At 40.9% G+C, this 71232-nt stretch overlaps 7 protein-coding genes and 1 long non-coding RNA gene across 8 annotated transcripts; 6 read left to right on the top strand and 2 right to left on the bottom strand.

Annotated features, from left to right (window-relative positions):
• The first annotated feature begins 7018 nt into the window (after positions 1 to 7018).
• LOC138914917 (uncharacterized) lies at positions 7019 to 7926 on the top strand. Its single transcript, XM_070219623.1, has 2 exons — positions 7019 to 7730; positions 7799 to 7926. The coding sequence occupies exons 1-2, from the start codon at positions 7019 to 7021 to the stop codon at positions 7924 to 7926; spliced, it is 840 nt and encodes a 279-aa protein (XP_070075724.1).
• A 16730-nt stretch (positions 7927 to 24656) lies between these two features.
• LOC138914955 (uncharacterized) lies at positions 24657 to 25430 on the top strand. Its single transcript, XM_070219677.1, has 2 exons — positions 24657 to 25195; positions 25251 to 25430. The coding sequence occupies exons 1-2, from the start codon at positions 24836 to 24838 to the stop codon at positions 25260 to 25262; spliced, it is 372 nt and encodes a 123-aa protein (XP_070075778.1). The 5' UTR covers positions 24657 to 24835; the 3' UTR covers positions 25263 to 25430.
• Positions 25431 to 26900: 1470 nt separating this feature from the next.
• On the bottom strand, positions 26901 to 30851 carry LOC138914916 (uncharacterized). Its single transcript, XM_070219622.1, has one exon. The coding sequence runs from the start codon at positions 30849 to 30851 to the stop codon at positions 26901 to 26903; it is 3951 nt and encodes a 1316-aa protein (XP_070075723.1).
• Positions 30852 to 45196: 14345 nt separating this feature from the next.
• On the top strand, positions 45197 to 46277 carry LOC138912024 (uncharacterized). Its single transcript, XR_011417659.1, has 3 exons — positions 45197 to 45427; positions 45497 to 45716; positions 45776 to 46277. It is a non-coding gene; the product is annotated as an uncharacterized lncRNA (long non-coding RNA).
• A 4398-nt stretch (positions 46278 to 50675) lies between these two features.
• LOC138911882 (uncharacterized) lies at positions 50676 to 51828 on the bottom strand. Its single transcript, XM_070211487.1, has 5 exons — positions 51523 to 51828; positions 51261 to 51465; positions 51123 to 51213; positions 50868 to 51065; positions 50676 to 50729 (listed from the first exon to the last, which is right to left on the bottom strand). Exons 1-5 carry the CDS (start codon positions 51701 to 51703, stop codon positions 50682 to 50684), a joined length of 723 nt encoding a protein of 240 aa, XP_070067588.1. The 5' UTR covers positions 51704 to 51828; the 3' UTR covers positions 50676 to 50681.
• A 5692-nt stretch (positions 51829 to 57520) lies between these two features.
• LOC138914915 (uncharacterized) lies at positions 57521 to 66514 on the top strand. Its single transcript, XM_070219621.1, has 3 exons — positions 57521 to 57601; positions 65539 to 65617; positions 65808 to 66514. The coding sequence occupies exons 1-3, from the start codon at positions 57521 to 57523 to the stop codon at positions 66512 to 66514; spliced, it is 867 nt and encodes a 288-aa protein (XP_070075722.1).
• A 264-nt stretch (positions 66515 to 66778) lies between these two features.
• LOC138914914 (uncharacterized) lies at positions 66779 to 67903 on the top strand. The gene has a single exon (XM_070219620.1). The coding sequence runs from the start codon at positions 66779 to 66781 to the stop codon at positions 67901 to 67903; it is 1125 nt and encodes a 374-aa protein (XP_070075721.1).
• A 1106-nt stretch (positions 67904 to 69009) lies between these two features.
• Positions 69010 to 71017, top strand: LOC138914913 (uncharacterized). The gene is made up of 3 exons (XM_070219619.1): positions 69010 to 69105; positions 69285 to 70198; positions 70342 to 71017. The coding sequence occupies exons 1-3, from the start codon at positions 69010 to 69012 to the stop codon at positions 71015 to 71017; spliced, it is 1686 nt and encodes a 561-aa protein (XP_070075720.1).
• Positions 71018 to 71232: the final 215 nt, after the last annotated feature.

Below are 71232 nucleotides of genomic sequence, written 5' to 3'. Positions count from 1 at the left end.
TGCAATCGCACTTTGAGTGATATTTTTAAGCGAAATAATATCGCTCACATAATAATCATTATTTCTGAGCGATATTTTTTTTTGCCTACAAATAATCATTATTTTTTCACTTATAATGATTACGATCCCTGCTTTAACTTAAATCGAGCAATAAAATATATCATACCATAAATATTCAAACGTGCATAATGGGATGCTTCTCCAGCTCTTGAGACAGCTCGACATTCATATTCACCTCCGTCCTCCGGTTTTGCAGCTGTGATATTAATATGCGATACCACGTCCCCAACCGCTGTTACATATTGTCCAATCATAACTCTATCATTCTATATAAATAAAAAACAGAAAAATTGCAACCAGTTATTGTTAGTTTTGGGAACTATAGTTTACAATAAAATGACTAATGTCAAGAAAGAAAGCTAGCTTTGACAAGCCAAAGTTTAAATAACAGTGCAAATTGTACCTATGTCTTTTAACTGCAAAATTAAATAAAGATAACGCTTAAGTCGAGTTCCTCGACTGAGATACCCGTTACTTAGATAACCGACTTTAATACTAGCATTGTCTCTACTCAGATGTCCAATTTTAAAATACAGGGCGGTACATAGGTTAAGGGCGTTTGCTGACGTTAGAGTGGGAGTAACAAACTTATTTAGGTCAATCGATAGGTTGTAACGAGCTGGTTGTATTTCTTGGTCTGGTCGCTACGAGATTCAGACGGCTAGCTCAGTAGATTGTGTGTTCGTCCCACCCACCAGATCAGTGAAAAAGAACAGAATTGACGGACTTGATGAATAATTCTGTTGGCTTGAAGCTTAAAACAATTATCCCCGCAGTAATTTGGAATGACTCTTACATACTATGTACTTCTATGTAATACATAGGCCTGACGCAAAATACTTTGCCTTGGAGTTTAGATCACGGTATATCCTTGATGTTGTCCTTTTAAATGTTCCTGCTGCCTGGCGTGGTTCTGGTTTCCTCTGCTTAGGCCTGACACAGAATCCATTTGCCTTGCAGGCTGGATCCATCTTACAAACCTAATTTCGGCTTTCAGGAGTGTATTTTATGCCCGAGCTTTTAAATTTTTTCAATTTTTTTTACTTTGACGAGGTGTAGCATCTAAACTAAGGACTGGAATTGAATGCTGTGTATAAGAAAGAAACAGTTCAATTTCGACAGTCAATGCGAACGGTTGTACCTTTCTTGTGCTCGCTCAAGTAAAAACACCTTCCAGTACCCGAAGTTAAGCTACGCGTAATCTATTTATAGATCCCTTATCAGTTTGAAAGACAATTTGACTCGCGCTCGTAACACAACAAGTACAGCTTAAGTCACCGAAAACCAACAATGCTCGACCTCCCCTGGAAGAGGCCCCCGGCACCCGATGGGAAATTCCTCGTGGTCTTCAGATCGGACAATGAAACATTTAAAAAAACCTCGCCTGCAAAAAAACTAGAGACGGACACCTATTGATTAAAACGAAGAGCCCAAACCGAACTGAAAAACTCTGCAAACTTACCATAATGCCTGGAAACATACCAATTCAAGTGTCAGAACATCGGTCACTAAACTCTTCCAAAGGAGTGATATACTTCAACGACTTAAGAGATATCGAAGAGGTAGAAAACAAAACAAAAACAACAAAATTTCATAGAAGTAAACAAAATTTTGAAAAAATCTATGTTAGGAATCCCTACCGCAACTGGACTTATAATTTTTACATACTCGCTACTCAACCTACCGGAAAACATCAACGTTGGATATGAAAGAATCAAAATTCGACCATTCGACAAAACATTTATCGAATCCTACCGCCGCATATCACTAAATCTGTCTGTCTGTCTGTCTGCGTTCTCTCTTGTCTTCCTATTCATTTGCATTTAATTTTCCGGCCGTTCCTATTGCAGCTATATGATATAGTGTACCGATTTTTTACAAATTTTATTCGAAATTCATCAATATTTAAATAAATTATTAAGTAAATATTTAAAAAAACACCAAAGCTAGAATTTTTTTACATTTCGAATCTAATCTTGGACGTTGATGCACTATGGTCAGTACAATCATGTGGCCCTTAAGACACCAAGCAATGCTTGTTACGCGCGGGGCCCTACACTTTTTTCGGCGAGTAAACGAAATCGCGGACAAAGAAGATAATTGCACAATAGACAATTAAAAATACATGCAGGTCGAAATACGAATTGTCAAGATACATAAGTAAAACTAATTAGTTGCTAAGTAGGATGGTATTATTGATTTAAAGATAGGCAGTGAGTCGGTAGTAGATATTAGGTGATATAGTCTATTATAGTCATTGCAGAGTACTCTTAAAGGTTCATGCATTGCGCAATTAGAAATACAATGATTTCAAACTAGAGGAATATAGTTTCTTGTGAATCTATTTGGCACATTAAAATGCAGGCGGCCCAGTAACTCGGGACTCTCCACATCACCATGAATAAGATTCCTAATAAACGTAATACCAAGCATAGTTCTTCGATTAACTAATGATGGTAAGTTAATTAGAAGTAGTTTACTAGAGTAGGATGGCAGTATTAGGCTTGTATCCCAGTTAAGTCCCCGTGAGGCATATATTAAAAAGTTTTTTTGCACAGACTCAATCCGGTCTATATGCACCCCATATTGGGGACTCCAAACTGGAGCGCAGTACTCAAGAATTGGTCGAACTAATGAAATAAACAAGGTCTTAGTTACATAGGGATCATCGAATTCCTTCGACCACCTTTTGATAAATGTAAGCACACCCCTGGCTTTATTTACCATAGTAGTAATGTGATCAGAAAATTTAAGTTTAGGACCCATACTCCAAGGTCGTCAGCATGCGTTATTCTATCTAACCCACAACCGCTTAAAGTATAAGTTGACTAATGAAATAAACAAGGTCTTAGTTACATAGGGATCATCGAATTCCTTCGACCACCTTTTGATAAATCCAAGCACACCCCTGGCTTTATTTACCATGGTAGTAATGTGATCAGAAAATTTAAGTTTAGGATCCATACTCCAAGGTCGTCAGCATGCGTTATTCTATCTAACCCACAACCGCTTAAAATATACTAATGAAATAAACAAGGTCTTAGTTACATAGGGATCATCGAATTCCTTCGACCACCTTTTGATAAATGCAAGCACACCCCTGGCTTTATTTACCATGGTAGTAATGTGATCAGAAAATTTAAGTTTAGGATCCATACTCCAAGGTCGTCAGCATGCGTTATTCTATCTAACCCACAACCGCTTAAAGTATAAGTTGAATAATGAGGGCTGACACGTAAAAGGGTCATTAGTTTACACTTAGAACAATTTAAATTTAAATCATTATTCATGCACCATGTTTGAAATGCATTGAGATCAGATTGTAAATCTAAACTTTGTGCGGGATCATTAAGTTGCAGGCACAACTTAACGTCGTTCGTTAGGACTAGAGGAAGGTCATTTATGAATAATGTAAACAGGAGCGGACCAAGATGACTTCCTTGTGGTACACCGGACGTAACTCGGATTAGGGATGATAAAGAGTTTTTAAAAATGACCTTTTGAGTCCTGCCATTCAAATAACTTAAGATCCACCTAAGAAGGAAACCCCAAAAGGTCCAATTTCCGAACTAAAATCGGATGGTTTACAGAATCAAACGCCTTACTGAAATCAGTGTAAACCACATCAGTCTGACGATTTTTTCTAGACTGGTTTGACCCTTTGCAAATCTAAAAGAAGTGAGCTTTCACTTATAACTGGACAAAAAATAAAGTTTGATTTAGGCATGTCATATGGGTAAGACTGATCTGACAGACTTGTTGTTGAATAGGTGGTTTGGAAAAACTGTGCAAAAAGATCGGCTATGGCCTGATCTGTGTTTGCGGCAGAATTTTCAAATTAAAGGGTTGATGGGTAACTTGAAGATTTACGCTTAGTGTTAAGAAAATTATAAAACAGTTTTGGATCCAGTGTAAACTGCGTCTTACAACGAGCTAAATAGTTTTTGTAACACTGAGCGTTAAGCACGGTAAAATCCGACCGAGCACTTAAGTATCGTGAAAAGGCAGCTTGTGATCCGGAAGCTCTAAACTTTTTGTACAGTCTAGACTTCACATTTTTAAGTTGTGACAACTCTTTACTAAACCACGGAGGTTGGCTAGGAATTTTAGGATAATATAAAATATAATACAAAAAAATAATATAAAAAAAAACTGCGTTTAATCTAAATCAATATTTGTCTTTATTAAAAAAACGGTCAGTAGCAAATTCCACCCAGAACGGATTGACATAAAAATCTAGAAAAATCACAGTAATTACTAAAACAATTAGGAGCCGAGTTTTCTCTGTTTTAAATGTTGTTAAAATGGTTTAAAAATGTGATGTTCATAATCTTTTGACATACCCGCAAATAACTGCATTTAAATTTTTTGGAGATTCAGCATCCTTAATCAAGTCCCCAATATTTTCAAATTTGGCTAACCTGATGTGACGTCACGGCCTCCTCATATGTTTATATGTATGTTCTGCTGGCGCATGTATGTATGTATGTCCTGCTGTCGCACTTTAAGTGTGACCGCGCAAGGGGAAAATGAAAATACCATAGCCAACACTCATAACACGTTTTAAATGCGCGGTTAAAAAACCGATTATATCGCAAATCTTTTCTTTTGCGCCTTTTTCTTAAGTAAACGTTAAATTTTAAAATATCGGTAGACCTTACAGAAATCCCATTAAGCTGAATTTTACAGTCGAAATTTTACTTAAAATTGCTTCTGTTTTTTAAAATGCAAAAGCCCGATCAGCAAACTATTTATTAGTTTTCAAATGTTGAGTTATCGACAAACTTTGGATTTGTAAAAAACAAAAACAAACAATGATTTCCTCTGCTATGTACACACACACGCACAAAATGACAAAAAAAGTTGAGAAAGCAGAGAGTGCGGTCGCGTCTTAAAATCGCTCCGTCTAACCCTTCTAGTTTTCAGCACAAATCAAAAAGCGCAGCCGGCCATCCGGCTAGGAGAAGCAGCACAAGTACCTGGACGTCCTCTGGTGGCCAGGAGGCCGTGGGCGACATCTGGGAATTGTATCCCCAACAGGTTTGGCGGCCAGGCAGGGGCCGGTCATAGGCGAGGGAGGGGAGGTGTCTCTGCCTCTTATTATAAATTTCCACTCGTTGTTTGTTAGTTGTTGCCAAATTTTAACTCGCGCTTTTATTTTCGCAAACACACGTTCAGTGGTGGAAAGCGCTTGCGCGATCAGCTGATCGTAGTGTGCGAAAGGGGCTGCGGGTGCCTTAGCAGCGAGCTTCGGACAGGGTGCAGGCCAAGCACGTAAGTGTGTGCCGTTGCACGTAGGGAAATACTGGGCGGTTCTTTTGAATTTGGGCGGTACTTTTAAAAAAATTGAAATATATTTATTTTTTAATATTTAAGATTTATTCTTTATTTTAAATTTTATTTTTATTTTCTTTTCTTTAAATTGTGTCCGATTGAAGATCAGCAGGATACTGCGGGAAAAAGGTCCAACCTCCCCGAAAAACCAGTGCACACGCACTGAGTCCTCCAGGCAGGGAAAATGTCGGGCAGGGGATCGGGGGCACAGCCTCCTGGCGCCAGCCTAGGAGTTGTGCCAAACGATAGTGGAGGCACGCCGGCCAACAAAGGCCTGGCGCCGCCGCCTAATGCCGACGGCTTTCACACGCCGTTGTCCAGTCTACCTGACTGGACCAACATGGGAGCTGGCCCGTTTAAAAAAAGCACCGCGATGGCGAGATCGCCAGAAAAAAGGGTGGAGTGCTGTGGCAAGCAGCCCGGCACACCCCCAGTAGGAGGAAAAAGCACCCCAAAAGCTGCTGACGAGGAGCAGGGTGATGTGCTAAAACAGCTGTCCGGCCTGGGATCGAAGGCCAGGGAGCTGAAGAGGCTAATGGACGGAAAGCGCTCCATAACAAACCCCATGAGGGATATTGTCGACGAAATTGACTATCTCCAGCGGGAAGTCCTGTCGGCTGTGCAGGGCATAATCGAGGAACAGGAAAAGGCTAAGGAGACAGCCAATAAAACCTGCGCAGAAGTGCTCGCGAGCGGAAATAGTAAGCGCCCCAGGGGCCAAGAAACTGGGAAAACGCTAGCTGTACCGTCAAAAAAGGCGATGCACAAGGCACCGGACAGCAATGCCAGCCAAAGTGCTAAAAAGGGGAAACACGCTGGGACAGAGAGCACCAGCAAGCCCAAAAAAACTGGGAAGAAGCCTGTGGAATGGCAACAGGTTAGACAGAAGATAAGGAAACCAAGGATGCGACCGCCTCGCAATGACGCGATAGTGATCGCCACCTCCTCTGGAGGGTCCTATGCGGACATCCTTAAAAAGGTTAAGGCTGAACCGCAGCTGAAAGAGCTAGGACAAGCCGTACAGGCTGTCAGGCGCACAGCTAAGGGGGAATTACTAATCCTCCTAAACAAGGTATCTGACCCAAAAACCGCGGAGCTTCAGAACACAATGCAGGCGGTCCTGGGCAGCAATGTTGATGTCAGAGCGCTGACTGAGACAATGCTGGTCGAGGTAAAGGATATAGACGAGATCACCGAGAAAACGGACATTCTATGTGCGGTTAAATCACAGTTCGATGTGGAGCTGCCAGAATCCGCGGTGATGAGTCTAAGGACGGCATACGGTGGCACGCAAACTGCAACACTTAGAGTCATGCCTGACATAGGGAGACGGCTCATAGAGAAGGGAAAAATCAGGCTGGGCTGGACTTCGTGTAGAATCCGCCCAAAGATAACACCTAAAAGGTGTTTTAAGTGTATGGAGTTTGGCCATATAGCAGGGAACTGCAGGATCCAAGAGGACTGCACAAAATGCTGCTACAACTGCGGCGCAAAGGAACACCAAGCCAGAGGCTGCAAGGCAAAGGCCTGCTGCATGCTCTGCAAACGCAAGAAGGAGAAGGATTGCGACCACCCAACAATGAGTGGGAAATGCCCGTACTTCAGGAGGGCTATGCAAGGGTAAATGAAGTTCCTTCAAATAAACCTAAACCACTGTGCGGTTGCCCAATTGTTGCTGGAGCAAAATGTCATCGAGGAAAACGTAGACATTGCACTCATAAGCGAGCAATACAGGAATAAAAATTCCGGAGAATGGCTAGCAGATGATAGCAAAAAATCGGCAATATGGAGCTGCGGAAATCCGAAGCTTCAGATTAGCAGAAAAAAAAGCGGAAATTGCTTCGCTAGGGCCCATGTGAATGGTATAGCGTTCTATGGCTGTTACCTGCCGCCAAGCCTTAGCCTTTGCCAGGCAATATCTGTACTTGAAGGGATTGCAGAAGATGCCCGGGAAAATCGCCCAGCCGTAATAGCCGGGGACTTTAACGCCTGGGCTACCGACTGGGGCTCTCCCCGAACAAATCCGAGGGGAAAGGCGCTACTGGAGAGCTTCGCCGCACTTGACCTAGTGCTGCTGAACTCTGGAACGAAACCGACTTTTTCTAGAGCCGGCACCAGTTCCATCATTGACCTCACATTTGTGAGCGCTGGATTGGCCTCGGGCTCCAGCTGGGAGGTTAGTGACACCTACATGGGTAGTGACCATGCAGCAATAATCTGCACGATAAAGTCCAGAAATGGCCCACCACGGGTTCCTACGACCGTGGCAGGGTACAAAATAGAAACGCTAGACGTGGAGATGGTACAGATGTTCTTCGAGGACCTCTCCACTAGCGGTTCAGATGAAGAACGGGCAAACCACATCGCAGACTACACCAAACTAGCCTGTGATGCATCTATGCAGAGAAAGGGAAGAAACCCATCAGGAAGAAGACCTGCATACTGGTGGAACCAATCCATTGCGGAAGCCAGGAAAGACTGCCACAGGGCAAGACGCGCATACCAACGCTCAAGAGGAAGGCCCGATTTTGAGGCACTACAACTAGTTTTCAGGGAAAAAAGACGAGCCCTGGAAAAAACCATAAAAGAAAGCAAACGCAGGTGCTTTAACAATATATGCGAAGAAATAGACTCCAACCCATGGGGCTTCGCATATAAACTCGTCACAAAACGGCTTCGGGTATTTAGTAGGCCATCGCCGACATGCCCAGTCGCCCTAAAAAGGATAGTGGAAACACTATTCCCAGAGCAAGAGAGTATGGCGCGAACCTCACAGATCGTGAACACGGCGAGCATAAAGCTCACAAGTGCCGAAGAAGTCCGCCGGGTATTGAAGTCAATACTGGACGACAAGGCACCGGGACCAGATGGCATCCCGAATAAAGTCCTTAAAATTGCCATAAAGGCAAACACAAAGGAGTATGTTGACATGTATAACGCATGCCTAACAGAAGGTGTGTTCCCTAGTCGCTGGAAACAACAGCGGCTGGTACTCATACCAAAGGGGGACAAGCCGGCGGAGGAGCCTTCTTCATATAGGCCACTCTGCATGCTAGATACGGTGGGTAAAATTCTCGAAAGAATAATCCGTTCCCGGCTAGAAGGTGTCCTTGTCGAAACCAACGGCCTCTCAGAGATGCAGTACGGTTTTCGGAAGGGACTATCTACCATTGACGCCGTCGGTAAACTGTGTGAAATCGCAGATAAAGCCATCGAGGGAAAAAGGTGGCTGTACGGCACAAAGCAGTACTGCATAGCGGCAACGCTGGATGTTAAAAACGCATTCAACTCCGCTAGCTGGGACCATACTCTAAATGCATTGAGAAACCTAAATGTTCCAATGTATATACAGAGAGTAATAGCGAGCTACTTCGAAGGCCGCCTGCTCCTGTACGAAACTGATTCCGGGCAATCGACCCACAGGGTGAGCGGGGGAGTCCCACAAGGATCAGTCCTAGGCCCATTGTTATGGAATGCCATGTACGATGGGATCCTTAGGATCACGATGCCCGAAGGGGCACGACTCATTGGCTTTGCCGATGACGTAGCCATAGTAGTTTCTGCAAAAAAACTCCCAGATGCGCAGAGGATCTGCAACGAAGCTGGGAAACGAGCAAGCGCATGGCTCGACGCCAAGGGACTCACCTTGGCAGCGCACAAGACGGAAGCAGTCCTGATAAGTAGCAGGCAGGTAGTAGAGACGGCAACTATCAAAATTGGAGAAACTACAATTAAATCTCGCCCAAGCCTAAAATACTTGGGTGTCATGATTGACCACCGGCTAACCTTCAAAGATCATCTAGCGTACGCTAGTGGCAAGGCAGGTAGGACCGCGGCCGCAATCTCGAGGATTATGGCAAATACTCGAGGACCGAGGCAACCAGGTCGGAGATTACTGGTTAGCGTTGTCACACGCTGTACGCTGCTCCCATATGGGCCCGAGCCACTGAAACGGAAAGTTATATGCAAGGAGCCGACTCCGTGCAGAGGCTGTATGCCTTGCGGGTATGCTGTGCGTTCCGCACGGTATCCCATGATGCGGCATTGGTAATATCGGGAATCATACCGATCGACCTGCTGGCACTGGAATCAGTGGAGATCCGAGCAGGCAGCACAGAAATCGCACCTGCTGAACCCCTACGGAAAAGGTGCAGAGAACTTACCATTGCGAAGTGTCAAGAGAGATGGGAACGAAGTAGCACAGGACGTTGGACGTATAAGCTTATCCCAGAACTGCAGAGATGGCTGGGAAGGAAGCATGGACATGTGGACTTCTACTTAACGCAACTGTTGACAGGACATGGATGCTTTAAATACTATCTAAATAGGTTTAAGCATGAAAGTTATCCGCACTGTCCACTCTGCGAGGCGGATAACGAAGACGCAGAACACGTGTTTTTTGTCTGTCCGAGATTTGAAAATGAACGAAGAGATCTGAGCATGAGGGTTGGGAGGACGCCAGCCGCTTGTAACCTGGTGGATATTATGCTTGACTCAGAAGAAAATTGGTCTGCTGTATGCAACATGGCCACAATAGTACTCAAAAAACTGCGCATCGCAGAAAGACTGCGAAATTCCAATAGGATAGAATCCTAGAGAGCCCTAAGGGCATTCCCCGCCCGGCGAAGTAATACCTAACGGCAGTACCACCGGGGAAGCGGGGAGGGGGTGGAGTTTTTACTGGGTTAGAGTCCCAGACTTCGGCAAGCTAGCCCAGCTCCGAGTTGGCTTTCGATGCTTTTCACCACCACTAACAAAAAAAAAAAAAAAAAACACACGCACAAAATAAATATATCCAAAAAATGCGTATTTTACACACACAGCCATTAGATACATATATGAGTGTTTTTTTTTTATGTATTCCGTTATTAACAACAATGATTATCTAATCTAACAATATTGACCATGCGGGATTAGGGGCGAATTCGCAAGGTACCGCCGCAAGGCATTGCTTCGCGCGAAAAATGGCCACCTAAATCGCTGCTCCTCTCCTTTCCCTCTCCAGCGATCGCAGAGTCCGCAAAACTCTTGCTGCGAATGCTGCTGCTGCCTCCCACGTCCTTTGGTTCCCTATCATCAGGGGAACGAGGGTTTCAGGTTGGACTCTTGCCCCGGCTATCTCCTCCAGCACTTGGCGCTCGTGGTTGAACCGGTGGCACTCAAACAGGACGTGCTGAGCGTCCTCCGCAATCCCGCATGCTTGCGATTTACCCACGCCTCGATGCAAGGGATGAGCTTGTGGGTCCACCGTCCATTGCTCGAGATATCCCATGCTTTCTGCCAGTTGCTGACGCTCTGCATTCTGGAGCGGGCCCTGGCCTCGGCTTTGGCCCTCGGATCATCTTGGATTCCCGTACCAGTTCTCCCAGCGGGACTTGGCCAGCGATGACTAGAACCGCATCGTCAGAGATGGTTCTAAAGGCGCACGATATTCTGATAGCGCACAGACGATATGTCGAGTTGACCTCTCGCATGTAGCTATTCTTAGCCGTGGCCTCCGCCCACTCCAGTGCCGCGTACAGCAATTGTGACCTGACCACGCTCGCGAGGAGTATCCTCTTGTCCTGCTTCGGCCATCTCGTGTTCAGCAGGATCCTACAGAGCGATCTTGTCGTCTCCCTCGCTTTCTTGTTCGCGTACTCGAGGTGCTCGCGGAACGACAGGCGTGTGTCTAGCATTACTCCCAGATACTTCAGGGCACGCTGCGACTGAATTGTGGTCCCACCGACCAGGATCTCCGCCGTCTCCACCACTCTCCTGCTCGTGATTAGGACAGCCTCTGTTTTCTGTGCTGCCAGTTCCAAGCCCGCCACAGAAAGCCACGCCTCCACTGCTTTGATCGCCCTGTTGGCAGTCGCGACTATGAGTTGGCACATGCTTGGAAACCACTACCAGCGCCACGTCATCGGCAAAGCCGACTATGCATAGAGTTCCACAGCAAAGGCCCGAGCACCGAACCCTGTGGAACTCCGGCAGTGACCTCGTAGATCCTTGGTCCGGATGAGGTGTCGACGGACAGCTGCCTTTTGCTGAGGTAGCTGTGGACTACGTTCAGCAAGTACCCGGGCATGTTGAAGGACCTTAGTGACTCCAGCGTCCTTCCCCAATCCGCATTCCGGATGTCGAGGGTCACTAAAGGGCAATACTCCTTCGTCCCTCCCTTCTTTCTTGCGCCTGCGATGGCTTCAGCCGCAAACCTGGTCTTCCCTTTCGGAACCCATATTGGTTAGGAGAAAATCCTCCTGCGCTCTCAAGGGCGGCGTTTAGCCTTGCTGCTATGACCCTCTCGAAGACCTTCCCGATGGTGTCCAACAGACAGATGGGCCTGTACGACGAGGGTATTCCCTCTGGCTTGCCCGGCTTCGAGAGTAGCAGAAGTTTTTGGCGCTTCCACCGGTCGGGAAAGGTCCCTTCCACTAGGCACTTGTTGAACAAATCTGCTACCGCCTTCGTCTGGAGAGAGAGCAGGGCCTTGACTGCTCCATTCGGGCCTGAATCCGGTCCAGGTGCCTTTTTATTGGGTAGGACCCTAGCAGTCGCTAGGAGTTCAGCCTCCGTGACAGGACATATGGAGTCACTGATTCCACTAGTGCAGCGGGGAATGGAGTGCCTACGTCCCGCTGGAAAAAGCGCTTGTACGATGGCTTCTTGGGCCGACGGGTCTGATGGGGATCTATTGCCAGCACTCATACGCTTCACAACCATCTTGTACGCTCTTCCCCAAGGGTCGTTCTCGAGTTCGTCGCAGAGCTTCCAGTAGCATTCCCTCTTGCTGTCCCTGATCGATAGCTTAAGTGCCTTCTTCGCAGCCTTGTACGTTTCGTTGAGGGATTCCAGGTTCGGTGTGCCCCTGACACGCTGGCACCTTCTTGCCCGATGGCAGGTCCTCCGCAGACTGGCGATTTCCTCCGTCCACCAGTACACAGGCGAATGGTCCTTGCGGAATGTCCTTCGCTGGTCCGTGCTTTGATCGCAGGCTTCCTCTAGACGAGCTTGTTTGCTGCATCGTCTGCAGTGTCCCCATCGGAGACCGACAAGCCTTCCAGCGCTCTGGCAAAGGCTTGGGTCCTGAACGTGTCCTGTCGGTAGGCCTTCCTGTGTACAGCCGGCAGCAGTCTGTTGTTCGCTTGGACGCCAATTGTCAGAAGTATGGCTCCGTGACCACTGGCTGAGTACACATCGCCGATCATCCAGGACGAACGTGAGATCAATTATGGATCCACCACTGGCTCTGCTAAAGGTTTGCTGGAAGCCCTCGTTGAGCAGGACAACATCAAGCGAGGCCACAGTGTCTGTGACAGCGCGTCCCCTGGCATTTGTAGATGGGCAACCCCACTCCTCGGGCCAGGCATTAAAGTCCCCTCCAACCACCACTTTGGTTTTCCCTCGGATGTCGCTGCAGAGGTCGTCCATGATCCGTTCGAAGTTCTTCACGGATACGCTTGGGGCTAGGTAGCAGCTGTACACCCAGAAGTCTCCAATTTTTGCTCGGACGAACCCATCGCCCGCCCTGATGTTGGTCATCTCGAGCCCGTCTCCGCCGCAAAGCCATAGGGCTGCTGTGCCATTTATATCAGCGGCCCACCGTCGATCGTTTCCGACCTTGTAGGGTTCGCTCAAAATTGCCACCTCTACGCCCAGCTCTCGAACGGTCTGCATGAGCAGATCCTGAGCCGCCCTGCAGTGATTCATGTTTAGCTGAATCAGTTGCATGAAGTCGATGTTGTGCTAGCACCACTGCAACCAGAGGGGCATTTTTTGCTGCCTGTCTTGTGCGTCGTGTCCTTTATGCCCGCTGTGGCGCAGGTGAGGCACCGCGGTTCCTTGGAGTAGCCTGCGGCCATGTGGCCCGGCTCTCCGCACTTGAAGCAGTTCCCGCTCCTGTCGATAGGGCTCTTGCATCTGATCGCGATGTGGCCTAGCTCCAGACAATTGAAGCACCGCGGTGGACCGCCCAACTCCCGGATCTGGCATAGGGACCAGCCGATCCTGATCTGCCTGTGGCTCGTGACCATTTTTCCTTGAGGAACTGGCAGGCTGAACACGGCCGTCTGTGTACCAGAAAAGCTAGCTAGATACTGCGAATCTTCACCTTTCTCGCATCTATTCCATACTGCTTAGCGATTGCAGCTGAAAGCTCCGTCTCCCTCACCAGCGCGTCGAGACCTCTGACCTCTAAGACCGTCACCTTGGAGTCCTCAGTTATAGCGCTGACCTCGGAGTTGCTGCCAAGGACTTGCGCTATGTTCTCCCTCATTTTGTCTGCGCTCTTCTCGCTTGCTTTGGCCACTTCTAGGAGGAGGTTGCCATTTGCCGTGCGCCGGACCTTGTTCACACAGCTGCCCAAGTCTGAGAGCTGATTATCATCCCTTCTGGTGATCATCGCCAAAATTTCACTGTATGTTTTCCCTTCCGCTTGGACAATGACGGCTTCCGGGCGCTCACGCTTGCTGCGGTATCCTCTTTGCGGTGCGAGCAGTTTTGGCATACCATTTCAGCCTCAGTGGGCTTCTCCTTCTCGGCCACGTTCGGTGCGTTCAGCCACGCTCCGATGCTGGACTGTAGCTGCTTCATGCACGCTAGATACCGTCCTGTGACCGAGGGAGTAGAGGAGGTCTCATATGCGAGTATTATTTTAGAAAATGCTGGAATGAAGCTTTCGAAATAAAGGACTGTGTTGCTTGGAGTACCAAATAAGAATGAATATTTATTATGTCAAAGTGTGTACGCATCCAATCTATCAGTGTACCCTGGTTTTCTCATGTTGGCAATCCTTATTATTGTCCGTCAGGGCTAGGCTTGTAGTTGTCGCTTCTGTGTTGTTTCCTGTGGCCGGTGAGAGGGGCATGTGTACCTTAATGTTAACATAAGTTTCTTGTTGACAGTATATGAATGAATATAATATAAAAAGTGTATCTAATTCTAGTGTTACATTTTGTTTACATATTATGTGTCGGTGTTAGTATGTGTTGCTGGTGATCCTATGTTCGTAAATTTCTTAACTGTTTTTCTAATTTTTTGTTTGTGTAACTTTTGTCCTTTAGTTGTTACCGGTGTGACGCCTTTGTCTCTATATACTTTGTGTATTGAAAATCTTGGTGTCGTCTTGTTTCTACGGTTTTCTTTTCTAAATACCGTATCATTAGGCTCGACGTGGACTGGTGTCTCTCTGTCCTCGTTTAATTTTGCCAATCTTCTTTCTGTGGTCGCGTTTAAATGTTCTTGTACTTTTGGGTATATATCTTTTCTAAATTTGTTTAACTTGTTAAGGTAGTCGTGGTGATTGTCGAATGTTATTGTTTTCTTCCGTGGAAGAGTTCGAAAGGGGTATACGAAGTGCTGGAGTGTATTGCATTGTTATATGTTGCAACTGCTTCTGCTAGTATTTGGTCATGTCCGCATTCTAGGCGTGCTTCCTTTCTTTTTTTTATGATTATCCTGTATACTTCGTTTAAGGTGGAATGCAGTCTTTCGACCGAAGCGTTGCCCGTTGATTGTTGGAATGATGTTTTATGAGCTGTTATTTGGAATTGGGCTAAGAGGTCGTTGAATAGACTGCCCGAAAATTTCGCGCCCTGGTCGAAAACTATTTACTTTGATACTCCGTAGTGACTTATGAATTGTAATAGGGCATCGGCCACTTTTATTGAATTCCTTTTGCTAACAGGATAGGCTTGCGCTAGTTTGGAGAATTCGATAATGGTCAGGTTACAAGTATTGTTAATGAAATATAAGTCTATATGAACGACCGCCAATGGTCCCTCTGGGGCGGTTGGTTGGTTTGCATCAATGTTCTATGGGGGTGTCTATCGTACTTAAGGGTTAAGCAGGTATCGCAATTTTTTATAATTTTAGTGATAATGTCTTTTAAATGCGGGAAATAAATGTCCCTTTTTAGATGGTTATATATTTCATCTATCCCCCTATGATTGGTGTTAAAGTGGTATTCACGAATTTTGATTTCCTGGTCATGGGGATTAGCTAGTTTTATTCGGTTTCAGGATTGTCTGAAGGGTGTTTGTTATGGAGTCGAAAGTATGCAAGGGTTCTGTTATTATATGTCTTGTTTTATGGGCAAATGGTGTTTCTACTTGTTTTGATGATGTTGATCCGGTACGAAATATTATTTGATTATTGAAGTGATTTAGTGGTTTTGAAGCGATTGTTATAACTTGTGGGTCTTATATTCAGGTTTGGCTCAATTCTGCTGAGTGCGTCAGCGACTACGTTTTGCGACCCTTTTTTGTATACGACTTCATAGCCGTAAGCGGCCAAGATAGTTTTCCATCGGAGTAGTTTTGGATTCTAGCCTTTAAGATTTTCTAGCCAGATTAATGGCTTATGGTCCGTGACTATTTTGAATCTACGCCCGAAGAGGTATGGTCTGAAGTGACCTACAGACCAAATTATAGCTAGCATTTCTTTCTTTATCGTAGAATAGCGGATTTCCGTGTCCGATAGTGTCCTGCTAGCAAAGGATATTGATCTGTCATTAGTATCTGGGCCTTGTGACAATACAGAGCCTATTGCATAATTACTTGCGTCTGTGGTCAACGTGAACGGTTTGTTGAAATCAGGGTACTTGAGTATGGGATCATTACAAAGAAGATCTTTCGACGTTTCGACTGCTTGTTTAAATTCCTCATCTATTATTATTGACTTCTTTCCTTTTAACTCTCTCGTTATGGGTTTAGTTATTTTCGCAAAGTCCTTTATAAATTTCCTGTAATACCCTAAAAGTCCTAAAAATGACTTAATTTCCCGAGTTGTCTTTGGGCAAGGGAAGTCCTTGATTGCTTAAATTTTAAGTGGGTTTGGTTTGACTCCTTCTTGGGTGACGATGTGCCCAAGGAAGTCGATTTCCTTTCTTAAAAAGTTACACTTGCTCGGTTGGATTTTTAGGTTTGCGTTTTGGAGTTTTGTGAATACAGATTTAATATCTGCCATATGTTTTTGCAGTGAGGGTGAGAATACTATTATATCGTCGAGATAGACGAGACAGACGTCCCCGACTAAGTCACCTAAGACGTTATCCATAACGCGTTGGAACGTGGCAGGGGCGTTTTTTAGGCCGAAGGGCATCCTCGTGAACTCATAATGCCCATTTTCGCCTTTGAATGCCGTCTTGCTTGCGTCGCGTGGGTTCATTTGTATTTGGTGGAAGCCACTTGCTAAGTCTAACGTTGTGAAATACATGGTCTTTTCTATGCTGTCTAGTATGTCTGCAACGTTCGGGATAGGGTATCTATCAGAGACAGTTTTCTCATTTAATTTCCGAAAATCGATTACCAAGCGCCACTTTTTTCGCCTGTGATGTCACTTTTCTTAGGTACGACCCAAACGGGTGCACTCCAAGGGGAATGGCTGTTTACAATAATGTTTTGTTCGAGCATTTTTTAAATTTGTTTTCGAACTTCGTCTTTATGTACAAATGGGTAACGGTAAGATTTCGTGTGAATCGGAATGTTATCTGTTGTGGGTATAGAGTGTTTGACTGCGTTCGAGAACGTTAGTTGATTGTTCTCGTCGTGAAAGAGTTTTTTGAACGACTTGCATAGTTTAAGTATTTGTTGTTTTTCTTCGTTGTTAAGGTGTTTCATCTGAATGATTAATTGTTGGTCGCCTAGTCCTTCTGTATCTGTTGCTGCGCACATGCAGTTTAAGTATTGATGGGTTCGTGCAGAGAACTCTTCTGCCTGTAACGGTTCTTCGAGGTACAGTGTTTGAATCTGGTCTGAGTTATTGCAGACTTCGAAAGAAGCGGATCCTGCGATTGCGAGTATAACCCGCCTGTTATGAAAATTTGATTATCCAAATTCGTTGTTTCGTATATAAAGTCTCCCTCCATGAAATTTACTGGGAGCGGTAATCGCATTTTGGTATATTGTGGCAGGGTATGTAATGAGTCTACAGGGTTAGCCCTTGTGAGGATTGGGATGGCGGTTTCTGGTGTTTCTAGTATGGAGTCGGCAAAGTTTATTTTCGCATTTAGGCCGGATAGGAAATCCATGCCTAGGAGACCATTGAAGTGGGGGTGGGGGTAAGAATTTAAAATTGAGTATTTCTTTGAATTGTTTGAAATTTATTCCATCTGTATATTCCCCAATTTGGAATGTACTGAGTGCAGTGTGAATATTAATATCGGAGGTTTGTTTTTTGATATGGTATTTATTAATAAGTGCTGGATTTTTAAATGAGTAGGTAGATCTAGTGTCTATTAGGGTCTATTGAGAGGGTTCAACACTAGAGCCCTGCATGAATGGATTCAATGAATTATTTTGAATTTTTTTATATATGAATGAATTAATTAAAATTTTGAGTTTAATAGAATTTAATGAATTTGAATTTTGAGTTTAATAGAATTGAATGAATGAATGGCATGAATTACGAAATAATTCAAACGACAATTTCTTTTGAAGAAAATATGGCCATGATTTTGTGATTAAATCTGCCTAAATTTTATTTACTATGCAGCTAACATTGAATTGTTAAAAATTTTACACTTTTTGTTCTCAAAAAAAGACACAAAAAAAATCTGGCAAATTCGAAAAATTAAAAAAATAATTCATTCGATTCATTCAATTCGAAATAAATTAGAACAACATTTAATTTATTTTACATAGAATTGAATTAAACAAATCAGAAATTTCATGGCACACTATGATAAAACAAAAATTGAATGATTCACGCAGGGCTCTATTCGACACCACGGAGTTTGGTGATAGGAAAACAAATGGCAAGGAAGATCCGTGAGTCTTCATGCTTATGTAACCGATTTCCATCATCATTGATGTTACATAGGGGACCGCTTTGATTACGGTTGTCCCTGTCTTGGTGGTTATTTATCTTATCTTGTTTTTCGTTATAATGGAAGGGATTCCTGCCCAAAGTTTATTTATCGTATCGACCATTACTATCGTTATTGGAATTATGTTGACGTGTGAAGCGTTTATTATTATTGTTGTTAAAGTTCTGTTGGCGCAGTGGATAACGCTCATTATTATTATTATTGTAATTTTGTTGTCGCTGTGTAAAGCGACCATTATTGTCATTGTTGGTTTTGTTGGCGTTGTTACCATTATTATAGTTTTGTTGTTGTGGTATGTAGCGGTTATTGTAGTCACTATTGGCTAATTCTTTCGAGTATGGGTGATCCCTGTATATCGAGCCGTCGCGTCGTCCGTTTTCTTGGTGTTTATTCAAGTTTCGAGAGAAAGTTAATTCGATCTGCCCGTACTCGTACGCTTTCTCGATTGTCTCTGGCCTTTGGTTCCTAATGGCTGACCTAAGTGGGTCCTTTAGTCCAACTAAGAATGTATTCAGGCAGAATCTGTCATATTGGTCACGTTTGGCCGTGAGGGAGTGTCCACTAGGGTCTGCTTCTCTGGCCAGTGACATTAATTCGCTTCTTATTTTCGTGGCCGTGTAATAAAGCTTTCCCATACTGAGTCCGTCCGGGATATTGTGTAGCTCTCTTACTAGCATTTCTTCCGTTTTCTTGCTAGAGTATAGTCGCTTGAGGTTTGCTTTGTTGTCGTCCCAACTGAGGAATACATAGCAAACATTCAGCGCTTCGTCTGCCCTGCCTATAATTTTGTCACGGATAGTTCCAAGTATGTACTGTCGCATGTTGCTTGGTCCACTGATCTGGCTAACGAAAGTAGTTGTTCTACTCTACCTACAAATCTATCAAGATTGTCAGGCGGGCCTTCGTAGGTGGGTAGATGATGTACCAGGGCAAGTAGTTGTTGAAGATTCAGGCTTGAATCGTTAACGGTGGGACATATTGGCCCTGATGCGTTCCCGGAATCCAAAGTGTTGGTGGGATTTTTGTCTTGGGGTTGAACTAACTGGCTTGTGTTTGTAGTAGTTGCAGAGTTACTAACGGTGGAACCGCTTGGCCCTGATGAGTTAGCGGAATCCATAGTTTCCGTTATCTCAGATAGACTTGACCCGCTTCTTAGCCCTAATCTGCTCCTAACTGTGTTACTAGTGGTGGCTTTTTGTCTTGGCATGTATGTGTATTGAGAAGAAATCTGTGTTGTTCTTTAAAAATAAACGCTAGTAATGTGTATAGTATAATAATATAGTAATAATATGTGAATTAGTGATTATATATATATTTTAATACTAAGTATATGTATTTGTGTTTGTGCTTAAAAATATTCGTATGTATTCTTTCTGACGTAAAAGAAAACCTGTATGTGTGTATCCGCTACACAGTTTCCTTTTTTCTTTGCTTCCCTGTGTTTTTTATCGGATGTTATCGGTTTCAGCTGTAATGTATGTGATTTAATAAATATTCAATATATTTTAGAGGTTAGTGAACATGCGACAACAATAGGTTAAGTTGGTTGTGGATTGTTTTTAATTTAATTCATTTTATTGATTTTATTTTCGGATGTAGTTCTTTTTTCGTAGTGCGTAGTGTGCGAAAAGGATTCAGCAGTGTAAGCTAACGAGACATCGTCTCGCTCCGCCACTCTGGCAAGTCATCAGCTCTCGCCGGCAACCAATGCACAGTGACATAGCAATAATTTCAAAAGTATGCGTAACACAAACATGCATGTTCACTTTATATTTGCCGGAGGCAACTGAATCACTGTGTATGACCTTTATTTTTATACCCTTGCAGAGGGTATTATGATTTCAGTCAGAAGTTTGCAACGCAGTGAAGGAGACGTTTCCGACCCCATAAAGTATATATATTCTTGATCAGCATCACTAGACGAGTCGATCTAGCCATGTCCGTCTGTCCGTCCGTCTGTCCGTCTGTCTGTTTCTACGCAAACTAGTCTCTCAGTTTTTGAGCTATCGGTATGAAACTTTCCCAAAAGTCTTCTTTCTGTTGCAGGTAGTATATATGTCGGAACCGACCGGACTTGACAACTATATCTTATAGCTCCCATAGGAAGGATCGGAAAAGAAAACGTTAAAAAATTTCTAGCTTCGGTGTTTTTTGAAATATTACCTTGTACTTTTGGGGATGTTATTTTTTAAATATTTTTGAATTTCGAATTAAATATTTAAAAAATCGGACTACTATATCATATAGCTTCCCAAGGAACGATCGGAAAATTAATGGAAAAGTAATAGGAAATAAAATCTAGCTTCTTTGGTTTTTATTGTATTATCTTCTTCTCAATTTTAATTTGATCAAAATCGGACGACCATATCATATAGCTGCCATAGAAACGATCGGAATTTTGATTTTTGTTTGGTTTGGTTACATGTATTATTTGCACAATTTATTATTATTTTTCCACTACGAAAATTTCCACAACCACCACTGTCACCTGTTCACTCACCTCAGCCTACAAGGATATTAGAACTATGAGCGTAGTGGGCTTGATTAATCCCTTGTTCGTAGTCCGGCTGCGCCGGTTACCGTCCTGTGACCGAGGGAGTAGAGGAGGTCTCATATGCGAGTGTTATTTTAGAAAATGCTGGAATGGAGCTTTCGAAATAAACGACTGTGTTGCTTGGAGTACCAAATAAGAATGAATATTTATTATGTCAAAGTGGGTACGCATCCAATCTATCAGTGTACCCTGGTTTTCCTTATTATTGTCCGTCAGGTTTAGGCTTGTAGGGGCATGTTAACTCGCTGGGTTGGCCTTTGTAGCCATCGTGATGTGGCGCACCTTGCCATCGTTTACGCTGATCAGGACTTCATCCAGGATCCTCCCTAGCTCCGACAGGTTGTCAAGGACGGAAGGCTCCTCTGTTGCCTTGCTTTTTTTTGGCGGCGTGTTCCTCTGAGCGTTTGGGCTGGTCTCTTCCAGGGCTCTTTTGGGGGTGTTGTTGTCCCCATGCTCAGTGGCCATGTATGGCTCCAAGGTGCCGCCCGGCGTACTAGCCGGGGATCGCATGAGCCGGCTGCTTTTCCTGAAGGCCAAGGGCCCTTCTTCGTTATTTTTTTCTTGGCTTGGTGCTTTATCCTCAGTAGCGGCCAAGTCAGCCACCGCCACATTGGTTTTCTTTGGAATATTTTTTAGGGCCTCCAGAATCCTTGCCCTGGCCGCGGGTTCCCCCGCGGGTAGATTTCCACATTTGTGACTGCCACCTGGAGTATTTTCGTTTTGCGAAGACATTCCTTTGAACATGTGCATTTTGGCCCAATGCGAGGCTGCATTTTATACCTGCTGCCAAGTGTGTTAGCTGCCGGCCACTGTGGCTCAGACGCAGACCACGCAGCCGCCCAGTATGGGACAGACGCTACGTGGGTTTTTCCAGACCGGGTACGTTTCCATCGCCGGCCGAAGATTTCCCTCCGACGTATTGGTGATGGAGGATATACCGCCCGTATATCCGGCGAAATTTTGACCGGCGGAATTTTGTGGGGGCATCCACATTTGCTGCACAAAGAGAGTTGGGACACAAAGAGACAGTGGAAGAGAAAGTTCGATGCAGAGAACGATCCCCTCTCCCCACCGACCAAAAACCTCGCTCCGAGTGGTAGGAGCATGGAGTTCCTCACCTGTGGCGGTGGGCTGTTGCCTCGACAGGTGAGTCCACGACGAGGCTTTGTGCGCCTTCTGACCACTTTTTGTTGCAGGTACACTGCCACAGCGCGAGTTTAAGGCGGAGCGCCCGCGCAGGCGTCCGTCCCAGAACTTAACACACAGTGAGTAATTCTCTTGCTCTTCATTATACGTGCCTCATATTGTTTAAACAATTTCAAATGTTTAAACAATTTGATTCACGGCTTCCCCGCCCACCTTTCTTCATTATCTAAATCAATATTTGTCTTTATTAAAAAAACGGTCAGTAGCAAATTCCACCCAGAACGGATTGACATAAAAATCTAAAAAAATCACAGTAATTACTAAAACAATTAGGAGCCGCGTAAGAGGTACTTTGTAGAATAAAAAACGACCCCAAAGTGCCCCAAAATTCGATTAATTTTTTTATACCCTTGCAGAGGGTATTATGATTTCAGTCAGAAGTTTGCAACGCAGTGAAGGAGACGTTTCCGACCCCATAAAGTATATATATACTTCAGGGAACGAAAATAACTGTTATTTTTGTTTTTTTAAACAAAAAAATCAACGACAAGGAAGACTCATAAAAAAAAAAAAAAACTATACCACTGTCATTATAAAACATTTTATTTTACATATTCGCAATGATTTTTATTTTTGCAATTTTTATTTAAAACTCAAAAAATAATCGTTATTCTCTGAGTTTTATATAAAAATTGACAAATAACACTTATTCTCTGAGTTTTATTTTCCTCTTGGAAAATAACAGTTATTCCTTGAGTTTTATATAAAAATCAAAAAATAAAACTTATTCTCTGAGTTTTATTTTTTCGATCAAAAATAAGACTCAAAATCGTTTAGTGGCGGCTGTGTAGGCGATAAAAAGGTTTTAAAAAATAAGGTATGGTATTTGATCTATTGGGTTTATTTAAAGATTTTTACCAACTGAAAATAACCACCATAAGTATGAGCCAGTATATACAATGGATTTCCTTGACCAAATGTATTACCCATATCACATTCCGTGGATCCGCGCATAATGAATTACAACTTGGATTTCTCCTTTGCGCGACGTAAATTAATTAATTAATCATACTTATGGTGGTTATATTCAGTTGGTAAAAATCTTTAAATAAACCCAATAGATCAAATACGATACCTTATTTTTTAAAACATTTTTATCGCCTACACAGCCGCCACTAAACGATTTTTGATCGAAAAAATAAAACTCAGAGAATAAGTTTTATTTTTTGATTTTTATATAAAACTCAAGGAATAACTGTTATTTTCCAAGCGGAAAATAAAACTCAGAGAATAAGTTTTATTTGTCAAGTTTTATATAAAACTCACAGAGTAACAATTATTCTTTGAGTTTTATTTAAAACTCATGACATAATGATTAAAAAGCGATTTTTAAAATAAAACTCATAACAGTTACGATCCCTGATATACTTGATCAGCATCACTAGATGAGTCGATCTAGCCATGGCCGTCTGTCCGTCTGTCCGTCTGTCTGTTTCTACGCAAACTAGTCTCTCAGTTTTTGAGCTATCGGTATGAAACTTTCCCAAAAGTCTTCTTTCCATTGCAGGTAGTATATGTAGTAGGATAAGTCACTGACTATATTATTAGTATGTACGAATATACACGGCTATGGATATGTTTTAGAGTGTATAACCCAATTATGCAAATATGTATAAGTAGTGTTCGAAAGTAACGGTTATATGTTTAATAGTCGTTAGCATTTAAAGTAATCAGCTGTTAGATAGTTGCCAATCTGGCAACTCTGCAAAATGTTAAATATCAGGGTGATCGCAGCCAACTTCGCGTTATCTAATGTTAAAACCGACGCTATGTAAAATCGGGCAATTGCGAATAAGAAGTAAGAGAGAACGGTCGAATAAATAAAGTGTACTTAATATAAAACCCCGTTTTGTGCTACTATAAACTTCAGAAGTGGTCCTGACCCATAAAATGGATCTAATTGATGCACAACAATTTACGGTCCAGCTAAAGAGGTGGCTGGCGGCGCTGAACTTGCCAACCAGCGGCAACAAGGCAGAACTTGCAGCACGGCTGAATAGCGTGAACTCCGGAATTCGCGGAACTCGTCCACAAACCCCATTATTGGAGGATGAAAACAATGGTGATATACTCCAGGAGTTGGCGCTAGATGACGACTTTGGGGAGAATTCCTCTGTGGAGGATGCCGAACCTAGGTCAGAGCTGATTCCTGCAGCGGCTACAAAGGCAAAGGGAGACGAGTGGTTTGATGTAGCCGACGAAGTATTGTCGCTACAACAAATACGCGCTGAAATTGAGGCTGAAAAGAGCTCCAGAACATTCTGGCGAAAATAAAAGACGCGTCGCAAGCAGTTTCCAGTGACGTCATCAGCAACACAAAAAACTACAACCAAGCAGTGGTCGCCGGAGAAGTCAAGGAAGCAGTGGTCGCCGAAGTAGTCATGCAAGCAGTAGTCGGCGAAAACTTCAACAAAGCAGTTGACGAAAAAATACCAAATACCGATAAAAGTGCCGATATCGATATTGGCGCTGATATCGATGTCAGCAAGGGTGTTGAGCAACGACAAATGGCAGATGTAAACAAAGGACTTCAGTCGACAAATATTTCAATTTCTTTGGCCAAAGAAATCATCATGGACTATGATGGATCGTCGTGCGCAAACATTTGGGCTCAACAAGTACGAAAAATTGCTGATCTGTACAACCTGGATGCAGTGTGAGTGAAAATAGTGATTGTGTCCAAACTGAAGGGTATCGCCCAGCGTTGGTTACACGCAAATGCAACGCGCATCATGGAGCCAGCAGAGAATCTGTTGGAACAGCTGATCTTAGCATTCAGCGATAAACTTTCTAAAGCAGAAGCACGTCGCAAATTTGAAAATTTGAAGTGGCACCATACCGAAAAATTCGCTGCATATTTTTAAGCCAAAACGATGTTGGCAAGCAGCATCAACATCGAGCCTGACGAGTTGGTTGACCAGATAGTCGAGGGAATACCAGCACAGAATTTGCGTGATCAAGCCCGGATCCAATGTTTCACAGATCCTATGCAAATTCTGCGTGCGTTTGCTGGTATCCGATTGAGCAAGCCTAAGGAGTCGGTTTCGAAGGAGATGTCTACAAACCGAAGCAACAACGGAGGATTTCGCTGCGGTAACTGCAATGCCAGAGGACACATCGCCAAGGATTGTCGAAAACCAGCAAGGGAACCAGGATCTTGCTACGCTTGTGGCAAGTTCGGTCACTTTGTAGCCCAATGCGAGGAGAGGAAGGGAAATGCTGAAAATAATTATGTAAGGTATTTTAACATTCATTTTGACGGTCAAATTATATCTCCTATGGTTGCAGCATGCATCGTAGACTCTGGCAGTCCTATTTCATTAATGAAAAAATCTTTGTTGCCCACTGAGGCCCAACTACAGGAAGTCACCGAACATTATTTTGGCATAAACAAAAGCCCATTAAAAATATACGGAAAAATTTTATGTTTTGTACTAAAAGGAAAAATAAAATGTTACTTTAATTTAACGGTTGTTGCCAATGAGTCTATGATCCATGATGTGGTTTTAGGTAGAAATTTCATGCAAGCTTGCGATTTAAATTTAGATTTAAGAACTCTAAAGATGATAACGGTAGAAAATGTATCAAAACATAATTTAAAACAGCCTACTAAAGATTTGTCATTGCCCATCGCTGAGGTCAATCATAATATTGAGTGTTTGGATGATGATATAACTGAAAACGTTTTGGAATGGTCAAAAGCAGAGCAAGCAGTCGTTAAGAACCATAATGCAAAAATAGGGCAAATGGCTATGATACAAGGTAGTGAAACGGTACGTCAAACAGTTACGCGACAAAACAGTGAAACAACAGGTCAAACAGTTACGCGACAAAACAGTGAAACAACAGGTCAAACAGTTAAGCGACAAAACAGTGAAACAACAGGTCAAACAGTTAAGCGACAAAACAGTGAAACAACAGGTCAAACAGTTAAGCGACAAAAAAGTGAAACAACAGGTAGAGCAGTTATAAGACAAGACGGTGAAACAACAGGTCAAACAGTTATGAGACAAGACGGTGAAACAACAGGTCAGACAGTTATGAGACAGGATAGTAAATCAATAGAACAATCAAAGATGAAACAAGTTAATAAAAAGACAGAGGAAACGATTATAAAAGAACAAATGACAGTAAATGTAAAAATGCAACTAGAACCCGACGATTTTGAAACCGAAATACTGAACATTGACTTTACAAACGATGAAACCATTGATTTTAACTGGGACAAAAGCACAACTTATCAAATACAATGTAGATTCTTAAGAATAATTCAAAACAGCTATGTGAAAGCAATTAGACCTGAAAAGCCTAAGATTAGAGCAGAAATTAAATTATGTTTAGAGAATGTAAAGCCTTTTAGTTGCAGTCCTCGACGATTATTATATACAGAAAAGGATAAATTACAAAAATTATTAGATGAATATTTGAAAAACGAAATAATAAGACCAAGCGAATCAGAATTTGCCTCCCCGATAGTTTTAGTTAAAAAGAAAACAGGTGACATTAGACTATGTATTGACTATAGGAAACTTAACAAAGCCCTGGTAAAAGACAATTACCCACTTCCACACATAGATGATATTGCCTCGCCGGGCAATGCCTCCGTGGTCGCGGGGGTTTGTACCTTTTCTAAGTCTGCTTCTCCGTTAAAGTCCCAAGCCAAAAACCGCTCCTTTCGTTTTACTCCGTGTAACTTTATTGCTTCATATATTGACACAGGTTTAACTATTGTGGAAATTGGTTACTTCAGAAACTATAACAAAGAGAAAGAGCTAGACTAAAAAACTTGTACGGCTCTCCGGTTAACTTTCAGCTTCCACGCGCTTTTCTTCTCTTGTTCTTGTTAGCTATTCGCCCCGCGTAACCATTCGCCGGCGACGGCCACCCATCAGCTGTTCGTACGTCGCGTTGCCAACTGATCTGTGCTGCTAATTGGGTTCATGCCGTAACATTCCCCCCTTCGCAAACAATCCTCGCCGATTTGTTTGCAAAACCTATGGTTACGTCTTGGCCGCCATCTTCACCAGCAGTTGCTGGTTTGTTGACATCAAGCTTGGCCAACTTGACGATCGGTCGGGTCAGCAATCCAGTCGCGGTGCGTATAACAGCGCTGCGTGCTATCCCGTCTTTGGCCACTCGAAGATCCATGATGATACCTTTCTTCCACTGCACCTTGGGGTTCGATTCATCAACCATAATGACGACATCTCCTATGCAGATCGGGTTATTTGGCGGGCCATGCCATTTAGCTCTTTGTGTGAGGCACGGTAGGTATTCCCTCAGCCATCGCTTCTTGAAACTGTCTGCAATCTGACCTGCAATACGAAAACTCTTACCAAGCAAAATGCCGTTCGTGTTGCCATCCTTTACTACCATCGCGCTGCTTGCTCCTCGTAGAAAATGGTTTGGCGTAAGTGCATCAGCTTCGGGAGTCTCCAGCGGCACGTACGTCAATGGTCGGGAATTGAGCGTGTTTTCTATCCTGGCTAGAGCTGCTCTAAGCACCGGTTCTTGAACGTGCTTCTCTTCTAGTATTTCAAACAAAATAGATTTTACAGATCTTATCATCCGCTCCCATGCGCCACCCATGTGGGGCGCTCCTGGCGGTATGAAAGACCACTCGATCTCTGGGTACTTATTTTCCAGCTCCTTCGATGAGATCCTCTCGATTTCTTCTTGTAATAGTCGGCTCGCTCCTCGAAAATTGGTTCCGTTGTCCGACATTATTCTTTTCGGCACTCCTCTTCGTGCCACAAACATTTCAAGAATCAGCATAAATGTATCTGTCGACAGAGAGCTAGCTAATTCGATGTGTACCGCTCTTACAGTGAGACACGTGAACAGTACGCCCCACCGTTTCTCTCTTCGTCTTCCAACGTTCACCTCGAATGGGCCGAAGTAGTCGATGCCAGTGTTCGTAAAAGGTAACTCATTTATAGCAAGCCTTTCTGGCGGAATATCTCCCATCTCCGGTGGCTCCGGAGCCGCTTTCTTATTGCGACACCTCTGACAAGCGTTGGCTAGTGATCGAACTTTGGCTCTTAGTCCCGGGATGTGATATAATTGGCGCATCTCGTTGACTACAATTTCGGTTAGTTGGTGGTGGAACTTCCGGTGAAAATAATCGACCAGAAGGTTGGTGACTTTGTGTTCTTTGGGTAGAATTACTGGTCTTTTCACGTTCATATCCACTCCGCTCATTCGATCGATCCGGCCGCGTATTCTCAGTACGCCTGCTTCGTCCAAGTAAGGCGTAAGTTTATATATTGGACTCTTCCTTCCCAATACAGTTCCTCGGCGTAGAAGAATTATTTCTTCCGCGTACGCTTCCTCTTGAACCATCCTGTAAATCACGTTGTTTACATCATCCAGGTTGCGAATACGTGTGGCAATCTTTGCCTCCTCCGACGCTAATTCTTTCTTGCATATTTTGCTTAAAAAATGCATAACGCATTTCAGGGCTCCTCGCAGCTTCTCCCACTTACTAAAACGATTAATTTCCGGGACGATGCTTGCCAGCATTGATAATGACGTCTCCTTTAGTTCATGGACGTTTATCCTCTCCAGTATGTGTGGGCTTAGATCCGTAACCGGCCAGTGTTCTTCTGATTCTAATAAAAATGATGGACCTGTAAACCATCTCGAGTCTGCCTGAAAACTCGATTCCTTCGTCCATTTTGTCCCGTCATCAGCCACGTTCAGCGCAGATGGGACCCATTTCCATTCGGCGGTTTCGGAATTCTCCAGGATTTCACCAATTCGTAGGGCTACAAACTGGTGATACTTTCGAGCATCTGAGCGTATCCAGTATAAAACGTTTTTGGAATCGGTCCAAAACACACGTCTCTTCACGCCGATGGATAACTCCTGCTCCAAAAATGTTGCCAATCTTAGGCCTAAAATAGCAGCCATTAGTTCCATTCTAGGGATTGAAATGGGTTTCAGCGGCGCCACTCTCGTTTTAGAGGCCAGTAACGCGCATCGGATACCGTCTCGTTCTTCGATCCGTATGTAGGCCACCGCGGCGAAAGCATTGATACTTGCATCTGTAAATATGTGTAATTGAATATTACATGTCTCAGTAGATAAGCCAAGATACCGTGGGATTTGTAAATCTTCGATGTGTTTGAGTTGCCTTATCCATAGAGCCCAACGATCACGCTCTTCTTCTCCGATTGGTTCGTCCCAACCTACGGCAGACCTCCACACATCCTGTAGTATCAGCTTTGCCTGAATTATATAAAATCCCAGCAGACCTAGCGGGTCAAAGATGGTCATAACTATTCGAAGAATTAACCTCTTTGTCACGACTGTAGTTTCGTTATAAATATTTTCTCCAAATTTGTTGACAAAGGTAAAGTGGTCGGCTCTAGGATTCCACCACATTCCTAGCACTCGTTCGTTTGTCGTAGACTCGGCCATCTCAATGCTGCGTTCAGGTGTTTTAGTGTCACCCAAGAGCGCCCGCATTACTGTAGACGAGTTTGATATCCAGCCTCTCATCTCGAAGCCTCCTTCTTTATGTATGTGTCGTACTTCCTGAGCTAGGCGGACCATTTCTTCTTCAGACTCACAACTTTGGAGCCAGTCATCTACAAATGTATTCCGTAATATGGCTCGCGCTGCCTTCGGGTGTTCGTCAAGGAATTGCTTAGCGTTCCTATCTCTCACGTAGTTAGCCGCTGCTGGGGAGCAAGAAGCACCAAAGGTCATTACTCTCATTACATACCTATCTGGCTCTCGACTGTTGTCGCCATATCTCCAGAGAAATTGCTGTGCTCCTTGGTCCTCTTTACGCACCATTATCTGGTGGAACATTTCCTTTACGTCTCCACATATTCCGACCGCTTTCTGTCTGAATCTTAAAATCACTCCAACAAGAGAGGGTAGTTGATCCGGTCCCTTTAATAGCATCGTGTTGAGGGCGATCCCTTCCACCTTGGCTGCAGCGTCCCAAACTAGCCTCGATTTTCCTTTATTCGGATTTTTGACAACGAATATGGGCAAATACCAAGTCCGTTGCTCGTCGATCATTTCGTCGGTTCCTAGTTTGCGGATATATCCTAACTGCTCGTAGCGTCGAATCTGCTGGTTCACGAACTCTCGTAGTTCTTTGTCTTTCGCCATACGGGTTTCCAAACACTGGAGTCGTCGCATGGCCATCTCACGGGAGGACGGGAGCTTTACGTTGTCGTACCGCCACAGAAGTCCAGTCTGCCATCTCTTCAGCTCTCTGTTATACGTCGTGGATTCGTTCAGGATACGATTGGCTCTCTCGTCTTCTTTAGACCTAAGAGTGTTATTAGATATACTCACACCAACCGCATCTAGTGAAAAACTCTCTTTGATAAGAACATCCAGTTGCTGATCGTTATTACATTCGCAGACATGCATTACCCTGGAGCTTGCCGGTTTACCAGTATCGCCTTTACGTCCATAAGCAGACCATCCGAGCCTGGACTTAGCTGCGATAAATTCTGAGTCTTCGCGCTCTCTCACAACAAGCGGTACTCCTAGTCGCACGTTATCCAAGCCGATGATGAGCGAAGCTTGCGCATCCTTATAGGTACGAATGGGTAGTTTCTCGAGGTGCGAATGCGATCTCAGGATGGAATCGTCCAACGTCTGTTTGGGCAGATCCAGATGCTTGACGGTTCTCACATTTTGCAGCGTAAACTTACGGACTGCGTCGTAGCTTGGGGAGATCGTTAAATTTATGCGCATCGATTCAGCTTCCATTTGAGTTATTTCTCCTGTCCACCGTAGGCACAGTTCGTCTGAAGGTCCGTCGATACCCAACTTTTCCGCTACATGTGTCTCGATCAGAGTGCAGGCTGATCCCTCGTCAATAAGTGCAAACGTTTCCACCTTGCAACTCGGCCCGTACATTGTTATGGGCACGTACCTAAACAACGCTCTTTCGTTCTGCCCTGTATGCAAAACGGGTTCGCTTTCATTTGTCCTGTTTTCAGCTCTGCTTACATTTTGATTTCCGTTGTGAAGGAGAAAATTGTGCTTTCTCGTACATCCATCCACGGAACAGTTTCGTGATGATCTGCAATGTCGTATGAAGTGTTTTCCAAAGCATCTCCAGCACAATCTGCTCTCCTTTATGAAATTCCATCTATCGTGCACGCTTAAGGCACGAAATTCTCTGCATTCCTCCAACTTATGAATGCCAGTGCACTTTCTACATGAAGGCGTAGAACTAGTGTCGTTATGAATCATTAGCCGGACCCTTGGATTCTTTTCTCGTTGTCTGTCGTCGTTGCCTGAATTTATTGGCATCACTGTGCTTGCGCAGGTTGCTACTCTGAATAGCCAGTCATCAAAAATTGCGATATCTACTCTCTGAAGTCCTGCGCTCTGCCTTGCCCAATCCAGCTTCATGTCGAACGGCAACTTCTCCAAAAGATCTCGTAAAAGCATCGGATCGTTCAGATAGGCAGAAAGTCCTATCGCGTCTACGGTCGCCCTGTAGTTTTGGACCGCCAGCGCTAGGCGTACCAAACTCTCCATGCTGCTCAATTTAACAGCGGGTTCCATACGTAGCTTTGATTGCAGGGTGTGATATATAGCTTCTGGTCGGCCATATAACATACGTAATGTCTCGATCGCTTGCTTTACTGTGGCAGGCATCATTAATTTTCCTCGAACAGCTTCCAAAGCCGCACCTTTCAAGCATTTTTGCAACCTCATTAAATTTTCCTGGTCGCTGAATCCACACCTTTCAGTGGACTGCTCAAAGTTCACAATAAACATTGGCCATTCTTCTGGATTTCCAGAAAAGCAAGGCAAGTCCTTACTAATAACTTGTCTTGTTGCTATTTGTGATGCATTTAAGCACACTTCTGACACTGCCGGCGCGACTGTCTGTGTATTCATATGCGGGCTTGTGCCCCAAGTGCCCTGACTTGTGCTCGCATAATCCGGTATATCTTGAGGATTAATTCCATATACGCTCGTACTCGCGGTCGCTCGTGGCGTCGTGTAGGTCATGTTCGGCATTGATCCTGCGTAAACATGGTTGCGATTTGCCTCCAATTGCCCGGGATGATAACTTGCGGTCCCGTAGGCTAATCGCTCCGTTCCTCCTTTATAGAACGTAGAATTCACCATGGTTCCTCCGAAAGCTGCTCCGGGATGCGTTACGCTGAAACGCGCTCCCTCATCAGCGGTAACATACATCATATTTCCCGATGCACCTGGTTTCCACTGACTAGCCAATCCGGACACCTCTCTGAGACTTGTTATGGGCGAGTGTTGATCGACCCAATCCATTCTGCTCCTGTGTGCTGCTACCTGCTGACATGTGGATGCTACGATTGGCACGTTAGGTGCGGTCGATGTAACCGCCGTGATCACGCCACTGTACGTATCACTAACGCGATCCAAGTCCAAACGTCCTCCTTGTGCTGCAGAACTCGTAACAGACATTGAGCCTGGAATGTTTTCCATTAATTCGCTGAGGTTCCCAGTCTCCACTCCGGTCTGTTGATCACTTGCGTCATCCATTATATATACTCGATGGCTGCCTTCTGACCACGCGGATCCAGGATGTGTGGTTATACACGAACCAAGCGCTTATAAAGCCGTGCAAATCGAACCTTCTCGTGTCGTAATAATCTTCGGTGCACGCGTCGATCTGTCTCCAGATCGTGGTCGTAGATGGTTTAATTTGCTGCTGAAGTTTTTTAGACCACCAAAAGTTTTTTAGAATATTGCCTCGCCGGGCAATGCCTCCGTGGTCGCGGGGGTTTGTACCTTTTCTAAGTCTGCTTCTCCGTTAAAGTCCCAAGCCAAAAACCGCTCCTTTCGTTTTACTCCGTGTAACTTTATTGCTTCATATATTGACACAGGTTTAACTATTGTGGAAATTGGTTACTTCAGAAACTATAACAAAGAGAAAGAGCTAGACTAAAAAACTTGTACGGCTCTCCGGTTAACTTTCAGCTTCCACGCGCTTTTCTTCTCTTGTTCTTGTTAGCTATTCGCCCCGCGTAACCATTCGCCGGCGACGGCCACCCATCAGCTGTTCGTACGTCGCGTTGCCAACTGATCTGTGCTGCTAATTGGGTTCATGCCGTAACAGATGATTTATTAGACAAATTAGTTGACAAAAGAGTATTTTCAAAGTTAGACCTAAAAAATGGATATTTCCATGTTTTTGTAAATGAAGAATCTGTTAAATATACGTCATTCGTAACTCCACTAGGACAATTCGAATTCTTAAGAATGCCGATGGGTATAAAAAACGCACCGGCAGTTTTTCAACGTTTTGTTAATAAAATTTTCGATGATATGATTAGAGCCAACAAAGTAGTAGTTTACATGGATGACATAATGGTTGCAAGCAAAAATGTAAATGAGCATTTAGAAACGTTGGACGAAATTTTTAAAAGGCTTACTCAGAATAAATTGGAACTTCGAATGGACAAATGTGAGTTTTTGAAATCAAATATAAAGTACTTAGGATTTTTAATATCGGAGAATGGCATTAGGGCAGACGATAAGGGCATTGAGGCTGTGAAAAATTTTCCAGTCCCCTCAAAGGTTCAGGCAGTGCAAAGTTTCTTGGGACTTTCTTCATATTTTCGAAGATTCATAAAGGATTTTTCTACAATGGCAAAGCCATTGTACGATCTTTTGAAAAAAGACAAACCATTTCGATTCGGAGAAGAAGAAATGAATTGTTTTTTAAAATTAAAAGAAAAGCTTATCGAGTCACCCGTACTAGTGTTGTATAATTACAAAGATGATATAGAATTACATTGTGACGCGAGTGCTTTAGGATTTGGTGCGGTGCTTCTGCAAAAGAAAGACGATGGCAAATTACACCCGGTATTCTATTTCTCTAAGCGTACCACTGCAGATGAAGCTAAATTGCATAGTTTTGAACTCGAAACTTTGGCAGTTATATATGCTCTTCGTAGATTTAGGATATATTTGCAAGGAAAACATGTCAAACTAGTAACAGATTGTATTGCCCTTAAGTTAACTTTAAATAAGGCAGAACTTAATCCAAAGATCTCAAGATGGGCATTGGAGATGGAAAATTATGATCTTGAAATATGTCACAGAGCTGGGAACAAAATGCAGCATGTTGATGCCCTCAGTAGGTATAACAGTATTCTAATAGTGGAAACCAACAGTTTTGAAGAAAATTTAATAATCTGCCAAGGAAAAGATCTAAGAATTAAAAAACTTAAAACCGTATTAGAAAAGACAGAACTTAAGTTATTTGAAATGAGAAATGGTGTAGTATACAGAAAAGCGAATGATAATAGGATATTATTTTACGTACCAGAAGAAATGGAAGAGCAAGTATTATATAAATACCATAACGAAATAGGACATGTAGGAAGGGATAAAATGATGGATATAATCGCAAAAACGTATTGGTTTCCGTGTTTAAAAGAAAAGTGTGTATCACATATAGAAAATTGTTTAAAATGTGTAGCGTTTTCACCAAAATCAGGAAAGGGAGAAGGCTTTTTGCACAGTATTCCCAAGGGAAACAAACCGTTCGAAGTAATCCATATTGACCACTATGGTCCAGTAGATTCATCAAGAGCAAAGAAACATATTTTCGTTGTAGTTGACGGATTTACAAAGTTTGTCAGACTGTATTCAACTAAGTCAACGAGCACCAAAGAGGTAATAACAGCATTAAAAGATTACTTTAGAGCTTACAGTAGGCCAAAATGTATAATATCTGATCGTGGTAGTTGTTTTACGTCTAAGGACTTCGAGGAATTTATGGAAGAGTATAATGTTAAACATGTCAAAATAGCCACAGGCTCACCACAAGCAAATGGTCAAGTTGAGAGGATTAACAGGAGCCTTGGACCGATGATCGCGAAGCTAGTTGACCAAAGTAAAGGTATATACTGGGATAACGTTATAGATAAAATAGAACATGCTCTAAATAATACATTGCATAGAAGTATAAGACAACTTCCGAGTAAGATGCTTTTCGGTGTAGAGCAAAAAGGCAAGATAATCGATGAACTCAAGGAAAGACTAGAAGATATAAATGAAAATCCAAAGTCAGATAGTTTAACACAGATAAGGAAACAAGCGGCGACTCATCAAAAACAAGTTCAAGATTATAATGAGAAGTCCTACAATAAAAGTCGTGTAAAGGCTAAGAGTTATAGAAAAGGAGACTACGTTATGGTGAAGAATTTTGACACGACTGTTGGTGCTGCTAGAAAACTGATTCCCAAACATAAAGGACCTTATATGATTGCAAAAGTGATGCGCAATGACAGATTTTTACTAAAAGACGTAGAAGGGTTTCAATTAGCACATAGACCTTACCTAGGTGTTTGGAGTGCGCAAAATTTAAGACATTGGATAAAGAGTAAAATTAAAAAGTAATAAATAACAACTAGCTCAAACTAAGATAAAAATATTGTACATAAAATAAGCATCATTTGTAAAAAATCGAGCTTTGATCAGGTGATCAACCGGTCAGGATGGCCGAGTTGTAGTAGGATAAGTCACTGACTATATTATTAGTATGTACGAATATACACGGCTATGGATATGTTTTAGAGTGTATAACCCAATTATGCAAATATGTATAAGTAGTGTTCGAAAGTAACGGTTATATGTTTAATAGTCGTTAGCATTTAAAGTAATCAGCTGTTAGATAGTTGCCAATCTGGCAACTCTGCAAAATGTTAAATATCAGGGTGATCGCAGCCAACTTCGCGTTATCTAATGTTAAAACCGACGCTATGTAAAATCGGGCAATTGCGAATAAGAAGTAAGAGAGAACGGTCGAAGAGTGATTGAGTGTACTTAATATAAAACCCCGTTTTGTGCTACTATATATATATGTCGGAACCGACCGGATCGGACAACTATATCTTATAGCTCCCATAGGAAGGATCGGAAAAGAAAACGTTAAAAAATTCTAGCTTCGGTGTTTTTTGAAATATTACCTTCTACATTTCGGATGAACCGAATTCATTCTCATGTCCCTAATGACATGGAATTTGTTAGCGGAAAAGTTTCCCTCCATACCTTGTCTATCTTTGTTACATGTTCTTATATTCCACCTGGCTCTGACTTAATAATTTATGAGCAACATCTATCTGCTATCAAAACTATTTTATCCTCTCTTTCCAACAGAGACCTTTTGATTGTTTTGGGGCACTTCAATCTTCCTGATATTACTTGGTCTCTTTCTACTGACTCACTTGTAGCTATTCCCTTATCCGCTCATGTGTTTGTGGATGGCCTTTCTAAATTATCGTTACAGCAAGTTAGCTTTATACGAAATTCATTAAATAGACAATTAGATCTTGTGTTTGTTTCAGAGCCGTCTGAAGATACAGAATCTAGAATTGACGGTCTTGTGGTACTAGAAGACCGATACCACCGAACTATGGAATTGACACTTTGCCTCCCCTACCTTGATACCACATCTCCTTTAGTTTCTCCCACTAAAATGAGATTCTTTCGGAAATGTGACTATAATAAACTTAACTTAACGATTCGCAATATAATTGGACAGATCTTTATAACTGTGTGCACATCGAAAGTGCAACTGAACTTTTCTATAGCGTTCTAAACACTTTTTTTAATGAATGCGTTCCTGATAGGCAGTGTTGGGACATACCTAGATACTTTTACCTAGGTACGTACCTAGGTACAATTTAGTGGTACCTTTTACCTTACCTAGGTATAAAAATAATTGAGTACCTTTTACCTTACCTAGCTACATATTTTTATATACCTTTGGAATTATTAAGGTACTTAAATAGGTATTAAACATTGCTCTGATTTAAAATAGCCAAATCTGAATGCGACACTGAAATAAGCTAAATCCACCACATCTACACGTCATTGTATCGTTTCGTTTCGAAACTGTAATAGTCGGAACATATTTGAGAATGAAAACTAATCGCAGTTTTATTTTATATAATTTTGTGCACGTATGTATGTTCCCATCACTACATCAATTTATTTATGAAACCAATGTGTATTTGGCGCCCAAAAATGACGTATGTACGTAAACAAACGGCATATACATATGCACAATATATAGTCAATATTTGTATATACGCAATTTTTGCGCGCCAAATATGTACATGAGGGTTTCATAAATACATTAATGAAGTGATACGTGCCTACAATTATTCATGCCGCGTGTTTTCAAAATATATACACAAAATTATAACATTTAAATTTAAATGAAATGAAAAGATATTGTTTGATTAAGGGCCGGTTTCTCGATTCCCTGTCAAAGTCCCTGATAGCTATCTGTCCGAAAAACTTAAAGACCAGATAAACTGTTCGTAAAAGCAAATCGGCTTTCTCGACTGCTTTAATTTATCTGAACGAGAAACAATTTCAGAGTGCTGTTAACGTACAGAATTATGCTGTGAAGCGCAAAAAATTGCGTGCTTCGATTATTTCATCAGCTGTTTGGGTATATTTCAAGGGAAAAATCAGCTGTGATTTCGTTTCTTTTTCTTAGTTGGCTTTGGGAAATCAGCTGTCATTCTATCGAGCCGAAAACGCTTAACAGGGACTCCGAGTCCCTGTCAAAGTTAGCTCTCACATTTATGCTCGAGAAAGTCAAAATGCCTTAGCAGGGACTTTATCTGTTCGAGAAATGTTAGCCGGCACTCGAGAAACCGGCCCTAAGACGACTAAAAACGGAAAACTAGTCTTATTTTAAGTTTAAATGATTACATTGAATAAAACAAAAAAATTATAAAAAATAAAAAAACAATATATTTACCTTTTACCTTTACCTAGGTACTGGGAAATTGAAGTACCTTTACCTTACCTAGGTATTTATTTTTGCCCAATACCTTTTACCTTACTTAGGTAAAAAAACACAGTACCTTTCCCAACAATGCTGATAGGCTTCCTCCAAAGCCGAACAGGCCCCCCTGGTTTACAAATGCGCTTCAAAGACTTAAAAATCTTAAAACAAACACTTATAAAAAGTATAAAAAATCGGGTAAGCCATCCGATTTTTCGAATTATGTGGTGGCTTAATCTGATTTTAATGTTCTTAACAGTCATTGCTATTCCATGTATTTAAATCGTTGTAAATTTGAATTTACAAATGATCCGAAGCAGTTTTATAACTTTATCGACGCCAAGCGCAAGTCATCAGCTTTGCCGTCATCGGTTCGTTTTAACTCAATGGAGGCATCGACTGATTCTGAAATTGCTGATTTATTTGCCGACTTTTTCCAAACTACTTATAGCTCCTCTTCATGTTCAAAATCAAACTACCCTTATTTTTTAAATGGGGCAAATTGTATTTTTTCTCTTATAATAGCCGAAAGTTCTCTCTTAAGAGATTTAACAACAACAACGCCAATTCTCCCGGTCCGGATGGACTTTCTGGGTGTGTGCTTAAGTTTTGTGCATCAACCATTTGCAAACCTATTCTTAAACTCTTTCATTTGTCTATTTCATCATCAGTTTTGCAACTATCTGGAAGGCCTCTTTCATTATTCCACTTCACAAAATGGGTGCGAAGGCGGATGCCCAGAATTATAGAGGTATTTCTAAATTGTCGGCAATTCCAAAAGCCTTTGAACGTATCATCACATCTCATTTGCAACATATATGTTCCTCGCTAATATCACCGTGTCAGCATGGTTTCGTTAAGTGAAGATCGACTACCACCAACCTACTTGAATTGTCATCTATTGTAATAAATGGATTTAATAATAAAATGCAGACCGAAGTTATATATGTTAACACTGTTAAGGAGTAATTATAAGTCGATACAGATCTTGGGTGATTTTTGGATCACCCTAGTGTTTAGTTGCAAAATCAGAATAAACATCTTTAGGGGCCGTGCCTGGTTCTTATTGGTGCACTGTATGGTGAGTTATGTTGATTTTGCTAGTGTCAGCACTTTGCTGCACGAGCGGTCGGCTTGCCGGCCGCGCATAGCTTATGTAAAGTAAAATGTGTTTTTAGTTTTACTTGGACATTCAATAAAAAGCATTTAGCTTGAATTTAAAACTCCGGCATTGGCCGTCAGAATTTATATTATTATTTGAAATTGGTTATCGAGCCCTAAGGGCCGTTAGCAACGGAGTTAGTTACTCCCAACGTAGTCTTCCTAAAAAGAGAGAAGAGAGCCAGTGGCAACCGCCCAGCTCTTCCACAATAGCAGCCAGCCACGGTGGCAACTGCATCAGCACCCCTTCACCCGGACCAGCCACGGTGGCAATTCTCCTCACCTCACCTCACCCTCACGGACAGCGGCGAGGGATAGATCGTGGCTTCACAATTAAAACATAATTGGCACCCAACTTTAACACCGAATTCACGACACAAAAATATGTAAGTGAGCTGATCAAAATTAATACAGTTAAACTCCAAATACACATACAGAGAAAAAATAAATAAGAATCCCTATAAATTATTTACACAAAATTAAAAAAATTTTAAAGCAATTGTAAAGGTTACTTATAGATAAAGTGAATTAATATCAGCCGTCCCTAAATAAAAATTTCTTTCGGACGCCAAGCACCCGGTTATTAATATAAAATTATAATAAACGATTCGGCCTTCCAATAACTTATGTTTAGTGTCAACTGATTAGTGGCCTTATGAGTTTTCCAGGCCCATATAGGGAAGCTAAAAAAAAACTTGACAGTGATAGTGAAGAAGAATTAATCCGTAGTTATCAACCAGCACGGGCACAAAATAACGCAGAAACCATGAACGCGGCACAAATAGAGGCGGTAATTCAGGCCGCATTAGCTAGCCAAGAACAGAGGCTCAGAGCCGAATTCGCGGGTCAGATCAATGCCGTTAATCTATATCTTCAGAGCTTGCGTATAGAAGCGCCAGAGGTAGAATCTTACCAGAGGGTAAAGGTAGTACCGGGAGCACCACAGTGCGATATACCATTACATATAGTGAAGTCAATTCCAGATTTTACTGGCGTACAAGATGAGTACGTGGCATGGAGGCAATCCGCCACCGATGCCCATGAATTATTCGAGTCTTACGAGGGCAGTTCCGCGCATTACCAAGCCGTTACTAGTATTAGAAACAAAATTAAGGGACCTGCGCGCGCGCTGCTAGTTTCTTATAATACAGTGCTTAATTTTAAAGCCATACTAGCTAGATTAGACTGCTCCTACGCAGATAAAACATCTTTGCGCCTATTACGGCAGGGACTTGAGTCGGTCCGCCAGGGCGACCAAACACTCATGCAGTATTACGATGAGGTCGAAAGAAAATTGACCCTCGTTACAAACAAAATTGTCGTGACACATGACGACGAAAGGGCTTTTTTACTCAATACAGAGGTTAGGGCTGACGCCCTACACGTATTCATTTCTGGTCTAAAAAAATCACTAAGGTCTGTTGTATTTCCAGCACAGCCAAAAGACCTGCCAGCAGCACTGGCGTTAGCTAGAGAATCTCAGGAACCTATGGATATTGATCCATCATATTCTAAATTCCGAAATCCTACGAGTTTTAGACAGGGAAACAACACTCAATACCAAAATTTGCAGACCCCAAAAAGACCAAACTCTTCGGAGAGAATGACTGGCCAAAGGCGCCAGCGGGCTAACCACGTTGAGCAAACTGCAAACGCGGAAGAAACTCAAGATTATGAAAACGCGGCCACAGCCGCATTAAGTGCAATTGATGATGACAGTGTCTCATTTGACAGTAACGACCTTGTCAATTTTTTAGAGGAAGGTCTCGCTTGCCCTTCATTGAGCGAGGGCTGGCGGGGAAAACTATAAAAATCCTCATAGACACTGGAGCGGCAAAGAGTTATGTAAAGCCCCTAAAGGAGCTGAAGAACATAATGCCTGTCGACTCCTCATTCACTGTGAGTTCCATTCATGGCTCCAGTAATATAAAAGAAAAATGCTTCATGCACATATTCAGCCTAAAGGCTCAATTTTTTTTACTCGATAATATCAACACTTTTGATGCCATAATAGGTTTCGACTTGCTAACGCAGGCCAGAGCGGGATTAGATTTACAAAACAGCGTAATCAGGTATGGAAACATATCTGAACAGCTCAAATACCACGAATTCGATAAAGTGAACTTCACAAAAATCGATGACTTAATAGTCCCAAATTCAGTGAAAGCTGAATTTAAAAAAATGATCCTTAAGAGGAAACAACCGTTTTCTCACTCCAACGAGGCGCTACCTTTTAACACCTCGATCATTGCCACAATTCGTACGGAGACTAACTAACCCGTATATTCCAAGCTATATCCCTACCCCATGGGAGCAGCAGATTTAACACAGAAATCAAACAGCTGCTAAAGGATGGCATTATCCGACCTTCTAGGTCGCCATTTAACAGTCCAACATGGGTTGTTGACAAAAAGGGACTTGATGCAGATGGCAACAAGAAAAAACGGCTGGTGATCGATTTCAGGAAACTGAATGAACGAACTATCGCCGACCGTTACCCTATGCCAAGTATTCCTATGATTCTAGCGAAGCTAGGAAATGCAAAATTTTTTAGTACCCTCGACCTAATATCGGGGTACCACCAGATTTATCTGGCTGAAAAAGACCGCGAAAAAACCGCTTTCTCCATAAACGGAGGAAAGTATGAATTTTGTCGTCTACCCTTTGGACTGAAAAATGCGGGAAGCATCTTTCAAAAAGCGATCGATGACGTACTACGTGATCAGATTGGAAGATTTGTTGCGTCTACGTAGACGACTTGATAATTTTCTCCGAAAACGCCGCCGACCACATTATACACATTGACACAGTCCTTCAATGCCTGTGCGAAGCCAACATGAGAGTGGCACCAAAGAAAACAAAATTTTTCAAAGAAAGTGTTGAATTTTTAGGTTTTATTGTTTTTCAAAAACAGACCCGGAAAAGGTAAAAACCATTCAGGAGTACACTGAACCAAAAAATTTGTTCAGCCTCAGGTCTTTTCTAGGGTTGGCTAGTTACTACAGAAGTTTTGTCAGGGACTTCGCTACCATAGCCAGACCACTTACCTCCATACTTAAGGGAGAGAATGGCACGGTTAATAAACACATGTCGAAAAAGGTGGCTATCGAATTTGATGAGTCCCAACGCAGAGCGTTCGAGCGCCTGCGAGACATTTTGTCATCAGAAGATGTGATACTAACGTATCCAGATTTTAAACTCCCTTTCGATTTGACCACCGATGCCTCAGCAAGCGGTATCGGTGCGGTACTTTCTCAAAAAGGCAGGCCAATCACAATGATATCTCGTACGTTGAAAGACTGTGAACTCAATTACGCAACCAACGAAAGAGAATTATTGGCAATTGTTTGGGCTATAGGAAAGCTACAAAACTACCTATATGGCACAAAAGAGATCAGGATTTTTACGGACCATCAACCTCTTACTTTCGCTGTATACGAGCGAAATACGAATGCTAAAATTAAACGATGGAAAGCATTCATCGAAGAACATAACGCCAAGGTGTTCTACAAACCCGGAAAAGAAAATTTTGTGGCCGATGCTTTGTCACGTCAAAATATAAACGCTATACAAAACGAACTCCCATCTGACGTAGCCGCTATTCACAGTGAACTTTCCTTAACCTACACGGTCGAATCTACCGATAAACCCCTGAACTGCTACAATCAAATAATCCTGGAGGAAGCAGAGCAGCCTTTACGGCGACACTTCATAGTTTTCGGGACCAAAAACCGATACATAACACAGGCCGACAAAATGTGACATGGGTCGGTGTCCAGGCCTGCCACCATTTTATTTCGATAAATGAGGCTTTTCTAAGCATAAGTTGCCACTACGCCTATAGTCCATCAGCTCTGGTATTTGCGGTATCTTTAATTTAAGAAAATCACAAATTTTCTTCGTCTTTTGGGATATATCTTCAAGAGTGGTCAACCAATTTTGGAAATCTTTTCGGAATTAAATAGTTACATGTCTGTTTTATACGGTCGTTTTGGAAAATTCAATTTAACTCAACCACAAGAGGAGGTGGGCGCATTCAAATTTTTAAAGTCACAGCAAAGTTTAAAAAACTTCATTTGTGAACAGCGTTTAAAAATTAAATAAAAATATTTTCTTCAACAATGCATTTTTGATCCAAAGACACCTTATGTCCTTACTGTTTAGGACACTCATCAGGTTTTTGTGAATTGTTTTGGAATTTTTAAAATTGTTTTTCTTACTTCCTTCACAGTGACGATTCACAAACAGTGCCCAAACCTGTCACTATTTTACGTAACGCATAACTATTTTTGAGCACAAGTGACCCTTGCTTTAAAAATATTTATACATGGGCGTAAGTTAAAAGCTGGAGGGGGATAACACTTCAGGCATTTCAGCCCCCAAAAATTAGTAGGCTACGCTCATGTGCTTATATTCAAAGCAAAACTACTTAGATCGTTTAGAAATATGTGATTTAAAATTGTGACAGGTTTGGGCACTGTTTGTGAATCGTCACTGTGAAGGAAGTAAGAAAAACAATTTTAAAAATTCCAAAACAATTCACAAAAACCTGATGAGTGTCCTAAACAGTAAGGACATAAGGTGTCTTTGGATCAAAAATGCATTGTTGAGGAAAATATTTTTATTTAATTTTTAAACGCTGTTCACAAATGAAGATTTTTAAACTTTGCTGTGACTTTAAAATTTTGAATGCGCCCACCTCCTCTTGTGGTTGAGTTAAATTGAATTTTCCAAAACGACCGTATAAAACAGACATGTAACTATTTAATTCCGAAAAGATTTCCAAAATTGGTTGACCACTCTTGAAGATATATCCCAAAAGACGAAGAAAATTTGTGATTTTCTTAAATTAAAGATACCGCAAATACCAGAGCTGATGGACTATAGGCGTAGTGGCAACTTATGCTTAGAAAAGCCTCATTTATCGAAATAAAATGGTGGCAGGCCTGGACACCGACCCATGTCACATTTTGTCGGCCTGTGTAATCCAATTCAATAACAGGGACTCGCTGTTCGGATTGGTCAAAGAGGTAGTAAACGTAGACGTTGTTAACGCCATTTACTGCGACCACTCCACACTAGCATGCATCCAACATTCCTTGGTGACCGAATTCCCAGCAACCAAGTTCTGGCATTGCAAAGAATTCGTGAATGACATCACGGATGCAAATGAACAAAAAGAAATAATTATCTGCGAACACAACCGCGCTCACAGGGCAGCCCAGGAATATGTTAAACATGTCCTTCAGGATTACTACTTTCCAAATATGTCCAAACTCGCCAACGAAGTGGTTGTAAACTGCAATGTAATCTTTTAACTTGGATTTCAAGTTATTTGAATGGGAGGACTCAGAGGGTTATAAATAAGAACGCTGTTTCTGAAATGATCCACGTGACATCTGGAGTGCCCCAGGATAGTCATCTGGGTCCTTGCCCTCTATCATAACAAATTATCGTATACTAATATATGCTGATGATGTTAAGCTTTGTTTGACATACAATAATATAGAGTCTGGTTTCGGCTTACAATCAGCCATTGATAATTTTCAGGTATGGTGTGAGTATAACCTCTTAAATTTGAACTGCCTGAAATGTAACGCAATGACCTTTCATAGGGTGACTCCAACGTTTATAAGTTATTTGCTTCAGAACTTGCCACTTGACCGTATGTATTCAGTAAATGATTTAGGCGTTCTTCTGGACCCGAAGCTTAAATTTGACTGCCACATAATGTCGACAGTCAATAAAGCTATGAGTGTTCTTGGGTTTATAAAGCGTTGGTCAAAAGAATTTGATGACCCTTATATAACCAAAATATTATTTACCTCCCTTGTCCGTCCTATATTGGAATATTTTTCTTCGGTTTGGAGCCCACAATACCAAGTCCACATTGAGAGGGTCGGTACAATAAAAATTTCTTATTTTTGCTCTTCGTAATTTGAACTGGGTTCAAAACGTAAGGCTACCTTCCTACCAGAGTAGATTATTATTGCTTAATTTACCAACACTTGCAAATCGTAGAATAATGCGTGGTACTATTTTTATGCAAAATCTTATAACAGGTGATATCAATTCTGTAGAACTGGTAAACCGTTTAACTTTTAATGTTCCCGTTAGACTAACACGAAATTAAACGAAATTGTTACGAACTGCTAATTTTTTTCTTTGGCAGTGCCGCTAGCTCAGTATTTTCTCAGGGCGGAGTCCCCCTACTGCCAAAGCTCGCAACATAAACATCGATTGCTACACGGTCTCACATCCCTAAACTATCGGTTATCACTAACAAACGAAACGTAAACAAAGCCAAATTAATACAATTGACGGAAAATATTGAACATTTTGGTGGCTTTAGATGGCTTAGCCAAGCACACCCACCCAACCAAGGATGCCCCGGAGGATTTCGCAGAGGCATTCTTGATCAGCCGGAGTCACTCCTCGCGCCTACGACAGCTCCATCTCCCCCACAGCGACAACTCGCTCACACATTTCGGTCTTCATTTACAATTTAATATTTGCGGTAAGTACAGTGTTTAAGTTTAACATTATTATCGTTGTTCTTGCATTAACTCATTTATCTTTCTTTCAGCCTAAAAAACCAAAGCTGGCCGCCGTCTTTAAATTTACGCGGTCAAAGCTGAGAAGTTAATCCTCCCGGAAAAGATTACAGGCGCCGCGGTAAATATGTTCCACCAGTCATGTATTGGTGGAACTCACAGTAATTCGAGGCGCAAGCAAGGACACTATTCGTGTGTCGGGTCACCTAATCCTGAGGAGCTCCTGGAGAAAAGAAGGGACAGGCCAAATATGTAAGTTCGCGCTGCAAAACTTCCCCGCCGAAAACTAAAACTCGCGACCTCTCTTACAGACAACAACGAGGACCAACCACGGCTTTCGGGTCTAAATCCTGATAAATTTATAAAGGAACACGGGAAGTATTTAGATTAATGTCGACAATGGTACATATGTAATTAACTATTATAATTCTTAGCCACTTTTGGTTTGGATAAAGGGGGATATTATACCCCGGGCAAGGGCTATTCCGCCGGAGGCAAGCGGCCGTAAAAGCTTGGAACGCCCCGAGGAACGGTGATGGCTGATGGAGATGGTTCGGCCGCTCACCGCCGCACGAATTGACGCCGGATGGCCCCAAAAGCGAGTGGGACTGATATCCCGGAACGGACTCACCGGGGATTATAGTTCGGCGTTGGCGGCGTCTGGTAAAGCCAAAGTAAACTGGTACGAATCCACTGGTCCAAGTTCATCCAGGTAGGTTAAGTGGAAATCCGGGACCTCACCACGCCAGGCTCTCGGATCCGGGTAAGGGTGCGTATGGGTTGTAGGAGGATTCCCAAAATTAACCTCCAAAATAAATCTTCCGAAATAAATCTTCTGGGGCCCTTGGTGTTGGGACCCCGGTTGCCCTACAGAAAATTACACTGTGCAGCATTTTTAGTGCTTTTTAAATTTACCTCGATGGATGCTATATTTTTGGATTTGTTACGAATTCCCAAGTTAAACTGCGTTTTCCAAAAGGTTCCCCGACGCAAGGATTCTTAGCAAAAGGACCTCAAAGTTCGAAAAATGCTGAAATAGGCCAACTTTGCGGAGGTCTCAGAGGCAAATGGATGCATGGTTCAATTCAATGTTAAAGTTTTTTAAAAGTTACACTATTTATCTTTCAAACCCCATACTTAAAATAATTTTAGGATTTTTTTAAGGCAGAAATAAACCCCAGAAAACATAGTCAAAAAACTTAAAAACATACAGCTGCGGTCAAAATAGTAGTAGTGTTGCCGTCCTGTGTATTTAAAAGTTTGACAACATATCAAGTAAAAGCTTAGATTGGCTATCTGAGCGCGCCATTTTGACAACGAAAAATGAAAGAGCAACTACTATTAATAATTTATTGCTAAACTCATTTGATGGTTTAGAAGTCTCCTATAAATCGGTCGACCTGATGCTGATAATGATGTTCATTACCCTTTTGAATTTTTAAATTCTTTGAATCCTCCAGGAATTCCTCAGCATAATCTGTCTCTTAGGATTGGAGCACACGTAATGTTATTTCGAAATTTAAGTCCCCCAACGTTATGCAATGGGACACGATTGCAGATAAAAGGTCTTCATAAGAATGTAATTGAAGCAACAGTATTTACGGGATGCGCGAAGGGGGAAACAGTGTTTCTACCCAGCATCCCATTAATACCATCCAGTCTGCCGTTTCAGTTTAAAAGGCTACAATTGCCTCAAAAAGTTTGCTTTGCAATAACTATAAATAAATCGCAGGGGCAGACTTTGAAGCTGGCTGGACTAGATCTTAGAGAAGATTGCTTCTCTCATGGACAATTTTATGTCGCATGCTCTAGAGTTAGCTCTGCCAGTAGCCTTATTATTCTCTCTCCTAAAGGATCTTCTAAAAATGATGTTTACACAGAGGTTTTAAAGTAATCTATTAATTAACATTATTAAACCAGAAAGTTTCAGTGGAATAGGTCTAATTGTAATTGTGGTGTGGAAATGGGAAAGTCTTGACAACCGTACTCAAAACTAATTTAAGCGAAAAAATGCTTAAAAAAAATTTTTTTTGTTGGGCCTTACTATCGAGCCACTATTAATGGCACTATCGACACTATCGATGGTTTAAAATAAACTATCGCCGACTATCGATGGCGCCCACTATCTATAGTTCTCCACCTCTAACAAGAATATGACTGCACAAATTTTGCCAATTTTGCGAACAAGCTAAGGCTAGAAATCCAAAAGTTAAATCACTCGTTGACAGGGATAGGTAGTGCAGAAACTAAAACGTCGGGCCAAGTAAGAGCCACATTTAAATCCCGAGTGACCAATTTTGTTGCAACTGATGAGTTCAGCGTATTCTGAAAAATCGCTAAGTATAATCCAGGAACTGCAGCGGGTGGGTTTCAAATCCCAGAAGAAATAAAGCTGGCCGACCCGTCCTATTACTCAGCAGAGGAAATTCATATGCTAATTGGAGTAAATCTATTCTTTAAGCTCAAAGTAGCAGGGAAAGCTAAAATGGCCTGTAGTATGAACATATATTGAATACCCACTGTACCGTAAGTACTTAAAGGGTACGAGTAGAGTTTAAAATCAGCTCTGAGCTTAAGCTTGAGTTGTTTGTTTGTGTGTAAGAGCTCCTCCCATGAGCCTATGATTCCAAGAGCCCTTTCAAGCAGTTTGGCTCAAGTAGCTCATGTCAAAAAAAAAAACCGAACAAACAGCTCACGTTGTTCGAACAGAAATAGCTCCAACCCAGCGGCGAAAATTGCCATTACAAAATGGATTACGAATGCATTACTTCTCCTCTCGTAATAGAGAAACAATGGATTACAACATGGATTACTTTGCCATAGGCATGGCCGCCTTGTAATGTGGTCGGGAGACAATTTGCATTACTAGTAATGGGAAAAGTATGCTAGGGCCGAATCACCTTCGGGTCTCCATTACGAATTCAATATACTTTTCCGAAATTATAATGCAAAATGTAGACGGACTAGAGAAAATTCAACATACAATTTGAAAAACGTATGCTGAGTTGTAATGCATGTTCATTTATGAAAACAAAAAATATTCTTTCCTCATGTAGGAATTGAACATGGGTATTATTGTATAATGGATGGAAAGGCTAACCGCTCGGCCATTGTCTGTGCTTTTTTTAGTTCGTCAAACTATATTTAGAATGCATGCTGTTATTATTAAAGTTCCGAAGCTCAAACGTGAGGGAGGGGAAACGAAAAACGAACACATAGACAATAATTTTTATGTGTGTTTGTGATTTTTGACGAAGGGAAATCGTTAGCGAACGAAAAAACGAAGTCATAGGAGCCCTGATTATAACTTCTCTAACGAAAAGCAGCGATAGTAATCGGTTACATTTTCTTTACATGTAATGCATTTTTTCTCCAGACCCCATTCGCCTGTTCGCCGCTGGGAAGGGCTTAATGTCAATTCCATTTTATTTACAAAAAGAGAAAACGATTATAAGAGAATCAAGGCCGACCGCCAGGACTTTTTTTTAGCAAACTCTTAAGAAATCGCGGTCCATATAGGGTCATTTTTTTTAGCGATTCTTGGGGGGAGAAATGTTTTATTATTCACTAGAAGAAGCAGCAAAATAATTATCCTCGGTGGACCGCGATTTCTTAAGAATCAACAAAAAGAAGAGACGGTTACAAGAAAACTATGGTCGACAAGCCATTTTTGTTTGGCAAACTGTTAAAAAAAATTGCGGTCCATCGAGGGTAGCTATTTATTTTTAGCGATTCTTGGGCGGAGACACGTTTCATTATTTTTTAATTTTTAACAAAGATAATTGTTGAAGAGGACAACATATTAAATCGAGTTGATCTTAAGATATTGCGGTTGCATAAAAAGCCACAAAAATGCTTCATCCAAATTAAAGCAAAATAAAAAATAAAAGGTTTTTTCAGCTCTGGTCGAAAAACTGAGCTACTCGAGCCCATAATTCCATGAGCTTATGATTCCATGAGCCCTTTGTTTTCGAACTGCCGCCGCCTGCGAGCAGCGCAGCTACGAGACTTAGCCTTAACCTGACTTAAATAATATTGTAAAAGAACAGAGATACTTCGATCGTTGGAGCGGCACCATTGCTGCTCCGACTTAACTGAATTAAACCAAATAAATACAAACAAGACTTTTTTAATAAACAAATTGGAACTACTGGAGAAATATATTTCATGGCGACCGTGACTAGAGTCACAAGGAGCAGCGGATCGGGAGGATTGTGGCAGTAATACAGGAGGAATATATTTCATACAAGGCACTATGGGCAAAAAGTCAGAAATTAACGCATAAAGTTGAAGTTGTTATCATTTTAATATACAACATTGAATGTATTTTCCAATTAGGAATATTCTGGATAAAGGCCTCTTTACACCCCAGTAGGAATTTTTTAAATGGAATTTTTCTTATTTCATGTCTGTTTACATTTCCTGTTATCATTCTGAAACGTACTTGCCCTGCCAAATTCGTTCTATCAAATTTAAACGGAAAAAACGATTTGTATTCTTTTAGAATGGATGATGAGTGGTACGTATTTAGATACATTCTGAGCGCAATAATCTCGATGGCAACTTATACACTACTGTCTTCATTTTAGTGTACTATTACTGCAACTTGCAATTAATAATCTGGCTATCGCGGCGTTGTTGAAAAAAAAACGTGAAAAAAACCAAAGAAGCAAACGCAAGTGCTGGGTCAATCCCTATCTTAAGGATCGAAACACAAAAGGCAGATTCGCTAAGGACTTTGTCGATATGATCAATAACCCACCAGTGTTCTTGGAAAATTTCCGAATGTCTTATGAAAATTTTATGAATATTTTTTCGAAAATTGAGAAGCATTTGCAGCCACTACGGGAAACTCGAGCTGACGCGATACCACCTCTAACCAAATTCGCAATCGTGATGGAATATTTTGCATCTGGAGATATCCAAAGACATGTAACATCAACATATCGCATTAGCAAGGCCAGTATGAGTGGTATTGTCATTGCTGTTAGTGAGGTGGATATGCATGCAACGAACTCTCATTTGTCAACCAAAGACAGCACAAAAGGTTACTACGGCATGCTGCTTACTTCATAATTTTTTAATAAGAAATGCCACAGTTGATTACATAGGCGGTTTTGAGGAACAATCAATTGAACACAACAATTTAACATCGCTGCAGCCATATATTGGCAGGCCAAATGATTATGGCAAGATGATTAGAAACCAGTTATGTGCTCATATAAATTCAAACGCAGGCGCCGTACCATGGCAGAACAGGGCAGCCTTTGTCCAAGAAACCAATGAATGAGAAACGTTCCACATATAAAATAAAGAAGACACAATTTTAATTTTTATTATTTTTTTATTTTTGGCAGCACGATCTTTTTTTCCAATTTCAGCTATTGCTGCCGTCACCTTCACCTGCACTTGTTGTAGGGCCTCCTCGGAAAAGTCCTCCATCATCTTGTCCCAAAAAGAAAACATTTCGACATTTTTTAGGGATCCAGTTGTCTTGTTGTCTTGCTTGGTCTGAACCACCGATATGAGGTCCTTCGCTGACTTGAGCAGTTCTCCAATTTCGGTTCCTATTGGGTCACTGTTTTTCTTCTTCTTTGGTCTCTGCGATTTGTCCGATCACAATCAATAAAGAATAAATAGGAATTTTATGAAGCTTACATAATCATACGAAGCCTCCTCAGTGTCCTCTTCCGGGCTATCACAACCACGTTTTTCTGAAGTGGATGGGGCGTGCACAGAAGCAAATGTCCTGAAAAAATAATATTAATAACAATGGTTTCAGTTTGTGTAACTTACTTTCTTTTGTGAGACAGCCCCTGCAGAAATGACATATGCTCTGCCATCTCCCAGTCTATCTCGGGGCCCGTCTTTTCGGATTCGACTAGGTTTATATTCTTTGAGCCACCAGCGCTACCACTTTTTAGAATCTGTGTTGCTTTCTTCTTCGTGTGATATCGAAGGCTATCACGAAGTGAAAGCCAGGTTGACTTGACCTCGTTGACTGCAAAGTAATGTTTAATGATCACATCCAATTTTTATTGATATAAAAATTCCTCACCTTCTTTGTTGGTGGCAGCACTAACGGCTGCCCAAGCACTTCTAACAGCATTATTATTGCTATGGTTCTTGTTGGTTAAGTCCCATATCTCCGGGCGTGATTTTACTTCTTCTATCAGTTGAATGGTTTCCTCGCGGCTGATGCTTTGATTCCTCTTTTTGTTTTTTCTTGCTCCCGACATTTTTCAAACTCATAAACACTTTGACAGGAAAGGGAATGAACACCATAAATTTCATATGTACTCTCATGGAATATGTACCCACTCACATATTCCAATCGAGTCAAATGTAATGATATTAACAGATCGAATTTCTGTTACTGTCGAACAAATGTTAAATTTTACAAGGGCTTGATTTATAAAAATGCAACCGTAAAAATTAATAAACATTGCATCTATCATGTGGCTTTTTCGTAAAAGTAAAAACAATTTGTAAATATGGAAAATAATCGTACAGGTATGTGGATTAAACTTTGCGTGGTAGTTTCTAGATGTTCTATGTGTTTTGTTGTGTCTGTTCAATTGTTGTTCGTGTATTTTTATAACTAAAATTTAACAACTGTAGCTGTGTTCCGTGAAGTGTAATTTTTTTGCCGCGCGCTCCTGCGAGCAACTAAAAATGGTATGTTCTTCGTATAAATATATAGATTAGTACCTTTATAATTTCCTTTGCCCGTTTTTGCCCCTTTTCGAAAAAAATGAAATGTTGCATCCGAATATGAGTTTTGCCGCTTAACATGGCTGGAGATTTGGGAGAGCAATGGACGCGACGCCTCTGCCTTAAAGAAGTGGATTTTAGAAAAATTAAATGTGAATGAACTTCATTCAATGAAGTCACAGGTTAACGAAATCGAGGAAAAAGTTAACACGTTCATATCACACATCAAAAAATATTTGCCTAAATGCAACCGAGTGTTGTCTAGATTTAAGGCTCAGCACTCATCATGGCTTTCGCAGACAATTATTATAACCATTGAGTAACAGCTTACGGGAAGGCCAAAACTAAGTTATGAACAGGCTGGAATACCTTTAAAATAAAAGTGAGCAAACGATCTTTATCAGAAATAGATTCAACAGATCTCTTATTACATGCGGCTTTTGTTTTAGCGAAGAAGGCTAGAGAGGATAATTTGCTTAATGCATTAAAAGGTGTCAGAGAACAACAGACGGGCAACGCGACTGGAACTTTGAAATCTCTGGTGATTATTTAACTTACCCCTGATGAAGAATTGGCACTTTTGTTGGAAAAAGGACTTACAAAATGTGGATTTGGACTGTGGCGATGATTCTGATCAAAACCTAAATATAATACTTGATGATGAAGAGAAAGAGACATATCTGTTATGCCAAATTTGAAACATCTAGCTTTAAAATTAGACTTTATGCGTAAATTTCTGACTATTTGCCCATTGTGCAAGGAGGATTTACAAAATAAAAACACTTCTGAGTGAGTAGAGTGTGCGTGATGGTACATGGAGGTCAGAAAAATAAAATTAACAAAAGAATAGCCCGCATAAAGTGGCTGCTATTTGCTCAATCAACACCGCCCCCATTGACGACGGCGCAAAAACTTTATAATGAGCTTGAATTTTTAAGGGAAACCCTCCAAAATAGAGTACCACAAGTCACAACTCACTCAGCAAACCAAATACAAATTATAAATCAAAAACTAATAACGAAACCAAATATTCCCAAGCCATTGCCAAAACGACCACCAGCCTGCCCGACCGACTGCCCCGGACCTCTCAACTCTGCGGAATGCAATTCCGCATGCACGAAACCGAAGACCAGTGCGAGGACCAGCGCCGGTACCGCCTAAGCCAATAGGCCCAGGACAGCAGCAGCAGTTATTAAGCGTGGGAGGCACGACCTGCGCCCTCGATGGAGCGTCAGCATAGCCAAACCGGCGACGACCAGCTGACGTAGAAGGAAGAAAGAGAAACCAACCAAGCTGAACACAAAATTTATTTTACTCATGCACTGCGTTGCATAATTTTTTTTGATTGCACTACGATGCATATTTATACCCTTGTAGAGGGTATTATAATTTCAGTCAGATGTTTGCAACGCAGTGAAGGAGACGTTTCCGACCACATAAAGTATATATATTCTTGATCAGCACCAATAGCCGAGTCTATCTATCCATGTCCGTCTGTCCGTCTGTCCGTTTCTATGCGAACTAGTCTCTCAGTTTTAAAGCTATCGCGATGAAACTTTCCCAAAAGTCTTCTTTCTATTGCAGGTAGTACATATGTCGGAGCGAGCCGGATCGGACCACTATATCTTAAGGCTCCCATAGGAATATTCATTCAAATATAAGAAAATTCATTGTAACTTTGTAGGAAGTAGGCGTTTTGATTCTTGACTACTTAAAAACAAAATTTAAATAAATAGAAACGCTGAATCTGGAATCCCTGGAACTGCACCGAGTGAGCATTCTTTTATCTACAAGTGTATATAAGCTTCGGCTGGCCGAAGGTAGCTTCCTTTCCTGTTTTTTTATATAATATAATATTTTGTAAAATTGAGCGGAACTTTTTCTGCCCGATTGGACGGTACTAGGTAGGAAGTTTGTTAATTTAAATGCACAGTAATGCGATTAGAAAGGTTCAATAGAAGATCATAATAATTTTAATACAACACTTTACACACATAAGATAAAAGTATATGCAAAACCCAGCAAAATGACTTTGGACATAAAAACAGTGGATTCCACTGCCAATGTCATCTACAAGGTAGAATCTAGCAACATCAATCTATATTGGGTATATGTACTCCTGATAATCATTGTTTTTATCATGTGCGCCACTTTATTTCCCAAAATTTACAAGCTGCATAATAATTGTCTGAAAAAAAAATATATGAGACGGGGAAATGACCTGGATAAAATATAAGAAGCAAAATAAATAAAAAAGAAGTCTGATGCTAAGTCTGAAAATTTAACAAGTTTCATTGATGCTTTACAAATAATAGAATCAATAAAAGGCGAGAACGAAGAATTAGCTGTTTCCATAATTAAAACAAAGCTAAAAGGTGTCGCCAGAAATCTAATCGGTAATGAAACAACAATTACTGAAGTGATATCCAGACTAAGAGGCAACGTCAAAGGCGAAACTGTAGAAATATTATCAGCGAAGCTGATGAACCTACAGCAGCGCAATAAAACTGCTAACCAATATACACAAAAAATTGAGCAGATAACGAAAGCCTTAGAAGGTGCATATATAACAGATGGTTTACCTTTAGAGCTAGCCAGAAGTTATTCCACGCAGCATGCAGTCAAGGCAATGACTAAAAATTGCACAATCGATAAGGTAAAACTTATCATGCAAGCTGGCACCTTTAGTACCTCGAACAATGGAAATAACCAAAGCAATGTCAGAATTACCCAAAACGCTAACCAAAACCCATCGGAAAACTCCCAAAGCCCTTTAAATACTTCAAAAATAAAAGAAGTCGGAGTTCACACCATTAACCTCAGCCAAAATATATTCGTTTCATTTTTCAATGCAGCAAAACATACAAGATGATTACATCATAGACATAAAAGGCATAAGTCAAGAAATAACTAAATCGCAAGGTTTAGCCTCTATGGAGGTACAGACAACTAAATATATAATTCCACAATTCACATTTCCCTATTCCATGCGATGGAATATTAGGCATCGACTTTATGAAAAAATACAACTGTCAATTAGACTTCAAGCCATCTTATCTGGCTTATAATTGGACCCAATAATTTAAAATTTTCAATTAATGTACCAATAGCTCATAGTTCTGGCAATAATTCAATACTTCTGCCAGCAAGATCCCAAGTTATTTGGAAAATTGAACTTTATTCAAAAGAAGACAGTTAATTCCAAATCAGGAAATTCAGCATGGTATTTACATTGCAAATACCATAGCAACATCCAATAATGCCTTCATAAGACTAATAAACACAACAAATACCGACCAAGTAGTCAGTGCAGGTAACCTAACATATGAATCACTTTCGAACTACGATGTAGTCAACATAAATCCAGACAATAGAAAAAAAATCCGTACTATCACAACTTTCAAAAAACTTCCCTCCACAGTTCATGTCACAGCTTTCTAGCTTATGCACCCAGTATAGCAATATATTCGGATTGGAAACCGAATCAATACCCACAAATAATTTTTATAAACAGAAACTGAGATTAAAAGATTATGAACAAGTCTATATAAAGAACTATCGAAGCTCACATAGTCAGATGAACGAAATACAAAAGCAAGTAGGAAAATTAATCTCTGACGGTGTTGTCGAACCGTCAGTATCCGAATATAATACCCCTTTGTTACTTGTTCCTACACACAAAAAAATTTGCTTCGTAAAATTGACCAACAAAGATAGTTACATAACTATTAAAATAGTTACGTGTATTTTGTTTTTGCTTTGGGTTTGTGTCTTTGCTAATTGTGTGTATTTTGTTGTTGTGAAATGACTATTTACTTAGTAGAATGGACAATTTTGCTGGTTGGGGCCTGTTTGACAATTATTACAGTTGATTTTACCAAGTTTTTTTTTTTGTGTAAGAAATCATCCCCCGGTTCAAATGTAAAGAAATGGCGATTAGTAATCGACTACCGCCAGATTAATAAAAAAATTACTATCTGATAAATTCCCATTACCTAGAATTGATGATATTTTAGATCAACTAGGTCGAGCAAAATACTTTTCATGTCTTGACTTAATGTCAGGATTCCATCAAATTGAACTATAAAAAGGTTTAAGAGATATAACTTCGTTTTCAACGAGCAACGGCTCATATCGCTTCACGCGATTACCCTTCGGATTAGAAACAGCTCCTAATTCGTTTCAGAGAATGATGACTATTGCGTTCTCTGATCTAGAACCTTCTCAAGCATTCCTTTATATGGATGACTTAATAGAAATTGGTTGTTCGGAAAAACATATGCTTAAGAACCTAACAGATGTTTTTGGGAAATGTAGGAAATACAACCTAAAGTTACATCCAAAAAAATGTTCATTTTTTATGCATGAAGTGACTTTTCTACACACAAAAAAATTTGCTTGGTAAAATTGACCAACAAAGACAGTTACGTAACTATTAAAATAGTTACGTGTATTTTGTTTTTGCTTTGGGTTTGTGTCTTTGCTAATGGTGTGTATTTTGTTGTTGTGAAATGACTATTTACTTAGTAGAATTGACAATTTTGCTGGTTGGGGCCTGTTTGACAATTATTACAGTTGATTTTACCAAGTTTTTTTTTTGTGTGTAGGTGATAAATGCACTGATAAAGGAATACTTCCAGATGACAAGAAATACGATGTCATTATGAACTACCCAGTTCCGCACGACGCGGACAGTGCTAGACGTTTCATAGCATTCTGTAACTATTTTAGACGTTTTATAAAAAATTTCGCCAAATATTCACGGCACATAACAAGATTATGTAAAAAGAATGTTCCTTTTAAATGGACGGATGAGTGTGAAAATGTATTTCAATACTTAAAAACAAAACTTATGGAACCTACCTTGCTACTATATCCCGATTTTATTAAAGAATTCTGTATAATAACAGATGCAAGTAAGGAAGCATGTAGAGCGGTTTTAACTCAAAACCATAATGGTCTCCAACTTCCCATTACATACGCATCAGGAGCATTTACAAAAGGTGAGAGTAACAAATGTACTACTGAGCAGGAATTAGCTGCAATTCATTGGGCGGAAAACATTTCTTAATAAAAACAGACCATAGATCTTTAATACACCTTTTCTCAATGATCAATCCCACTTCTAAACTGAAGGTAGCTTCCTTTCCTGTTTTTTTATATAATATAATATTTTGTAAAATTGAGCGGAACTTTTTCTGCCCGATTGGACGGTACTAGGTAGGAAGTTTGTTAATTTAAATGCACAGTAATGCGATTAGAAAGGTTCAATAGAAGATCATAATAATTTTAATACAACACTTTACACACATAAGATAAAAGTATATGCAAAACCCAGCAAAATGACTTTGGACATAAAAACAGTGGATTCCACTGCCAATGTCATCTACAAGGTAGAATCTAGCAACATCAATCTATATTGGGTATATGTACTCCTGATAATCATTGTTTTTATCATGTGCGCCACTTTATTTCCCAAAATTTACAAGCTGCATAATAATTGTCTGAAAAAAAAATATATGAGACGGGGAAATGACCTGGATAAAATATAAGAAGCAAAATAAATAAAAAAGAAGTCTGATGCTAAGTCTGAAAATTTAACAAGTTTCATTGATGCTTTACAAATAATAGAATCAATAAAAGGCGAGAACGAAGAATTAGCTGTTTCCATAATTAAAACAAAGCTAAAAGGTGTCGCCAGAAATCTAATCGGTAATGAAACAACAATTACTGAAGTGATATCCAGACTAAGAGGCAACGTCAAAGGCGAAACTGTAGAAATATTATCAGCGAAGCTGATGAACCTACAGCAGCGCAATAAAACTGCTAACCAATATACACAAAAAATTGAGCAGATAACGAAAGCCTTAGAAGGTGCATATATAACAGATGGTTTACCTTTAGAGCTAGCCAGAAGTTATTCCACGCAGCATGCAGTCAAGGCAATGACTAAAAATTGCACAATCGATAAGGTAAAACTTATCATGCAAGCTGGCACCTTTAGTACCTCGAACAATGGAAATAACCAAAGCAATGTCAGAATTACCCAAAACGCTAACCAAAACCCATCGGAAAACTCCCAAAGCCCTTTAAATACTTCAAAAATAAAAGAAGTCGGAGTTCACACCATTAACCTCAGCCAAAATATATTCGTTTCATTTTTCAATGCAGCAAAACATACAAGATGATTACATCATAGACATAAAAGGCATAAGTCAAGAAATAACTAAATCGCAAGGTTTAGCCTCTATGGAGGTACAGACAACTAAATATATAATTCCACAATTCACATTTCCCTATTCCATGCGATGGAATATTAGGCATCGACTTTATGAAAAAATACAACTGTCAATTAGACTTCAAGCCATCTTATCTGGCTTATAATTGGACCCAATAATTTAAAATTTTCAATTAATGTACCAATAGCTCATAGTTCTGGCAATAATTCAATACTTCTGCCAGCAAGATCCCAAGTTATTTGGAAAATTGAACTTTATTCAAAAGAAGACAGTTAATTCCAAATCAGGAAATTCAGCATGGTATTTACATTGCAAATACCATAGCAACATCCAATAATGCCTTCATAAGACTAATAAACACAACAAATACCGACCAAGTAGTCAGTGCAGGTAACCTAACATATGAATCACTTTCGAACTACGATGTAGTCAACATAAATCCAGACAATAGAAAAAAAATCCGTACTATCACAACTTTCAAAAAACTTCCCTCCACAGTTCATGTCACAGCTTTCTAGCTTATGCACCCAGTATAGCAATATATTCGGATTGGAAACCGAATCAATACCCACAAATAATTTTTATAAACAGAAACTGAGATTAAAAGATTATGAACAAGTCTATATAAAGAACTATCGAAGCTCACATAGTCAGATGAACGAAATACAAAAGCAAGTAGGAAAATTAATCTCTGACGGTGTTGTCGAACCGTCAGTATCCGAATATAATACCCCTTTGTTACTTGTTCCTACACACAAAAAAATTTGCTTCGTAAAATTGACCAACAAAGATAGTTACATAACTATTAAAATAGTTACGTGTATTTTGTTTTTGCTTTGGGTTTGTGTCTTTGCTAATTGTGTGTATTTTGTTGTTGTGAAATGACTATTTACTTAGTAGAATGGACAATTTTGCTGGTTGGGGCCTGTTTGACAATTATTACAGTTGATTTTACCAAGTTTTTTTTTTTGTGTAAGAAATCATCCCCCGGTTCAAATGTAAAGAAATGGCGATTAGTAATCGACTACCGCCAGATTAATAAAAAAATTACTATCTGATAAATTCCCATTACCTAGAATTGATGATATTTTAGATCAACTAGGTCGAGCAAAATACTTTTCATGTCTTGACTTAATGTCAGGATTCCATCAAATTGAACTATAAAAAGGTTTAAGAGATATAACTTCGTTTTCAACGAGCAACGGCTCATATCGCTTCACGCGATTACCCTTCGGATTAGAAACAGCTCCTAATTCGTTTCAGAGAATGATGACTATTGCGTTCTCTGATCTAGAACCTTCTCAAGCATTCCTTTATATGGATGACTTAATAGAAATTGGTTGTTCGGAAAAACATATGCTTAAGAACCTAACAGATGTTTTTGGGAAATGTAGGAAATACAACCTAAAGTTACATCCAAAAAAATGTTCATTTTTTATGCATGAAGTGACTTTTCTACACACAAAAAAATTTGCTTGGTAAAATTGACCAACAAAGACAGTTACGTAACTATTAAAATAGTTACGTGTATTTTGTTTTTGCTTTGGGTTTGTGTCTTTGCTAATGGTGTGTATTTTGTTGTTGTGAAATGACTATTTACTTAGTAGAATTGACAATTTTGCTGGTTGGGGCCTGTTTGACAATTATTACAGTTGATTTTACCAAGTTTTTTTTTTGTGTGTAGGTGATAAATGCACTGATAAAGGAATACTTCCAGATGACAAGAAATACGATGTCATTATGAACTACCCAGTTCCGCACGACGCGGACAGTGCTAGACGTTTCATAGCATTCTGTAACTATTTTAGACGTTTTATAAAAAATTTCGCCAAATATTCACGGCACATAACAAGATTATGTAAAAAGAATGTTCCTTTTAAATGGACGGATGAGTGTGAAAATGTATTTCAATACTTAAAAACAAAACTTATGGAACCTACCTTGCTACTATATCCCGATTTTATTAAAGAATTCTGTATAATAACAGATGCAAGTAAGGAAGCATGTAGAGCGGTTTTAACTCAAAACCATAATGGTCTCCAACTTCCCATTACATACGCATCAGGAGCATTTACAAAAGGTGAGAGTAACAAATGTACTACTGAGCAGGAATTAGCTGCAATTCATTGGGCGGAAAACATTTCTTAATAAAAACAGACCATAGATCTTTAATACACCTTTTCTCAATGATCAATCCCACTTCTAAACTGACAAGTATGAGGCTCGAACTAGAAGAATACGACTTTACGGTCGAATATTTAAAGGGAAAAGATAATTATGTAGCTGATGTGTTATCAAATATAACCATCAAATTTCTACAAAATATAACTGGAAATTTATTGAAAGTCACTACTAGATATCAAGGTAGACAAAAATTCCGCGTGGAAAATCAGGAACAAGAAGTGCCTATGCAATCTTTAAATAAAGCTTCTAAGCCCAACGTATACGACGTCATAAACAATGATGATGTACGTAAAGTAGTGACCTCGCAGATAAAAAATACGTTATGTTTATTTAAACAAAGCAGAAAAATCACTGCAAAATATGATGTTAGCGATTTATATACTAATGGAGCAAGCCGGTATACATAAAATCAGCCAACTCAATGTGGCACCGTGGGAAAATATCTTTGAACATACTTCAATAGATAATTTTATATAAATGGGCAATAAAATCTTGAAAACATTAAGAGTAGCGTTACTCAACCCGGTGACCCAAATAACAAATTTAAAAGAAAAATTAAAGGAGGTCATACTGGCATATCCAAAACTTTGGCCAAAGTAAAAAGACACTATTACTGGAAAAGTATGTCTAAAGATATAACTGAGTACGTAAGAAAATGTCAAAAATGTCAGAAAGCCAAAATAACTAAACACACAAAGACCCCTTTAACAATTACAGACACACCAATAAATGCTTTCGACAGAGTGATAGTGGACACTATTGGTCCACTACCAAAATCAGAAAATGGCAATGAGTATGCAGTCACTTTAATATGAGTCAAAATCTGCCAAGTGGGCCACCCCTGTTCCGAAGGTCCGATTTTCATCGAACTTTTTTACTTTTCCGGTTCACAACGAAAATATAAGAACTTCATTTGAACGGTTTTGCGAAATTTTGAGTTTTACCGGAGTTATAGGGGTCAAAACATGGCATTTTTGACACTTTTTCGAAAAAGTTGCACTCAGTCAAAAATTCATAACTTCGGAACGGTAAGAGATATCTTTATGATGTTTTCACTAATCGCTCAAGAATTATTATGGCTTTCCATAAAAAAATTTAAAAAAAAATTAAAAATTTTTTTTCTTAAAAATAAATCAACATTTTTTTTTAGTTTTTATTTTTTTCAGTGTTCTTCACCAGCTATAGAGTTTAAAACCATTTGAAAATGAAGTTTGATTCATTACGAAAAAGATCAAAAAAAAAAAAAGAGGGGCCCGGACAAAGGTTTTTCGCAATATCGATTTGAAGAAGGGCGCACAGCGGATTCCCATACAAAACGACAAAAAGTGCGTCATTGACAGCTGCAGTCGGCTGACGCTACGCGCGCAACGGCATGTGTTGACCAGCCAATTTTCACGAGCAAGCCGTTTTTGTATGGAAAACCGCTGTGCGCCCTTCTTCAAATCGATATTGCGAAAAACCTTTGTCCGGGCCCCTCTTTTTTTTTTTTTGATCTTTTTCGTAATGAATCAAACTTCATTTTCAAATGGTTTTAAACTCTATAGCTGGTGAAGAACACTGAAAAAAATAAAAACTAAAAAAAAATGTTGATTTATTTTTAAGAAAAAAAATTTTTAATTTTTTTTTAAATTTTTTTATGGAAAGCCATAATAATTCTTGAGCGATTAGTGAAAACATCATAAAGATATCTCTTACCGTTCCGAAGTTATGAATTTTTGACTGAGTGCAACTTTTTCGAAAAGGTGTCAAAAATGCCATGTTTTGACCCCTATAACTCCGGTAAAACTCAAAATTTCGCAAAACCGTTCAAATGAAGTTCTTATATTTTCGTTGTGAACCGGAAAAGTAAAAAAGTTCGATGAAAATCGGACCTTCGGAACAGGGGTGGCCCACTTGGCAGATTTTGACTCATATGTGATTTAACTAAGTATTTAGTTGCCATACCTGTTCCGAATTAAATGCAAATAATTATCTTAAATTTTTTGTTGTCCCATAAGTATGAATTTTAATTATTTGAAATTTTTTATCGCGCTTTTAAATGTCTTCTTCATCCTATAAAAGAAACTTAACTATCCAAGATTGTCCATCTCATAACCAACTTAATTTACCCGAAGAAACATTTTTGTTCCCTTTCATCATTTCCAAGATATATAATTTTTAATGCGAATTTAGAAAAACCCTATTAATATTTCCAATGAGTACAATTCTTACATGTTTAAGCTGAAAGTTTGCACAACTCAATTACTGACTGATATTATGCACATATATTAATATCATAATTTTACCACCGTCCCTTCACAGAGCTTCCATACAAATTGATGGATTTTCTTATTGTTAAGAAGGTAGGCTTTGAAAAATTTTTTTGAAAAATTAAGATTACAATCTGAAACAAAAAATTTCTGCATTTTTTCTCACTTTTACAACTTTGACGTATCTTTTAAACTAATGAATGGAACTCAATGCAGTGTATAACAAAGTTGGAGGGCATTCTATTACCTGTAAAATGAGTCATTTATGGTTGAAATCGGTCACACCACAACTCAAGTTAGAAATTAAAAAAGTGTTAAAAACGTTTTTTACACTTACATTTTGTCCATTAAAAAAAATGTATGTGCCATTTTCTTAATCAGAAAGACGTACCTTACCGGAAAACAAAGGTTTCATTCATGGTATATTTCATCGATTTTTTTTTGTAAACTGGTGTAACATAATACAACAAAAAATAAATAAAAAAACAAGAAAGGAAGCTACCTTCGGCCAGCCGAAGCTTATATACCCTTGCAGGTAAAGTAATGCTGACTCTGTGCAGTTCCAGGGATTCCAGATTCAGCGTTTCTATTTAAATTATGTTTTTAAGTAGTCAAGAATCAAAACGCCTACTTTCTACAAAGTTATAATAAATTTTCTTATATTTGTTTGAATATTCCTATGGGAGCCTTAAGATTTAGTGGTCCGATCCGGCTCGCTCCGACATATGTACTACCTGCAATAGAAAGAAGACTTTCGGGAAAGTTTCATCGCGATAGCTTTAAAACTGAGAGACTAGTTCGCATAGAACCGGACAGACGGACATGGCTAGATAGACTCGGCTATTGGTGCTGATCAAGAATATATATATACTTTATGTGGTCGGAAACGTCTTCTTTACTGCGTTGCAAACATCTGAATAAAATTATAATACCCTCAACAAGGGTATACAAATTTGGCTTAGTTTGTAAGCGGTTGGCTTCTTGGCTTCTTTATCTTGCAAAAAAAAAATTTCGATTTTAAAAAAATTTTTTTTTATTGGAGACTAACATTTTAAGAGTATACAAAAAAAGTTTTAAGTCAATCGGAGAAAAACTTTAGAAGTTATGCAAAAACTAGTACCCTAACCTCTAAGACTTTAGGTACGTAAGTGCATCTTTAAGTGTGTTTTTCTCGAAACCACGTTTTGAAAGTCCGTGTTCATCAGAATTTCTAAACGGCTCAACTGATCGTTTTCACTTTGGTCACATATTTTTCTGCATAAAAAAACCCGTCCCCTATAAACCGTTTTTTTATTTTTTAACTTTAAACATTTTATTTTTAAGCCGGAAGTCAAATTTTTTAGGTGAAAAACGCATTTTTGACTTTGGAGTTTCAAAAAAAATTCTTAAAAATAAGAAATTAAAAAACAAAATAGAAATTCGATCATTTTTAGCGGAGGTACAGTGAACACCGCAAATCGCCTTTGTTTTTATAGTGTTCCAGCAATCGCTTTGTCACCGATATATTAACCGATAGTATCGGCTATAAAAATTAGTGGATGTTAATTAAATGACACTTAATAATATATAAAAATAATTCATAATATTCGTATTTAAAACCACCTGCTTGGGAGAAAAACTTTTAAGTTCGCTTTAAGATTTTTTAATGTCCTTATTATAAGCGTCGGAGTTCTTAACGCTAAATGAATGAATGTGTAGACCGCCTTCTATAAAAATATGGATTTTTCTATGTCAGTCGTAAATTAATAAATTAATTATACTTACCATGGTTGATCTTACGTGGTAAAAATGTTAAAAAGATGACAACAGCTGATATACCACACATAATTTTTATACCTGTTACTCGTAGAGAAAAAGGGTATATTGAATTCGTGCAAAAGCATGTAACAGCTAGAAGGAAGCATTTCCGACCCTATAAAGTATATATATTCTTGATCAGGGTCACTAGCCGAGTCGATATAGCCATGTCCGTCAGTCCGTCCGTATGAACGCTGAGATCTCGGAAACTATAAGAGCTAGAAGATTGACATTTTGCATGCAGATTCTAGGAATTCCTGCGCAGCGCAAGTTTGTTTCAAAAGGGTGCCACGCCCCGTCTAACGTCCATCACCTTCGCACTCCCTTTAGCTGAGTAACGGGTATCTGATCTTCTCTTTTGTTCATAACATTTTTATCACCTACACAACCACCACTAAACGACTTTGAGTTTAATTTTTGATCGGAATAATAAAACTCAGGGAATGTTTTATGTTTTGATTTGTGTATAAAACTCAAGGAATAACTGAATAACGGAAAATAAAACTCAGAGAATAAGTTTTATTTGTCAAGTTGGGGATAACAAATTTGCAAAGGATTTCATTAAGCTTATCCGGGTGGTCGGATACACATATAGGTGGCGCCGACGTCGGACCAAGATCGAAGTAATCAAGGATCGGCCCCTAAGTGCTGATGAAGTGGAGGGTGGCTTAACGTATGTAGTTGCCAACTTGCAAAGGCTCCATTTTCAGAAAGAACTATCCAAATTACAAAAACAGGAAGCTGTAAGCTCAACAAAAATCCAAGGCCTCAATCCGTTTCTCCACAACGTTCAGGGCATAGAGCTTATTCGTGTAGGTGGTCGACTGTCGCAATCTGATGCCCCTTTTGCCACAAAGCACCCGTTTTTATTGCCCAATAACCATATTGTAGTGCACTCCTTATTTGAACACTTTCATCGATCAAATATGCATGCCGGAGCGCAAACTGTATGTGCTTTTGTGCGACAAAGGTACTGAGTCGTCAACGCAAAGAAAATAGCTCGCAAAACAGTACGGAGTTGCATTGCCTGTTTTCAACTGCCGATCCTGGCATAGCAGCTGATGGGACCACTTCCCGGAAGCAGAGTGACAAACGGAATACATCCTTTCGAGCGCACTGGACTGGACTATACCGCCCCTCTATGAATGCACTTTAATCAGAAAGGCCGAAGACGGAACAAAATTTATTTGTGCGTCTTATCGCCAGTGCCTTCATAGCTGCGCTTAGGAGTTTTTTTGCACGCCGCGGAATAAGTAAGCACCTGTTCTGCGACAATGCCACTAACTTTATTGGGGCATCGTGGGAGTTAAAGGCTGTCGAAGAGGAGTTGATGGTATGGGAAAGGGACAAAAGAGACCGAATTGTTGATCATTGTAGTAAAAGCGCGGTCAAGGTCGCCAAGCAGCTACTTGTGAGATGTTTCAATGGAGCGCCGACCAATTACGAAGAACTATCTACAGCGATCGCTCAGGCAGAAGCGGTTATAAATTCTAGACCGCTTCACCCGCTTTCCTCAGATGCCAATGATTTTGAGGCACTTACCCCAGGCCATTTTCTAATTGGTCGGCCGTTAAATGGACTCGCCAAACTAAGTAACGAGGATGTAAAGCTGTCAGCGACCAATCGGTGGAAAAGGATCATGGCGGTTCATCACTCCTTCTGGAGGCGTTGGTCGTTGGAGTACCTCACGTTGCTACAAGAACGATCTAAATGGAAGACAGCCTTCAATATTATAAAGCCCGGAATCCTTGCGCTCATCGCGGAGGACCACACTCGTCCGGGCCAGTGGGCTCTAGGCCGTATTGCAGAGACACACCCAGGACCGGATGGAATGGTTCGGGTGGTCACCATACAAACTTCTTCGTAATTCTTAAAGAGAACCGTTCACAAAAACTGCCCTCTACCCTGCGAGCAGGAATAGTTGGAACAAGGTTCCAAGGACGGGAGTATGTTGGCGCCGAAAGATTGGATGAAAGAAGAAACTCGTAGTATTTAGTTTAGTTCACCTTTGAAAACATTGAAATGCAATTTGTAAGTTTGTAAAGTCATTCCAATTGTAATTTGTTTGCGCCTATATCGATTATTGTATCGCACAAAGAAATATCGATGCTGATATCGATGATCGAGTATCATGGAGGCAGCATATGACGCAGCATGGGCACGCTTGATAGAGCGCTACGATCGGCCCCGTCATGTTGTTAATTCACTTTTAGAATCTTTTATAAATCTGCCCATAGCCAAGTCTACAAACGTGGGCATTTTGAGAAAGATTTCTGATGGTGCGAATGAAATTGTGCGTGGATTTGACGCAGTAGGACAAACTGGACGAGACTGTTGGGTAATACACCTGCTTTTGGCAAAAATCGATTCGGAGTCGAGACGCAAGTGGGTGGACTTCAGTCGAGATGTGACATCTCTAAGAATTGAAGACCTTTTTGGATTCCTGGATGCTCGATGTGAGGAGTTCGAGCTTAGCCATCATGAGCCAACCACCGCCTCGTATGGACAGAACACAAGAGGAGCTGCACGATCATTTGTATCAGCTGGACAGAGTTTTAAATGTGTCCAATGCAGATCAGATGATCATTCACTGTACGATTGCGGACACTTCCTTGGGCTTTCTGTCGAACAGCGCCATGCCTTTGTCAAAGAGAAGCGACTATGCTTTAATTTTTTAAAGCCAGATCATGTATTTGCCAGATGTGAATCAAAATATCGCTGCAGACACTGCCATGGCAAACATCATTCTCTGATTCATTTGCAAGTCTCCTCTAGTCAGCCTGTTGTAACCCAAAGTCAGCCAAGCGTATCAATGACGGTGCAGGATGAACAGGACCAGAATGTTTCGCTGGTTTCAATGAGCACCATTGCACTAGCACCTGCTGAACGACTTGATAGCCGTCCACCATCTCAAATAAGAGGAACACTCCCTACTGCGTTGGTTCATGTACTTAATGCAAGCGGTACATATACAGTTTGTCGGGTGCTTTTAGACACTGGGTCCGAACTATCCTACATATCGGAAAGGTGCATCAAGGAACTTGGAATTATGCGATCACCGTCCCGAATACTCGAATCTGGAATATCATCAGTTAAGGCGGAAACGACAAGGGGCTTAAGCATTCTTAACCTTAAATCAAGAGTGTCACAGGATGAGTTGATTGTAACTGCTCACGTTTTAGTCAAAATCACATCATCGCTGCCAAGGAACAATATCGACACAGCAGCTTTGAAGATCTTCGATGGTCTTCCGTAGCAGATTCAATGTTCAACACCAAATCAGAGGTCGATATTCTGCTCGGAAGTAATTATGTAGGGACTGCTGTTTCTGGACAAAAGAAATTTGACAATCATGGCAACATAATCGCTGTATCAATAATCTTTGGATGGGTAATTACATCAACAATGCTTTCAAGTCCAGTAGCTGCAAAATCGCTACTTCCAACATTCGACATTGACGCTTCCCTCCAAAGGTTTTGGGAGCTCGAGAATGTGTCTGCAAACATTCCACCAGACCCAGAGAACTCTTAAGTTGAGGCGCATTTTTGTGAAACTCACTCGCGAGATGACCATGGAAGATACTGTGTAGAGCTACCATTGAAAGACCAACTTACAGAATTTGCAGACACACTTCAAGGAGCAATAGCGCGATTTAACTCTCTAGAAAGACGCCTGCAAAGAGACACGAACCTGAAAGCACAGTACGTTAAATTTATGCACGATTACGAAGTTCTTGGGCACATGCGAAAGCTCGAACCGCAAGAAATACATTCTTCAGATAGGCGTACATTTTATATGCCTCACCACCCGGTTTCTGGTGTAAAACTACGAGTGGTGTTCGATGGGTCTTACAAAGACCGACATGGCAAGTCGCTAAACGATGCGCTGCATGTGGGACCGAGTATTCAGCGAGACCTGATTGCTGTTTGCCTTCGATTTCGCATTTATCCATATGTGTTTTCCGCGGACATTGTTAAAATGTTTCGTCTGGTATGGGTTTCCACTAAACATCGAAACTACCAAAGAATTTTATGGAGACAGGATCCAAAAGAAGAATTAGCCCATTATCAGTGGTGTACTGTAACATATGGCACGGCCTGCGCTCCATTTCTGGCTGTAAGAGTACTTGAGCAACTGGCAAACGACTACAAGCAAGATTATCCTGATGGTGCAAGAATTGTTCTTGAGGATTTTTACGTGGATGATGTTTTAACAGGGGCAAGCACGGAAGGTGAGCTGATACAACGAAAGGATGAACTCGTAAGACTATTTAAACACGCACAACTTGAGCTGGGAAAATAGGAATCTAACAGCGAATTGATTGGTGGCTCTAAGACGAGTCTGAACCCAGATGTTATAAGCATGTCGAAAGATGAAACAACGAAGGTGCTTGGTATTCACTGGAAACCAGATCCTGACATATTGGTATACAACGTCAATCTGATCGAAACAGCAGAGGTATTGTCTCTCGGATTTTCGATCCGCTCGGGTTACTAGCGCCGGTAGTTGTTCAATTTAAAATATTGTTCCAAGAGTTATGGCTGCTTGACCTGAACTGGGACTCACCATTGCCCGATAATTTGACGGAACTGTGGCAGAATTACCGAAAGGATATTACCAAACTATCTGATTTGCAGGTAAAGAGACATCTGGGCTATACTTCTGGACCAATTGAGTTGCATGCATTCTCAGATGCATCGATAAAGGTCTACTCCGTAGTTGTATACAGCCGAGTCAAACTTCCGGACGGCAGCTTCGAGGTGTGCCTTCTCGCTGCAAAGACACGCGTGGCTATCCCAATCACCATTCACGCATGGTCCGATTCTACGATCGTCCTGGCTTGGCTGTCGCTCATTCCGTCCAAATTAAAAACATTTGTCGCCAATCGCACTGCAGAGATTTTGGAAATTATACCCCGGCATGCTTGGCACCACGTCAACACGAAACAAAATCCTGCCGATTGCGCTTCCAGAGGAATGATGGCTTCAGAACTTCTCAAGTTTGACCTTTGGTGGAAGGGCCCAGAATGGCTGCACGACGATGACCTAAATCTGGTAACTCAACCATGCTCACAAATTTCTAGTTCCGTTGCAGATGATCGAATTAATGAAGAGGTTAAAACCATCACACTGATAGCCATGGGTTACACTCTTCCTGTAAAATCCGTAATAGACGAACTGGCTGATCGCACCTCATCCTGGCTGAGACTTGTTCGCATCATGGCCTGTGTATTGCGGTTTATTCGTAGTCGAGGATCCCAACATACACCCAGTTCGATATCTTTGTACTTTGAAGAAATATTTGAAGCACGTACCTACTGTGTTCAACATGTTCAGGCAGCATTTGAAGATGACGGTGAGCGATTAAAGAATGGACGCCCTTTAAGGAAGGATTCCAAGCTGCGCACACTTTCCCCGATTTTGGACAACAACGGACTTCTGCGTGTGGGTGGACGATTAAGCAACTCGGAATTGACCTTTTCTGCTAAGCATCCGGTCATTATGCCCAAAACGCATCGTATCACATACCTCATTGTAGAAAATGAGCACAGGTTACACCTGCATCCGGGCGTATCGGATTTTGGATTTTAGGTGCACGAAACCTGATTCGAAAGGTTACACATAACTGTCTGAATTGTTTTAAGCAACGTCAACATACTGCTCATCAGTTTATGGCGGACCTTCCCACTACCAGAGTTCGTCAAGCATACCCGTTTCAAAACACGGGATGCGACTATGCGGGACCTATGATCCTTAAAGTATACAAGGGTCGCAATCCCCGCAAGGAGAAGGGCTACATATGCCTTTTCGTTTGTATGGTTACCTCAGCACTTCATCTGGAATTGGCAACTGACCTTAGTACGGAAACCTTCTTGGCACCCCTACGCCGTTTCATTTCCCGTCGCGGAAAATGCACAGAACTGTTTAGCGATAACGGGCGAAACTTTGTTGGTGTTAAGCGTCAGCTAAATGAAATGGAACAACTTCTTCGATCACAGCTGCATAACGACACCATTGAACAAGCACTTGCATCAGAAGGCATAAAGTGGAACTTTATACCGCCACATGCTCCACATTGGGGTGGCAAATGGGAGTCCGCAGTGCGATCGGTTAAGATGCACCTTCACAGAGTACTAGGCAACGCCACTCTCACTTTCGAGCAAATGCATACTTTATTAGCACAAGTTGAGGCCGTGGTCAATTCGCGTCCTCTGTATTCAACATCCGACACCGATCTTGGGTATTTATCTCCTGCCCACCTGCTTATTGGTCGTCTGTACACCTTAGTACCGGAAGGAGACCTTGGAACAGTACCAACCAATCGATTGAGCTACTGGCAACATTCTCAGTCACTTCTTCCAGGGTTTTGAAGGCGTTGTCACCAGGAGTATTTGACCACCTTACAACAACGCCCAAAATGGACCACACGACTCCCAAATCTGGAATGTGGACACATGGTTTTAGTGAAAGACTCAAACACACCCCCAGCCGCCTGGATTTTGGGACGAATTATAGAGACATATCCCGGGGCGGATGGCTTGGTACGCTCAGTTAAATTGAAAACATCAGCTGCAGAAATAACACG

Source organism: Drosophila takahashii, chromosome 2L, assembly GCF_030179915.1.
Source record: "Drosophila takahashii strain IR98-3 E-12201 chromosome 2L, DtakHiC1v2, whole genome shotgun sequence".
Taxonomy (NCBI): Eukaryota; Metazoa; Arthropoda; class Insecta; order Diptera; family Drosophilidae; genus Drosophila; species Drosophila takahashii.
Note: the sequence above shows the minus strand (reverse complement) of the source record. Positions and strands in the feature narration are given on the sequence as shown.

Coding starts and splice junctions, on each gene's coding strand:
- LOC138914917 (XM_070219623.1), top strand. CDS start 7,019: ATGAAGTTCCTTCAAATAAACCTAAACCACTGTGCGGTTGCCCAATTG. Junction 7,731..7,798: donor CGAGGACCTCTCCACTAGCG/GTTCAGATGAAG, acceptor GCATCTATGCAG/AGAAAGGGAAGAAACCCATC.
- LOC138914955 (XM_070219677.1), top strand. CDS start 24,836: ATGTTGGCAAGCAGCATCAACATCGAGCCTGACGAGTTGGTTGACCAG.
- LOC138914916 (XM_070219622.1), bottom strand. CDS start 30,851: ATGTACGGGCCGAGTTGCAAGGTGGAAACGTTTGCACTTATTGACGAG.
- LOC138911882 (XM_070211487.1), bottom strand. CDS start 51,703: ATGTCGGGAGCAAGAAAAAACAAAAAGAGGAATCAAAGCATCAGCCGC. Junction 51,466..51,522: donor TGCTGCCACCAACAAAGAAG/GTGAGGAATTTT, acceptor ATTACTTTGCAG/TCAACGAGGTCAAGTCAACC. Junction 51,214..51,260: donor GGGCTGTCTCACAAAAGAAA/GTAAGTTACACA, acceptor TTATTTTTTCAG/GACATTTGCTTCTGTGCACG.
- LOC138914915 (XM_070219621.1), top strand. CDS start 57,521: ATGACTTTGGACATAAAAACAGTGGATTCCACTGCCAATGTCATCTAC. Junction 57,602..65,538: donor GCAACATCAATCTATATTGG/GTATATGTACTC, acceptor ACCATATTGTAG/TGCACTCCTTATTTGAACAC. Junction 65,618..65,807: donor TGTGCTTTTGTGCGACAAAG/GTACTGAGTCGT, acceptor CACTTTAATCAG/AAAGGCCGAAGACGGAACAA.
- LOC138914914 (XM_070219620.1), top strand. CDS start 66,779: ATGGAGGCAGCATATGACGCAGCATGGGCACGCTTGATAGAGCGCTAC.
- LOC138914913 (XM_070219619.1), top strand. CDS start 69,010: ATGTCGAAAGATGAAACAACGAAGGTGCTTGGTATTCACTGGAAACCA. Junction 69,106..69,284: donor ATCTGATCGAAACAGCAGAG/GTATTGTCTCTC, acceptor TCTGATTTGCAG/GTAAAGAGACATCTGGGCTA. Junction 70,199..70,341: donor ATTGTAGAAAATGAGCACAG/GTTACACCTGCA, acceptor TCCCACTACCAG/AGTTCGTCAAGCATACCCGT.